Genomic DNA, 72,089 nt, shown 5'->3' with positions numbered 1-72,089 from the left:
ACATGGTCATCAAGGCTTTAAGGCATAAGTAAGAAAATCTCTGAGAAAGGAATGATTATTCATCTTTCTAGCAAATTTTAGAAAAACATTACTAATAAGCTTATCATTGCCACATAGAAGGTTGAATTTATATATATTTATATATACACTTTTAGTAACTGACATTGGCAGAGTATAGTAATATATTTTCATCAAAAGTACAGTATAGTCCCCCCGAAATTTTTAAATGTGCAATTTTAAATGCGACAGGTATGCCATGCTTCTAGTGAAGACATACAGGCTAAAATGTAGTAATAAGAGAAAATTAGAATATCTCCTATGATATAATTTATAGCATTCCAATATAGATTTTTATTAACCAGTAAGATTTAGTAAAATATTGAGCTAAACCTATTTTCCCTTAAACTTGAATATTTGCAATTCACATAGCAAGTATAAAGTAGTTTTTTTTCAAGATTTTATTTAAATTCCAGTTAGTTAATATACAGTGTAATATTAGTTTCAGGTTTACAATACAGTGATTCCACACTTCCATACAACACCTGGTGCTGGTCACAACAAATGCATTCCTAATACCCATCACCTGTTTAACCCATACCCCAGCTTACCTCCCCTCTATAATCATCAGTTTGTTCTCTATAGTTAAGAGTCCGTTTCTTGGTTTTAGTGTCTCTTTTTTCCCCTATAGTCATTTGCTTTTTTTCTTAAATTCCACATATAAATGAAATCATATTTGTCTTTCTCTGACTTATTTCACTTAGCATAATACTCCCTAGCTCCATCCATGTCACTGCCAATGGAAAGATTTTATTATTTTTTGGCTGAGATACTCCAGTGCAGATACATCTGTATCTATATCCATGTATATATCTGATATAAATGCATATATATCTATTACTACATATTACTCAGCCATAAATATTATATATATACTTTTATCAGTTGATGGACATTTGGACTGTTTCCATAATTTGGCTATAGTAGATAATGCTGCTATAAACATCAGGGTATCAAGGCGCATGTATCCCTTCATATTACTATTTTTGTACCCTTTGGGTAAATACCTAGAAGTACAATTGCTGGATCATCGGGTAGTTCTATTTTTAACTCTCTGAGGAACCTCCGTATTATTTTCAGAGTGGCTCACTGGTTTGCATTCCCACCAACAGTGCAAGAGGATTCCCCTTCTCCACATCTCTCCAACACCTGTTGCTTCCTATGCTGTTAATTTTAGCCATTTTGACTGATGTAAGGTGATATCTCATTGTAGTTTTGATTTGTATTTCCATAATGATCAGTGATGTTGAGCATCTTTTCATGTATCTGTTAGCCCTTTGTATGTCTTCTTCAGATTTTCTGTTTTTTGGGTGTTGAATTTAATAAGTTCTTTATAGATTTTAGATACTAATGCTTTATCAGATATGTCATTTGCAAATATCTTCTCCCATTCCATAGGTTGCCTTTCAGTTTTTTTCTTAATTGTTGATTGTTTCCTTTGCTGTGCAGAAGCTTTTTATCTTGATGAAGTCCCAATAAGTCATTTTTTTCTTTTGTTTCCCTTACTTCCAGAGATGTATTTAGTAAGAAGTTGCTATGGCCGATGTCAAAGAGGTTACTGCCTGTGTTTTCCTCTAAGATTTTGATGATTGCCTGTCTTACATTCTGGTATTTCACTCATTTTGAATTTATTTTTTGTGTGGTGTATAAAAGTGGTCCAGTTTCATTCTTTTGCACGTTGCCATCCAGTTTTCCCAACACCATTTTTGGGGACTTTTTCCCATTGGATATTATTTCCTGCTTTGTCAAAGATTAGTTGACCATACAGCTGTGGATTAATTTCTGGGTTCCTATTCTGTTCTATTGATATATGTGCCTATTTTTGTGCCAGTACCATACTGTCTTGATCGCTACAGCTTTGTAATATAACTGGGAGTCTGGAAGTGTGATGCTATGATGAGCATGGAATGTTTCTCCATTACTTTGTGTTATCTTTAATTTCTGTCATATGTATTTTCAGAACACAAATCTTTTACCTCTTTGGTTAGGTTTATTCCTAGGTATCTTATGGTCTTTGGCATGATTATAAATGGGATTGATTCCTTGATTTCTCTTTCTGCTGCTTCATTATTGATTCCTATAAGTTCATCATGAAGCAAGTATCAACATTAGGAACTGGGCAGTTGACATTAAGAATATTCTTGATTGGTAAATGGGGGTACACACTTCTGAAATTTTTATCTTTGGCATTTTTTTTCCTAAGATGATTTCCCAGCTCAAAGGATATTGACTTTTCTAAGGTTCATTTTTGAAATGCTATTCTCTGATTAAAAATCAAAGCATACAAATTTTAGAAACTTTGGGAAATTAGGAAAAGTAATATTACCTGTAAATTCAGTACACACTAATCTTATCATTATATGTGGTAATTTTATACTTCTGGTTGATTAAGCAATCTCTCACAATGCAAAATTTAATAAAAATATAAAATTTTACTGATTTTTGACTAGACAAAAAGCCATGAGAAATTATCTGAGAGAAGCATTATATTAAAGGTGAGGGATGTGTCGGTTTCCACACAGAGGTGAACAGAAAAGTCGAATGTCCAGAGTGCCCAAAGAAGGTAGAAATTCCTGAAGAGAGAGGAGGGAAAACAGAAAGAGAAATAAGACAGAAAGTATACTTGGCGAACAAAAGTTAAAGGCTTTGGGGTAGAAGAAATGTGAAGCTTCTTGGAACTGTGGCATGTGGACAATAGGAACAGCAAACATTTTAAATAAGTCAGTGTAAATTTTTTAGTTGGAAACCCTTTTTAATTTTTGAAATATACAAACATTAACTTTCCAATGTGCTCTGTGCCTCATTAAATGAGATACTTCCTTGTCTCTCAACTGGAAAGAAAGTAGTGGTGATTTTAGTGAGGGTTATTTTTAGTGGAGAGATTGATGTTTCTAAACATTTCTCATTTCCAAATCTCTAAGTTATCTGCAGAGTTTTTAAAGGTTGCTCAAAGATATAAACATATTTGGAAATTTATAGATTATGTGGGGAGTTTTATACCATAAAGACACATTTGCAATAACCATGATTATACTGAGGAGGTTTTTGATTTAGAAAAGATACATGCATACCTAACATGCATGCTTCCCATCAGATTCTACAAAACTCCTAAGTCTTTGGTCTTAAATACACTTCTGGAATGAAAGAATTTGGTAAGCTTGAATTTTGATTCATATCATCTCTCTCTCTGTTTTTCTCTCTCTCATCTATATATACTTTTATATCTATACCTATCTGTATTTATGTAGTGAAAAATTGGTTGGTACACATTTTTTCAAACAGGATGGAATCTCATTTACTATTATCACTGTGATACTTAAAGGACGTTAAACATTAAAAGTAAACAAAGTAATGTTTTTGTTATGCTGAAAGGTTTTAGAGAAAATAAAGCATGAAAACAATGCATTCTCTCTAATGCAGTAATTCTTAATTTTTAAAAAAGAAACTACACATCAAATAACCATCTATTTCTGGGCATAATTAGCATTAATCTGACTGTTAGACAAGCAGTGTGACAAATTTTACTTTAAATTGACATTGATAGTGGAGTTTTATTGGAAAGTGTTGGCAAGCTCATTCCAAACCTTCAATATAAAGGAGAGGTTCTGGAAATATGATGAGAATTTATTATGGTCTTCAGCATTTACTCAAAGAGATATACTGAACAATGAAACAAAAAGAAATAAGACCATCCATCACCACCTCACAAAAGGATCTAAGCTTCTATGTCCACTAATAATGTTACGTTCTGTCACCAATGAGAAGACATCACAGAAAAATTCTTGCAAAAGTGTTAAGTTATAAATATGTCCATAGCAAAGCCATTTCCCGGGTTCTGTTTGAACTCAGTTCAATACCGTTCTACGTTTTACTTTAGAAATTCAACTTAAGTGTTGGTGATTATTGCTGTCTAGCCATTTAACTGTATTCTCCTGTAAAACTTAATGAAGTGGATATTCTTTGACTTTTAATTTTCGAGACTCTGAAATAACAATTTCAAGTGTCTTCCCATAGCATGTTGAAGGGAGAAGAAGGTGTTTGAAATGAATGATATTGGTGATACGATGGGAAGCACATTTCCCAGCAGGTATTGTACTATCATGGCACTTATCATTGTCTGTTATAATTGCTTGCATGACTAAATGCTGCCTTGTACAATCAGACTTTGTCCTTTTGGCCTTATGGAAAGTCATAGAACATAGCCAAAACACCCAAATCTCTGGATAGTTTTCTACCATATTCCTTAAAGTCATAGTTGAGTGGGTCTGAATCCTAAGGCACAGCCTGCTGAACAATTTATAAAATTGTTTTGGTTCCATATAACAAGATTCTTTTTACCCCTCTGGAGGTGGAAGGAGGTGGTGTCCAGTCCGCGTTTTTGAACCCCTTTAACACAGCTAATTCTCTATTTTAAGGTTTGTCACTTGCAAAATCCTCTGTCTTCTATCAAAATCTGTATTACTTTGTTCTCTTTGGGTTGTAAACAATGTAAACTCAACTCAAACTAGAAAGCAAATTAGATAAATCTCGAATAAATTTACATTTGTAAATGAAAGAAAAAATCCATGGGTCTTCCCCTATCCTCCCCCCACCCCAGAGCCAGGGGAATGTAAGTTGGAGCCTCTTTCTCATCATTGGTCTCTAAGCCAACTCTGCCGCTCTTTGCCTCAGTTTACCTCAGATTCTGCTCCTATCCAATGCTGCTGCAATGTTTGAACAAAGCTACTACTGGATTTTGCGCACATCATATTTTTATGTGGCACTAGCTGAGAAAAGGAGATTTTATTTTTGGTAGGTTTGGGGGAACTAATGAAGATTCTGATTTTCTAACAATTCCATTAAAGGATTGATTTGTCCAATTGTGGACTAGAAGAAACTAGCTTCACCCAATGCATATGGAATGGTGTGATATTTGAGTTTGTAGTATATCTTTTCCTATTTGTGCCCCTTTATATAAATTATTAGTTTTGGGGATACTTTAAAAGTCATAACTGTTCTCATATCGTGAAGACTATGGTGCGATGCACCAACCCCATTTCAGAAGCAGTGGCCACCTTCTCTCCTTACCACAGAAGACAAAGAGCAGGAGGATCACCAGAGGCTTTCCAAGTAGAAAAGTAATTGTAGTTTAAATATGAATAATTATTATTTTAAAAGGTAAAACACATTAACTTCTTTAAGTAATCTCTACAGCCAACGTGGGGCTTGAACTCACCCACCGCCTGAGATCAAGAATCACATGCTCTACCGAGTGCGCCAGCCAGGAGCCCTTAGAATAGATAGAACTTTGAACTGAAATTCATTTTATTTTTTTCCTAAATGCTTGCTTAACGTAATACCATTGCCAAAGAAGAACGAGCTAGTTTAATTATGTAAAGATTTAGTCATCTAAAGCACACTGAATTATTTTTATTGATCATACCTGGAGAAAAAAAAAAGAAGCCATAATCATTATTGTAACTTCCATATAAATAATGATAGGGAGAAAAGCCTGGTGATGGGTATTAAAGGGGGCATGTTCTGCATGGAGCACTGGGTGTTATGCACAAACAATGAATCATGGAACACTACATCAAAAACTAATGATGTAATGTATGGTGATTAACATAACAATAAAAATTTTAAAGAAAAAACAAAAAAACACTTCTGGACTGCTTCTGGAAGGATCTACAGAGTCCGCAATAGATTCTTTAATATGTTTAATGGTGGCAACTATGTGTTAAAACAAAATTTGATTTTTAATAAACAGCCAAAGGATAGAGTTGGAAAAAAAATAATGATAGGGAGAAATGCTGCTGAAATTTAAAAATTTTGCTCAACAGCAATATATAATTTTCATCCGTCATAGGAAAAGACAGCTATCCTTGCTCATGTGCCTGTGCTTTCCTAAATTATTTGGCCTAGTTTTCAATTTATTTCAGCATTTCAGTATATTCTCAGCACTTTACATTTGCCTCTATTTTACTTTAAAAAAACTGATTTTAGAAGGAATGAAATAAATGAAGCCTCAGACCATTGTGTTCTAATAAGTTTTCTCTATATTTCAAAACATTAAAGTGCATTCAGATTGATGAAAAATAGATTGGGATGTGTATACTTCTAAAGAAACACTGAGCAAACCCTGGCTTGAAGTAGCTTAAACGAGCAAGATAAACCAAGCTCAAAACTATTTGTAAATTTGGTGAATATCCTTCATGGTATAAAGAGAGAAAAAAGACATAATGAGGTTAAATGACTAATTTTTTCACCCACTCTGGAATTTTGAGAATTTCAGATGACTGTATATCCATGTAAGAATGGTTTAGAGGTATGATCATTTAAACAGTAGGTTCCGCTGAAAAAGTTTATTACATACCGAAGGGTAATAGGACACAGCATTGAGGTTACAGTTAATGGCATTTGACAAGATGTTGTTCTTACTCAGGTTATTAAAGTGAGAGGAGAAACCATTGCATTGCCAGACATTATATTTAAAGGCAGGTCATTGCCTCTTGAAAAGGATATATATCTTGAGTCAAGCCATGGGCAAAAGGAGAAAACAGTGATATATATGATGGGTGGTTGTAATAAATAAAACACAGTTCTGTAGGAGATTTTGATTGTTGGCCTGCTGGGGTTATTGGTGTGGACAAATCAAATATGTAGGACAACAGGCCGGAAGGTGAGGCTAGTCATGTACTTGGACTGTTATTTCCTTTACATTGTTTTAAATAGCAAAATACTTAATATTTAAATAGAAAGAAAGATAGCATTTTAAGACTATAATATGAACAGCCAGTATAATTTTTAAATTTAATTCCTGTATAGTTAACATACAGTGTTATGTTAATTTCAGGTGTACACTAAAGCGATTCCACAATTCCATACATCACCCAATGCTCATCATGGAAGTGTATTCTTAATCTCCATCACCTATTTCATCCATCTCTCCACCCACCTGTTCTCTGGTTAACTGTCTTATTTGTGCTCTATAGTTAAGAGTCTATTTTTCCAGTTTGTTTCTTTTTACTTTGTCCATTTCTTTTGTTTCTTAAATTCCACATATAAGTGAAATCACATGGTATTTGTCTTTCTCTGACTTATTTACTTCACTTAGCATGATACCCTCTAGATCCATCCATGTTGTGGCAAAGGACAAGATTTCATTCTTGTTTATGGTTGAGTAATAGTCCATATTCTATATATATCTGTATCTATATCTCCCAGTTCTTACTTATCCATTCATCTATCAGTGGGCACTTAGGTTGCTTCCATAGTTTGGCTATTGTAAATAGTGCTGCAAGAAACATAGGGGTGCACATATCTTTTTGAATTAGTGTTTTTGTAGTCTTTGGTAAAATACTTAGTAGTGGAGGGCGCCTGGGTGGCTCAGTTGGTTAAGCGACTGCCTTCGGCTTAGGTCATGATCCTGGAGTCCCGGGATCGAGTCCCACATCGGGCTCCCTGCTCAGCGGGGAGTCTGCTTCTCCCTCTGACCCTCTTCCCTCTTGTGCTCTCTATCTCTCGTTCTCTCTCTCTCAGATAAATAAATAAAATCTTTAAAAAAAAATACTTAGTAGTGGAATTACTGGATCATATGGTAATTCTGATTTTAGTTTTCTTAGGAACCTCCATATTGTTTTCCACAGTGTTTGCACCAGTTTACATTCCCACCAACATGATCAACCAGTATAATTGTAAACTAAATATTAATAATACATATATACTACATTGATTGTGTAGATGCATCAGAGTTAGTTACCAACTTCTTAATTATGGACAAATTATGTGAACATGGCTTTGTTTCATATCAAAAATCAACTTGGGATTTCATTTTCCATTTTACACAGTCATACATCTGATAGGGGTCCAGTTAGTCATCAGTCTACACTTGAATTAGAAAGATAGATGCTTTATTCTCTGTCCAACTCCAGTTTGAGAAGTAATAAATATTACAACCTTAGTTACAATTACTCATACAAAGATACAATTAAACCTTAATTGCATTCATTTTCCTGCTTCTCTTATCTTGGAATTAAAATCCTGAAATAAAAGATAAGTTTTTGAGTGGTTTAGGAAGAAAATAACAAGTAAATGGAAATTTTTTTCAGAAAGTTTTAGGCCATTTAAAATTTTCAAATACCTAAGATAATTTATTATTCCCCCCACTCACATTATAAAGGAAAGGAAATTAAAGTAAGTCTGTACTGAACACAGTACATTTTCCAAAATGTACTTTTAAAGAAAAAATAGATGCTGAACAAATTCTTGACAGATAAAGTATTTACATTCAAGTGCATAAGTCAAATTGCCAGAAAAATTAATGTATTCTAATTTCCTGTGACTTCTGTCTCCCCCAAATCCTGCTATATTTATACTATCCAAGATTATTTTACACCAAAATGCTTTGCTTGCTAACATTTTTACATGCCTCAGTCTCACTTCTAAAACTGCTGTAAGCTAAGGTAAAGTAAGGACCATATCTTATTAAAGACCATATCTTAAGAGATTTACATTTTTAAGATCTTCATAAAGTTTTGAACATACAGAAGGTTTTGTAGATATTTTAGTCAAAATATCTAAATGAATGAATTTTGAGAGGGAGATATTTATTTAATTAAGAGCTAATTTTGTCCTTAGTTATGTAAAGAGTAACATTTCAAATTCATTCTCTGTGATTAGCAATATTGGTACATATTCACTTTAAATAAATAAAATTAATGGAATACAAAAAGGGTGCTGATCTATTTACCTAACATCCTATTAACAAATTTTAATTGATAAATTGAATGATATATGCACATATTTTCACATATGAATGGGGATAGAATTACACAATATATATTACTTCCTTTTGATCTCATTTAATTTTTGTGAATTATATATTAATTTAAAATCTATACACTTTGATAATCCAGAGTTCATGCTAATAGAACTTTTTTTGATTTTTCCCTCCTTCCCCTCTGCTCTTTCTTTCCTTCTAAGCACACACAAACACACACAGGAGTATTAAAAAGCAAAATGTCTAATCTAGAGTGATATATTCTTACAATTATTGTGTCTTATATAAGATAACTGAGTTACATTTTTTTTTTAAGTAGGTATCCGCAATGTGGAGCCCAACACAGGGCTTGAACTCAGGACCCTGAGATGAAGACTTGAGCTGAGATCAAGAGTCAGCTGCATAATGGAGTAAACCACCCAGGCACCCTTAACTGAGTTACTTTTGATAAAGGGAGTATCCAATTTAAATTGACATAGTTACTGAGGCTTAGTTTCAAACGTTGATACATTAAAAGAAAAAAATGCTTCCTTTTCAGATGCCCTTAAGACATTGGCACTTTTTTTGTCTCAGTGTCCCTTCCAATGTTCTTTATTTATGGTGTTTTTGTGTATGAACTACTTCAATTGCCCTGAATCAGCAAGCATAATTCCTCCCCAAGGAACAGGGAATTCACAGACTATTGCTGGTATAGTCTTATTCTTGCTACAAACAGAATGTGGCCATTCAGTGCATTTGCAACACTCTTTTTATATTTTTCTTTAAAAAAACTTATATATTTTTTTCTGCTTTGGAAATATGCTGACTTGATTCTGCTCAAAATGTGCAGTCTATGTAGACATGATTTACCTGTATTAGCAATGAAAAATTTTCTAAAATTTCCATTCAAATTGACATTTCTCATAATAATCACATCACTTACCTCATATTAATTAATGTTAAGGGGGCTTGTTTAAAATTTTTTGTTATTTTATTTTTAGTTTTTTAAAGATTTTATTTATTTATTTGAGAGAGAGAGATAGCAAGAGAGAGAGAGCATGAGCCGGGGAGGAGGACAGAGGGAGAGGGAAAAGCAGACACCCTGCTGAGCAGGGAGCCTGATGGCAGGGCCCTGTCCCATGACCCTGGGATCATGACCTGAGCCCAAGGCAGATATTTCAACTGAGCCACCCAAGCACCCTTATTTTTTTTTTATTTTAATGAAAGTAATATACTCTAACCTGCTGCATTTTTGTAAAAATAAATCTGTGAAATCAAAATATGAAACAAATACCCAGTGTTTAGCAGACATCTAAAATGTTAAACTGCAGGGTGCCATGATCCCAGAGTCCTGGGATGGAGCCCCGCATCAGGCTCCCTGCTCAGCAGGGGTGCTTGCTTCTCACTCTCCCTCTGCCTAAAGTTCCCTTGCTTGTGCTCGCTCTCTCTCTGTCTGTCAAATAACAAGATCTTTAAAATAAAATGTTAAACTGCATTTAAAAAATTATGTAAGTTTGTGAACTATTCTTTACCAATCTGTTATTTGTTAGAAAATACAGTATGAGATTCAGAAAAAGAAATCCATCACTGGATTCTATTATTTATTTTTATTTAAAGTATCCCATGAAAATAATATGAATCATTTCATTTGTAGAAATAAAAGCAGCTTAAAAATTAGTGGTTATTGGGGCGCCTAGGTGGCTCAGTTGGTTAAGTGACTGCCTTCGGCTCAGGTCATGATCCTGGAGTCCTGGGATCGAGTCTCACATGGGGCTCCCTGCTCAGCAGGGAGTCGGCTTCTCCCTCTGACCCTCCCCCCTCTTGTGCTCTCTCTCTCTCTCTTCATTCTCTCTCTCTCAAATAAATAAATAAAATATTTAAAAAAATTAGTTGTTATAGCCTAGGCAATCTTGATGAAAATAAATAAATGGAGAACTTGTCTTATCAAATATTAATATACATTATAAAGCTCTTGTGTTTAATACAGTAAAATATTGACACCAGGATAGATAAACTGGCCGATTAACCAGAATGGAGAGTTCAAAAATAGATCCACTTAGATATGGCCACATTATTTGTGAAAATGATGAAGCAGTCCCATGGAAAAAGGTTGCCCTTTGCAATGATAGCTAGTGGGTCAATTGGATATCCATGAGGAAAAAAAAGTTCAACAGTTTCATCTAACTGCACACAGCTGTGCACATGCATACACACATGTATACACACACACACACACACAAACACTCATCATTTCAGAAAAATTGCAGATTTAAATGTTTAAAGTAAAACAATAAATCTTTTAGTGAAAACTATAGAACGACTTCATGACTTTAGACAAACATTTATTACAAGAAGTAAAAATTACCAGTCATAAAAAGAAGACCATAATTAATTAATTATATTAAAAATCATAGCTTGCATGCATTAAAAGACAACAATGAGAGAGTAAAAGGTAATTGAAAGATTGGGGAAAACATAGCTGTTGATAGAGAGATAGATGATAGATAGATCATGATGATAGATAAATGCATAGATGATAGATAATTAGATTATAGATACATAGATACAGGTAGATATAGATAAAAAGGGTGTATGTATCATATCATACAACAAATTCATATCCTTTACAAAGAATGCCTACCAATCGGAAAATGACATATATATGGGCACAAATCTTGAATAGTTGCTTCACCAAAAAAAAAAAAAGTACTCTAATCACCACTGTACTTAAAATTTGTAGAACATCATTAGTAATCAGGAATTTAATCAAATGAAGTGGATGTTGAAAGAAGTATGCACTCTTCCTGGTTTTGTGTAAGTCATAAGATGTCTACTTGAGTAAAATTATGAAAAGATAAAAGTATATGATGGTAGTGAAGCGAATGTGGTCTAAGGTAGATGTGCAATTAAGTTCTAGGAAAAATCTAAAGCCAGAAGTTTTAGCAATGTGATCTAAGATAGATGTGCAATTAAGTTCTAGGAAAAATCTAAAACCAGAAGTTTTAGCACAGAAGACAGATTATGCTAGAGACAAAGGACAAGTTAAAAATTTTTGATGGGGTTAAATTGGTCTGTGTGCTTGACAATTTCCATGTTTGAGTAGTTCTTCCTATTTAATGTGATTACATCAAAATAGATAATAATGCATGTAAATGAATCCCTAGGTCCTTTTGTTTTACAATGCATTGACCTCTCAGCCTAGAAGTTACATTTATCATAGATACATATATACTGAGAAAATATACTATATATAGGGTTCAGTACTATCTGTGGTTTCAGGCATCCACTGGGGGTCTTGGAACATATCCCATGTGGAAAAATGCAACTACTGTACCCATATCCTCCATGTTACCAATTAGAAAGGTCCTTATCTTCTAAGGCAGCAAGACAAATATTGTGAGAAATCAGACCCTGAAATTAATTGTAACAATGGCAAAAGCAAACAGGAGACTAAATTCATGACTGTGAGGCATCTCCTGTTATGAAGCATCTCCTAGTCTAGAGTCAAGATCCTGATGTGGAAAGAGTGGAAACCTAATATTTGGGATACAAAATCTGTATGGATGCCTTGAATAATCTTATAGTCCCCAATTCTGAAACTTCTGGTCCAGCAAAAACATTTCTGTCCTTCTTACAAGATGAAGTACCCTCTATTTGCCCGGAGACAGTGCAGAACCTCCCTGGGGTGGGTATTTCTAGATGATGGTCGCACTTCTCAAAGTCTTCCCCAGCTTATTTTCATTGTATCTAGACCAATAACTACGGTCAGGTCTCAGTATGAGAGAAGTACGTTCTGCTCCAGGAGAAAATAACTTATACCTGAAACATTTGTAGACCAAGTAAAATATGTGCTGATAAGAACAATGAAAATATGTCAGAATGTATATTAAGTATGCTGAGCCAGGGGGAATAGACTCTAAGGCTACACAAGGAAAATTTGAATTGACTTGTGGTCATGGAACTATTTCCTTATGTCTCAGGATTTAATATTTCATCAATGATACATACAAATAGTTTTCCGATACACTTCTGGGATCCTCCCTTGAAAGTTCCACTATACAATGCCATAATGTCATGAAATGGAGACGAAAGAACTTGTTCCCATAAGCATTTAGGAGGCTCTTAGAATTGGGTATGTTATGTTTACCAGAAAAAACACAGGATACACATTTCACTAGGACAATAAGAAATAGAACCTGCATCATTGGGCAAGCATATGGTGAGTGTCTTTATGTCAGGTTTGATGGTGAGAGATATTTCCATAGAATAGGCTCTGTAAAGTCGAGTGATGATATGATGTGATTTTTGAACAGCAGAAATTCAATGTTGACCCTTAACCATTAGAGACGCTATAAGCATAAACATCAGCATGGGCAGCAAAGTTACCATAGGAACTCAGTACACAAATCCATGGCATGGGTTAATAAATTGTGCTATTTTTTTTTTCCTGAATGGGTCTTTGATGTGGTTTGTTAAATACATCTTGTAAGAAAAGTTGAAAACATATATGTATGAGCATCACAGAATAGGTACACATTCCAATCCCTGAAATTACAGGGTACTCGATGTATTTTTCAAGTGCTTTCATTGATATTTATTATAAGATGCATTCTTTTGGAGTGCCTAGGTGGCTCAGCTTGTTAAGTGCCTGACTCTGGATTTTGGCTCAGGTCATGGTCTCCTGGGTGGTGAAATGGAGCCCCATGTTGGGCTCCATGCTCCGCAGTGTGTCTGCTCAGGATTCTCTTCCTCTGCCCCTTCCCACACATGTCCACTCTCTCTCGCTTTCTCTATCTCTCAAATAAATAAATCTTTATTTTTAAAAAATGCATTTTGGATCAGGAATCAGGATTAAGAAGATTATGTTAGTTTTAAGTGTACCACATTGTGATTCAATGCTTTTACACAGTGAAGGAAACTATGAACAAAACAAAAGGCAATCTGCTAAATGGAAGAAGATATTTGCAAATGGTATATCCAAAAAGGGGTTAATATCCATAATATATAAAGAACTTATACAACTCCACACCAAGGGAGAGGGGAGAGAAAAACAAATAAACCAATAAAAATGAGCAGAGGACCTGAATAGATGTTATTCCAAAGAAGACACAGATGGCAAACAGAAACATGAAAAGATGCTCAGCATCACTCATTGTCAGGGAAATGCAAATCAAAACTATAATAAGATATCACATCACACCTGTCAGAATGGCTACCAACAAAAAGAAAAGAAACAGTAAGTGTCAGCGAGAATATGGAGAAAAAGGAATCCTGTGTACCATTGGTGTGAATGTAAATTGGTGCAGCCCCTGAAGAAAACAATATGGAGTTTCCTCAAAAAATAAAAAATAGAATTACCATATGATCGGGAAATTCCACTTATAGATATTTACCCAAAGAAAATAAAAATACTAATTTAAAAAGATATAAGCACCCCTAACCATGAGATCTTCACCATGAAAAATGAGTAGGCAACTAAGCAATGGCCTTACTTTTACAAGCAGGAAAGAAAGAAGAGTTGGTGAGAAACAGACTGACGTCAGATTGACAAACGGAAAATTATAAGTCCTTGCTCATTTCCAGGTCTGAGCCTCTTAAGATCCAGAGCCCATAAAATGAAAGCAAGATAGGGTCCCCTTGTAAAAACACACAGAAATCCCACTATGCCACCACTTTATAAAAATTTCCCCCAGTCCTTTCTCAAAGATATCTGCAATCAGTTACCTGAGCAACTGTATACTAGAGAAAACTGAATACCTAAAGCATTTGACTGCTATTGGTCCTGAGAGTAAGGAACCTGATGCTATTATGGCCCTCTAGTTAGACTGAGGATCTTATGGATGCAAAACACAAATGGAATCCTAGCCCAAGAGTCTCTTACAGTTTGTCCAATATTTTTGAGTTTCTAACTGCTGTTCATTTTCCCAGATCTTAAATGTTTAATTGATACAGAAACATTAAGCAACAAATAGAACCTTCATATGTATTCCCTGAGGGTGAGGAAGTATCACCAGGAAAATAGATCATAATTCATCATATTCTGGGGTCACTCTCAATGAAAGAAAGGATGGAGGGATGGTGAACCCCATGAAACCTCAATCAAAGCCAGGTAGATGAAGCTGAACGCTGTGCAACCAATAGGTAGTTTCTTCCAGTTAGGGGATTGTTGCAAGCACCAACCCACAGAGCAGCTGACACTCAATGGGCTGCAACTGGTCTGGCAAATGCATTTTTTTCTGTACTCATCAGTAAAAAGGATCAAACACATGAAGGAACAACAGGACCCTTTGCTCTCTTCCCCAGGGCTATGTTCATTTTCCTTCTGTCTGTTATTGTACAGTCCACTGGGACTCTTCTCATCCAGACCAGAGGTTGGCAAACTATAGCCCAGGAGTCAAATCTAGCCTGTATTTTTATGCTTATGAGCTAAGAATGGTTTGTTTTTGTTTGTTTACATTTTAAAGGAACAGAAAAAACAAAACGAAACAAACAAAATGTGATAGAGACATGTGTGTCCTGCAAACCCTAAACATGTCCTGTCTGGTCCTTACAGACAAATTTTGTCAGATTCCAATCTAGACCCTTGTACGATCTCTTTCTTAGCTACTTTATTTAATAATAAATATGCATACAGTTTTCTATGCATTAGGCAGTGTTTTTTTGAAATCTTTAAAAATAGTAACTCAATCCCTGCAACAATCTATGAAGATGAGTCCTGTTAATATCTTTATTTTACAGATGATAGAGTTGATAATGCTCAGAGTGATTATGTGACTTGCCAACATCATACAGCTAGCAAGGGTTGGATTCAGGATTGAAACCTAGGTTTATGGCTTCATATTTTCTTTCTTTAATGCTCATTCTATAATTGAAAACATTTATTTTGTGCTTAACATTCTTATGATCAAGTTGAGAATTTGAGAGCAAATAAAATACAAAACAATACTTAACGATTCAAACAAGTAAATGGAAACATGATGCTTTCAAGTGAAGCAGCATCATAGTGAACTTCCTATCACATTAGTATTTCTAATATGAAAATAAACGTTAGAATCCATGAAACACGGTGTAGGAATAGATGAGAGGATGAAATTCTTATCACTCACCCAGCACTACCATACTCTGCCATTTTATTTGGTGAGATGAATTGAATGATGAATTGTGTTAATCTCTGTAGTGACAGCTCTCTTTGCTACTTATCTGTAGATTAAGAACATATTGAGGTTCCTGGTTGGCTCAGTCAGTGGAGCCCGCGACTCTTGGTCTCGGGGTTGTCAATTCGAGCCCCGTGTTGGGTGTAGAGAGCACTTAAAAATAAAATCTTTAAAACAAAATAAAGAATGTCCAGGTCATATGTACATTAATCTATTTCTCTAGTAATGGAGAAAAGGAGGATTTTAGCAACAGAAGTTTGGACTTCTTGGGCTCACAGGTGTAATCTGTATTGGAAAGTCAATAAGTTATTAAAATATCTAAAACCATTGCTAACTGGAAATTCTTGTCATCTCATAAGTGGGAAAATAATGGCTAGGGCCCTCTTATTTTTTAATTTGCCACAATTTTTTAAAGCATACATGTTTTTCTATTAGGAAAACTCTGAAATGGCAGACTTCCTATTCAAGGTAACATAGAATGCCTTTCCTTTGCTTCTTATAACCAATTTGTCCTCTTGGGAGGGAGAATGTTTTATAGCATAATTCCTTCTATTTTATTCTGAGTTTAATTTTGTAAGTGACATTAGAAGCTTTGTGGAAATAAGCACATGATCAACCCTGACATAACAAGCATACCAGCATACAAACTGTGTTCTAAATTAGAAGAAAATGAAAATTCTGTATGTGAAATATATTTTTAAGAATAGTAGATAAAGCTATAGATTATAAAATTGTCTAACTTAGAGTTGCCTAATAAATATGCAACTTCAGGCTGTGCCGAAACTTGACAAATACTTGTTCATTAAAATCATGACAATGGTTTATTGGAGGGCTAGGACACCTTCATTTTGCCCTGCTGCCATGAAAGCAAATCAGCTTGTTTGTTGCACCTCAAGTCCTCAACCTCTTTCATATAAGAGCTTTTACCCATTCCATGTTTTCATACTACATATATGGCAAAATATTTTTTAAAACATGACACTGAGTCTGCTTTAGTATTCCTCTTAAGGTAGCTATTTGTCTAACCCCTCCAAGATATTTTAAGATATAGTATTGTCCTTCACATTATCATTTTTATTTTTATTTGCCTTAGAAAATATTCCTTGTAGTCAAAATCCTCTAATATCTTTTATAACAACTTACACTCATTGGAGAGTTTAGTCTAAGACATTATGAGGAAAAGCCAATAGTGCATGGTTATAGGTGAAGAGAAACTTTTTCATGAGGCAGTGAGAATTCTGATGAATCCTTCCACTTCCAAAGCAATATTATTTTCCTTAAAGGCAAGAATATTCACAAGAAAAAAAAAGTACTTGGGGCGCCTGGGTGGCTCAGTTGGTTAAGCGACTGCCTTCGGCTCAGGTCATGATCCTGGAGTCCCGGGATCGAGTCCCGCATCGGGCTCCCTGCTCAGCAGGGAGTCTGCTTCTCCCTCTGACCCTCTTCCCTCTCGTGCTCTCTAGCTCTCATTCTCTCTCTCTCAAATAAATAAATAAAATCTTTAAAAAAAAAAGTACCTTAGGGAAGATCAAGATTGAATATGCAGGTGTCCAGCCCTAGAAAGTTTTCTCTGTTGCAAGTGTGGAATTATGAGAAGACTCAACAAACTTCAAACTGAGAGTTATTAAAAAAAATAAGTGATAAACAGAATGTTTAGAAGACAAAGCACCACTGGGTTTTCACACATTAGAAAACCTTCAGACAAACTCCTAATTCTAGGATGGGAAAGTAGAAATTCAGAATCAAGCGTGATCTAACCTAGATTAATCAAATAAAACTAACTCAGAAGAATTAAGTTGCATGCTCACTGGACTATGCTTATTTTACTTTTCCCACAAATGAATGCCTATTTGTTCACGTAAAATTTCTCTGCACAATTGGTTGATATTAGTGTTCTCTCTCTCTCCCTCGCCTGTCTGAATTACACTGGCACAATTAAACAATGTGTCTAGCATGCAATACATTGGTAGCTATTATTATTAAATTATTTTTACATTAAGTGTTTCTGTGAATTGTTTGGAATTTAAACATAATGAAACAAAACAAAAGCATGAAACTGATTGCACTTTCTCTGTGGACTTACAATTGCATAAACCTGGGACCATCTTATTAAAAGTAGGCCAATAAGTGAGATTTTTAAAAAATATTTTATTTATTTATTTATTTGAGAGAGAGAGAGAGCATGAGAGGGGGGAGGGTCAGAGGGAGAAGCAGACTCCCTGCTCAGCAGGGAGCCCGATGTGGGACTCGATCACGGGATTGCAGGATCATGACCTGAGCCGAAGGCAGTCGCTTAACCAACTGAGCCACCCAATAAGTGAGAATTATTGACCTATATTTTTCTGACATTGCAGGAAACAGAACCAGGTACTAACAATGTAGCAACTTAAGCGCTATGTGCCAATTATAATGTAAATCCTCGGTTGCTATCTTATATTTTATTGGGAATCCATTGTGTGTGATCCTCATACTAAATTTCGTTCATGAGGAAACAATTTAGTTCTCGTCTTCTATTTTTTTTCTCATGGTTTTTCTCTTTTTGTTATTGCAGTCCTTATGCTCAAGTGTTTTGAATTTGTTTTCCTTCCTGCCTGAAATTCTGAATCCAATTCACTGACCTACAAAACTTATTAAATTGCATATATCTTTTCATCATAAACCTAACAATTTTGCTGACACATTATCTTCTCAAGGGCATAAATTATTCCTAGATGGCTTAAAAAAATAGCTTTCACTAAAGTGTTTGCTTTAACATTTTTTTAAATGCAAAACATAGATGGCTGATAAGTGTCACAACAAAATCCAGTATCATCGGCACATCAAGATTTTAAAGCTCTATTTCAAAATAGCCAAAGGAAAGAGCAAGGAGAAATACCCTAGTTCTACTTCTCTTTTGCTGTTAAATTACTTACTTTCAAGTAAGCAACTTATGTGGTTTTAAATATTTGACACCCGTCATTATAAAAGATATTAGGGGCATCATCCAAATTCTAATATTCAGTTCTATTCTGGGAGTTTAGAGGACTTTCAAATGACTTCTTGAGGATTCACATTAAGGCAGTGTCACACAAAGATGAAAACTGAGTAGTCCAATTTTTGAAGTGCCAAAACACTGTAGCAAGGTGAAGTGACAGTGATTTCTCACTCTAAGGTTGGTGCCAAGACACACTTTGCACGTGTGCTGATGTTTGAACTTCTGATTTAGCTAAACAGTGTTCAACCTCATTTCTCATTATGGTTTCGTATCTATTTATCTAGCATATGCATGCAGTCTAAGTGTATATGCAGTTAATTGTTCAAGGAGTGAATAAGCATTTTATGAATTATTCCTGTCCTTTCTGGTTTTTCATTGTTCACCTTGTTGTCAAAAATAAACAACAACAAAACACCGTTGCATCCATTAACGGATGAGTAGGAATTTAAGGGAGAAGGTAACTAGGTAGATTTCCCCCATATAGTAGTTCTGGCAGGAGTTTTGGAGTCTCAAAGCACTAGCTACAATGAACTGAGTAGGGTTTACTTCTATATGTGCTAGGGGTGTTGAACACTACCAAAGATATGCTAACTTTGAAAGTTTACAGAAGTGGGATTAAATATTTATGTGCTGACTATATTACATTAGGGGCATTAATTCTAAGCTGTTAAATATTTAAGTACCTGGAGTGTTTAGCATGAGGACACTTAATTAGGTTTTTCATTACACTTTAATGATGAGAGATATTCTTTGAAAAATTGGGAAAGCTTTGAGAAAATTCCATGTGAGTGTGCAAAGTATTTTGCACATATAAATGTAATCTCTTTTTTCTATATATTATGATATTACAATTATAAAAATTTGGTGTCCTTATAGCATGTACATTTATAAATTGGGGTAAAACAATTAATTCTAGGCACCAGAAAGAAATACAATATGCCTACCTATCCCAGTGCTCACTTACCCACCTCCTCATACGTGCACAGGCACACACACACACATATACCATTTGTGTGGAGTACCTCTTTGAGTGCCATTTTAAAACAGCTTCAGTCTATTTCTCGATATGTCCATGGACATACATCCAGGATATCAGGTTGATACGTTAACTGGGACTCTTTCTTCCTCAGTGTTTGAATCATATTGAAAAAAGAACTGCTCTGATTTTATCTAGGTTTCTTTTTTAATCCATCTCTCTCAGACTTGGGAAAACTTCCTAAACTATTCTAATTCTCAGTACTGTCAACTGAAAATTACGTTAACAATCACATCCTCAAAATCAGAATTATAGCCCTCATTTGTAGATCCACTGATGAACTTGTTATATAATAAGTGACAAATAAATACCAGTTCCCTCTTTTTTCTTTAAAACCAGTTACCAGAAGATAAGTGGGTGAGGGATGGGGGAAACAGGTGATGGGGATTAAAAAGTGCACCTGTTATGATGAGTGTTGTATGGAAGTGTGGAATCACTATATTGTACACCTGAAAATAATATTACACTGTATGTTAATCAACTGGAATTTAAATAAAAACTTTAAAAAACAGTTACAAATAGTATATCTTATAAATTAAGGACAGGAGAAAAGTGTGTTTCTCAATATATTTCTCAATATTTTAATATTGATTTATGTATAATACTAATGAGAGATTAAATACAGAGTGTTTTTGTTCTACTCTAACTGCTTCTTAAAACATTGCTACACCAACCCTGCCAACAATGCAGAGATCAGAGAGGTTTTGTTAAACAGACTAACTGATCAAGTCTTATTAGTTAAAACATGTCCAGAAATTTTAATATTTAATGAGGGACAATCTTCTCAACATATCTTTTAAGGAGAGCCTGAGATAGCAGTATGGACCTGCTCACTTACTCTCAGGATGACACCCTCTTTTAATACAACTATTTTGTATTATTTTCATGACTGCTATAGTCATGGTATCTTCTCTATGTATACACTAACAGTTTCAACACTTCAGTTTTTGGGTTTTTTTCTTAAACTATTGTTAATAAATTGTAATGAGCACTACTAGCTCTTTCTACTAACCAATATTAACAGCTCTATTAATATATAAAATTTTGTTCAAGTAAGAGTGGAAAAAATTAGGGAGAAATTAAATGTAATTACATATTTATTTTAGAAATGTAACTGAGTAATGCTTATTATAATTTAAAAATGAGATATGATGTTACAAAATGGAAAACATAAATTTAAAAAATAAGAATGTACTTATGAATGAAACCTATTTTGAAAAATAAATATTTAGATTAATGTGCAAATTTAACATTAGAATTCAATAGGAAAGCCCTAAATACATTCAGTTATTTAAACTACTTTAGAGAAGCTAAGATGGTGGTAGAGTAGGAGGACCTCCTCCCATCCCACGAACACAACTAGATAACTATCAAATCATTCTACATACTCCAAAATCAACTTGGAGACTGTCAGAACAAACCTCACAACTAAAGAAAGAGAAGAAAGCACATCGAAGAAGGTAGGTAATGCAGAGACATGGTTTGGGGGAAAATCTAATCACATCACTGGTGCTGCTGAAGGGAGGGAGCCCTGGTCTCAGAGAAAAAAATGTGAGTGCATGTGCCAGACAGAGAGAGAAAGAGAGAGAGAAAGAGGAGCACACAGAGAAATGAACAAGGTAAACACTTCCCCAAAACAATTGGCTGGGAAAATGAGAGGGACTGATTTTTGTGAATCTTTGCAACCAGCAAGACTTAAAGACTGGAGTTTTAAAGGTCAACAGTCTTGGCTGGGATAGAGACCCGGGGGCACTGCCCAGCTCCTGGAGAGAAGGCAGGCAAACAATCTGGAGGCAGAAAGTGTGGAAACAGTGATATGAAAAATGCCTGGGACACACAGGGGAGATGATTTGCTCTTCATGGAGTGTCTCCAGGAGAGGCAGTGTGATAGCAGGGTCTTTTCTGGGACAAAGGAGCTGGATGAGCCATTTCCTTACTCCGCCCCTCCACATAAATGCATAGCCACCTGTGGTAAGCCACACAGTGCTGACACTGGGAGCCTAACCTCCTTAAACCAAGTCCCAGGTGTGCCTGGGTGGCTCAGTCATTAAACATCTGACTTTGGCTGTGGTCATGATCCCAGGGTCCTGGGATTGAGCCCTGCATCAGGCTCCCTGCTCCGTGGGAAGCCTACTTCTTCCTCTCCCACTCCACCTGCTTGTGTTCCCTCTCTGGCTGTCTTTCTCTCTGTCAAATAAATAAAATCTTAAAAAAAAAAAAACAAGTCCCATATCCCTGTGCTCCGGCAGGACTGCCATTCTTGGTCAAGCTTGCCTTAGTCTTAGCATGATGGGCCTCTTCCCCAGAAGACCAGCAGAAACCCCTGCCCACACCACATCTCCTGACCAGAGAGTTCTACAGGGCTTCAGTTCTGTGGAAGTAGTATCAGGTCTCACTTAAGAAGGAGACCAGAGCACACCTAGTTAAAACTAACCACATTCTAGCCAAGGACCAAATACTGCTCACTCTAGGCAAGGAAAGCCTCTACAGGTGAAGACAGAACAGACAAAACACAATAGCAGAGTACACACAGGATACACCTGAGACACCCTGAAGGGCCAGTCCCTGGACAATATATATCTCTCAGGAGCAGAAAACATAATGGGCTTTTCTAATGCAGAGAAGAAGGTAGAGACTTAGACAAAATGCCAAGAGGGAGAAATTTATCCCAAATGAAAGAACAAGATAAGGTCATGGCCAGAGATCTAAGTGAAACAGATACAAGTAACATACATGTTGGAGATTTAAAGCAACAATCATAAAGATACTCACAAGGCTTGAGAAAAGAATGGAAGACTTCAGGGAAGCCCTTACCACAGAGATAATACATAACTGAGATTCAAACCAGATTTGATGTAATGAGCACGAGGATGGAAGAAGCAGGGGAATGAATAAGTGATATAGAAGATAAAATAATGGAAAATGATGAAGCTGAGCAAAAGAGAAAAAGAATAATGGAATATGAGATTAGATTTAGGGAACTCAGTGACTCCACCAAACATAGTAACATTGTATTATAGGAGTCCCAGAAGAAGAAGAGATAGAAAAGGCAGCAGAAAATTTATGTAAGGAAATAATAGCTGAAAACTTCCCTAATCTGGGAAAGGAATCAGACATCCAGATCCAGGAGGCACAGAGAACTCCCATCAAAATCAATAAAAGCAGGCTGACATCAAGACACAGTGATAAAGAAAAAAATCCTAAAAGCAGCAAGACAAAAGAAGTCCCTAACTTACAAAGGATCCATAAGGCTAGCTGCAGACCTTGCAACAGAAACTTGGCAAGTCAGAAGAGAACAGCATGATATATTCAACATACTGAATGGGGAAAATTTGCAGCCAGGAATACTCCATCCAGTAAGACTAGCATTCAGAATAAAAGGAGAGATAAAGCATTTCCCAGACAAATAAAAACTGAAAGAAATATAAAGGGGACTCTGAGTGGAAAGGAAAGACCAAAAGTGACAAAGACAAGAAAGGAACACCTTGACCTTCAGCTTAATCTATAAAGTTCATATCACTAGGCACAACTTTTCACATTAATGGTTATCTCCTGCCTATAAAAATTTTGATTACATATATTCACTTTTAGGTGTAGTCCAGCCCATAATGATTATTCAAGAAACTACTTTCCTTCTCCACTGTACTTTTAACATTTCTCCTCCCCTGACTCAAGTATTTCTGTCCTTAACAAAGAAGAAAATTTACCATGAATCTACCTTACTCTCAGGATTTATACCAGGCTGGCTTTTTTATTTATTTGTAGCCAGTTATCTTTATTTTATTTTTTTGCCACCTATTATAGCTGATTAGGATATCTCTTTATTCAAATAACTCAAAATGTTGAGAATTGCATCTAATCTCCGTTAACTGAAAAGGTTGGGTTCTCTAAAAATACCTTTATCAAAATGATAATTGCACATGATGTAAAATAATATGGTCTGCAAAACCTAGAATTAAAACAAAAAGGTGCCATCTCCTGCACATAATTTCTTTACCCAATTACTACTCTGTTGAGCCCACTTTTCAACATTTTTAGCTGTATTTCCCTCTATTTTCTTTGCAGCATGCTCCATGTGTTTTATATTTTACTTAATGTTACTATCTACTAATGTTCTATGAAATATGGTGACTATTTATACTTGTACTCCCACTCATTCTCCCTCAGTTTTTTCCCCAAAGTTCTTTTAATATATTGCTATCATCTGTGATAAAATTATATTTCATTTAGAGAGCTCTTATGACTATGTAAATATTATTCTATGATAAATAAGTAGTATTATTTCAATCATATTTGTTTTCCTGCAACTCTTTATTTGTCCCAAGCATCAATTACCAATGTTCTTCTTTCTTTCTTTTCTTTTCCTTTTCTTTTTTCTTTTTTCTTTCTTTCTTTCTTTCTTTTTTTCTTTCTTTCTTTTTTTTCTTTCTTTCTTTCTTTCTTTCTTTCTTTCTTTCTTCTTTCTTTCTTCTTTCTTTCTTCTTTCCTTGTTTCTTTTTCTTTCTTTCTGAGAGAGATTGAGATGGAGAGAGAGATCACATGTATGTGTGGTGGGGTTGAGCAGGGGAGGGGGTGACAGAGGAAGAGAGAGAGAATCTTAAGCAGGTTCCACACCCAACACAGAGCCCCACATGGAGTTTGATCTCCGGATCCTGAGATCATGACCTGTGCTGAAACCAAGAGCTGGACATTTACCTGACTGAGCCACCCAAGTGCCCCCCAATATTCTTATTTTAATAATTTGCTTGGTTTTTCTCCTCAAAACTATCTAATTGTTCTGTAAAACTTCAAACATAACTTCCAACAACTTGGTAAAACACCTCTCAAACCAATTTTGCAACAATTAAATACCAGATAACATATAATCTGTGTATTCTTTGGTCCCTTTGAAGCTTCTTTTTTGGAGTTCTCCATCCATCCTCTCACTCCAAAGTGGACTTGTGACTCTCTAGGAAAATTGCACAACTGTTGTCCTTTGACTTTATTTATTTATTTATTTATTTTTTGTCACTGGTCTAGGAATTTTCCTCTCTCGTATTCTAAATTGGATTCACTTTTTCCAGGATCCTATGTCTTTTTAATTGTTGTACATTATTCATTCACTCCCTAAGAAAGCAGTAAATTTTGAGATTGTTAATTTTCTAAATATGATTATTCTACTTGCACACTTATTTTATAGTTTGACACATACAGAATTAAATATTGGAATTCACTGTCTCTTCTTGGTGATGTGATTTTGAGATCTGAGATTTTTATAGCTTATCCTTTTTTTAAATTTTATTTTATTATGTTAGTCACCATACATTACATCATTAGTTTTTGATGTAGTGTTCCATGATTCATTGTTTGTGTACACTTGCAGTGCTCCATGAAGTACGTGCCCTCCTTAATACCCATCACCAGGCTAACCCATCCCCCCGCCTCTGTTTCTCAGAGTCCATAGACTCTCATGGTTCGTCTCCCCCTCTGATTTCCCTCCCCTTCATTTTTCCCTTCCTACTATCTTCTTCTTTTTTTTTTTTAACATATAATGTATTATTTGTTTCAGTGTGATTCAGTGTGATTATTTGAATCAGTATTATTTGAATCAGACTGTGATTCATCAGTCTTACACAATTCACAGTGCTCACCATAGCACATACCCTCCCCAATGTCCATCACCCAGCCACCGCACCCCTCCCACCCCCATCACTCCAGCAACCCTCAGTTTGTTTCCTGAGGTTAAGAGCCTCTTATGGTTTGTCTCCCTCTCTAGTTTCATCTTCTTTCATTTTTGCCTCCCTTCCCTTATGCTCCTCCTGAATTGTTTCTCAAATTCCTCATATCAGTGTGATCATATGATAATTGTCTTTCTCTGATTGACTTATTTCACTTAGCATAATACCCTCTAGGTCCATCCACGTTGTTGCAAATGGCAAGATTTTTTGATGGCTGCATAATATTCCATTGTATATATATACCACATCTTCTTTATCCATTCATCTGTTGATGGATATCTTGGCTCTTCCCATAGTTTGGCTATTGTGGACATTGCTGCTATAAACATTGGGGTGCACATACCCCTTTGGATCACTACATTTGTATCATTGGGGTAAATACCCAGTAGTGCAATTGCTGGGTCATAGGTTAACTTTATTTTCAAATTTCTGAGGAACCTCCATACTATTTTCCAGAGTGGTTGCACCAGCTTGCATTCCTACCAACAGTGTAAGAGGGTTCCCCTTTCTCTGCATCCTCACCAACATCTGTCCTTTCCTGACTTGTTAATTTTAGCCATTCTGACTGGTGTGAGGTGGTATCTCATTGAGGTTTTGATTTGGATTTCCCTGATGCCGAGCGATGTTGAGCACTTTTTCATGTGTCTGTTGGCATTTGGATGTCTTCTTTGCAAAAATGCCTGTTCACGTCTTTTGCCATTTCTTGATTCTATTATTTGTTCTTTGGATGTTGAGTTTGATAAGTTCTTTATAGATTTTGGATACTAGCCCTTTATCTGATATGTCATTTGCAAATATCTTCTCCCATTCTGTCGGTTGTCTTTTGGTTTTGTTGACTGTTTGCTTTGCTGTGCAAAAACTTTTTATCTTGATGATGTCCCAAGAGTTCATTTTTGCCCTTGTTTCCCTTGCCTTTGGCGATGTTTCTAGGAAGAATTTGCTGCGGCTGAGGTCAAAGAGGTTGCTGCCTGTGTTCTCCTCAAGGACTTTGAAGGATTCCTGTCTCACACTTAGGTCTTTTGTACATTTTGAGTCTATTTTTGTGTGTGGTGTAAGGAAATGGTCCAGTTTCATTCTTCTGCATGTGGCTGTCCAATTTTCCCAACACCATTTGTTGAAGAGACTGTCTTTTGTCACTGGACATTCTTTCTTGCTTTGTAGAAGATTAGTCGACAATAGAGTTGAGGGTCCATTTCTGGGCTCTCTATTCTGTTCCATTGATCTATGTGTCTGTTTTTTGCCAGTACCATACTGTCTTGATGATTACAGCTTTGTAATAGAGCTTGAAGTCCAGAATTGTGATGCCACCAGCTTTGCTTTACTTTTTCAACATTCCTTTGGCTATTTGGGGTCTTTTCTGGTTCCATACAAATTTTAGGATTATTTGTTCCATTTCTTTTAAAAAACATGATAGTATTTTGATAAGGATTGCATTAAGTGTGTAAATTTCTCTAGGTACCATTGACATCTTCACAATACTTTTCTTCCAGTCGATGAGCATGGAATGTTTTTCCATTTCTTTTTGTCTTCCTCAGTTTATTTCATGAGTGTTCTATAGTTTTCTGAGTACAGATTGTTTGCCTCTTTGGTTAGATTTATTCCTAAGTATATTATGGTTTTGGGTACAATTGTAAATGGGATCGAGTCTTTAATTTCTCCTTCTTCTGTCTTGTTGGTGTATAGAAATACAACTGATTTCTGTGCACTGATTTTATATCCTGCCACTTTACTGAATCTTGTATGAGTTCTAGCAGTTTTGGGGTGGAGTCTTTTGGGTTTTCCACATAAAGTATCATATCATCTGCAAAAAGTGAGAGTTTGACTTTTTTGCCAATTTGGATGCCTTTTATTTCTTTTTGTTGTCTGATTGCTCAGGCTAGGACTTCTAGTATTATGTTGAACAGCAGTGGTGATAGTGGACATCCCTGCCATGTTCCTGACCTTAGGGGAAAAGCTCTCAGTTTTTCCCCTTTGAGAATGATATTCACTGGGGATGACTTATCCTTTTTATACTGGCCTTTTTCCATTCAGTAATCCTTATGAATTTTCTCTTTATGCTGATAATGAATTTCAAGTTTATTTGTCTTTGTATGGTTTTTTTTAAACATTCCTTGTAGATTGGATGCATGCCACACTGTCTCAATTTAGAAATTCCTCCAATTTTTATACTTTTAATTTGAAAGTAATTATAAATTCACAAAAAGTTGCAAGAACTGCACATAGCATTCCAAGGAATCTTTGCCCTGCTACCCCCGAATGGTGACATCTTCTGTAGTTGTAGCAAAATATCAAAACTAGAAAACCAACATTGATATGTTACTATTAACTACGCTAAGATCTTATATAGTTTTCACCTTTTAAATTAATATACACTTGGGTGTGTGTGTATGTATATATGTGTGTGTAGTATGCATTGCTCTGTGCAATTTTATCCCTTATATTGATTTGTGGAACCATTAGCATAATCAAGATCCTGAACTGTCCCAAAACCACACAAAAACTCAATTGTGTTCTTTTGTATTCATTTCAACTGCTTTTCCTTGTCCACCAATTTGATCTCTATCTCTATAGATGTATTATATATGTAAATATTACTAATATCTTTGCATCTTCACCAACATTTGTAGTATTACTACTTTTAAGTGTTCTAATAGATGTGCAGGAATCCTGCTCTAGTTTTGAAAAATATAAAGATATTTCTTCACTATTTTTTTATATTCTCTTTTTTGGAATTCCCTTTATTCAGATGCATTGATTGCACTGATCACCTTGTTTTCTTAAATCTTTGTTCTATCCATCTCCTCCCCTCCCCTCCCTTCTCCTCTCCTCTCTTCATCTCTTGGTAAAATCTAGGATAAGTTCTCAACTTTATTCTAACCAAAGCTTTATCTTTTTTTGTTTCTAACATATTATGTGCCTTTCTTATGTAGAATCAATAGCTGTAATAAACTTCCAAAGACCAGAAACTGCCCATCTAGACAGTTAACATATTTACACATGTATCACATCTATCAAAATTCAGCCTCATGGTAAAATGTGACTTACTTTATACCTGAATGTGGCGGGGGGAGCACATAATGTAGTCGTCAGGGCTGAGAAGAGGGATGGGGAAGCATGCTAGTGGGTGTGAGGTTTCTTTTTGAGAGTGATGAAAATGTTCTAAAATTAGGTTGTGTTAATGGTTGCACAACTCTGTAAATATATAAAAAAAACTATTGAATTGCACACTTTAAGGAGGTTAATTTTATGGTATGTGAATTATAGCTCAATAAAGTTGTTTTTTAAAAAGCATATAGCACCAATAATGAAAAATTCCACTTACAATGGACTCCTCTAGGCCGAAATTCTTCCCAAATCTCTTAATGTTCCATAGCCATGAAATTCTTATTATTAATCTCACAGGAAGACCAATCAATTTTCTATTCAGTTGGGTGCCACTTCTCAGTCACAATCCTTGCATTTTGGGATGGGAGTGCAGGCAGATGGGCAGATACTACATAAGGGAATGGCAGTAAACTACACATGCCCAATTCCTTGTCAGAAATGCACTGATCAGATTGAGCACTCCATCTTACTATGGAAGGAATAAATGAGGGATGGAAAGAAAATAGAAATGTTAGTGGACGGCTTTTCCCATGGAAGGAATCATAGAAATAGTGAATACTTATTTCTCCTAATCTTGATTACTTCTTGCCTTGACTACGGTATGCATTCAGTATTCAACTGACTGGTGATATTATTAGCAAAGATATGCTATATTCTGCACTTTTGGAAAAAAGAAAAGTTACAAATTTTGACAGCCATCATATACTTCTGCTATCCATATCTAAACAAACATGTCAATAATATCTCTCTCTATTAATTATTTGGGATATATCTTTTAAATCTAGCTTTTCTTCATGGTTCAATCTTCTGCTTGCTCTACCTATCTCCCTCTCCTTCTCTCAAACCAATGTTTATAATGTATAATTTTGTTACATAACTTATACTATCACATTTGCTTAAAATCTCTGCATGGATGACTCCTATTTCACCTCCAAGCATTTATTCTGAACATGAAAATTCATGTCGGAAACTGTTTGCCAAAAATAAGTGTAAATATCCTGCTAGACTATAATTCAACCTGTTAAAAACTAAATGAATTGCCTTCTTTTCTAAATAAATTTGTCCTTTCATTTTGTAATGCCTTTCATTTTCTAATAAGATATCCAATGGCTCATCGTTTCATCATTTTTCAAGGTGTTCAAGCCAAAAACATTGATATCACTGTTCAGTCATTTCTTCTCTTCAATATTTTTATTTTCTCAATCACAGTGATATCTTATTTTGTCTCTGAACTGTCACACTTAATTTCAAGCTCCTACTGCCGTTATCACAAATGTTGCACATTCTATATATCTCTTCAGTATTCTTCACTTGGATAATTTCTAATGTCCTGTTTTTTTGTAGCTTTGAAAATTAACCTTGTTAGTTCATTCTTAATACTGCTGGCAAAATCCAATTAGCCCACTTGCATATTTGAAATCTCTATTTCCTATGGAATACAGCCTACATTTCTAATACATGCCCTTCCACTATCAGGCCAAATTGCTACTTCCTATATGTGAAGTATATTTCTAAATGACTTACAAATACATGTTCCTTTTACTTTTCACATTTGTGGAACCTAAACCATGCAAAACTATTTATTTATTTAAACCATGAGAGACTATGGACTCTGAGATACAAACTGAGGGTTCTAGAGGAGAGGGAGGTGGGGGGATGGGTTAGCCTGGTGATGGGTATTAAAGAGGGCATGTTCTGCATGGAGCTCAGGGTGTTATGCACAAACAATGAATCATGGAACTCTACATCAAAAACTAATGATGTAATGTATGGTGATTAACGTAACATAATAAAATAAAATTTAAAAAAAGGTGGTTGGCTGTGGGGTTGGCAATTCAGCAATTAAGGTTGCACAGTCTTTAGAAAATTTTTTAAAAAGTCACAAAAAATGTCACATTAGTATCAATTAAAGTTTTTTTTAAATAAAAAAATAAAGTAAGTATTGCTTTTCTCATAGGTTATGCACTAAATATTCATTTCTCCCCAGACTGCATATATACAAAAATTACAATCTAATCCCCATTGTGATAGTATTTGAAGTTGGAGACTTTGGGAAGGGATGAGGTCATGAAGGTGGAGCCTTCATAGATGGGATTAGTGCCCTCATACAAGAGACCCCAGAGAGTTCTCACATCCCTTCCACCATGTGAGGAAACAGCAAGAAGACAGACATCTATGAACCAGGAAACAGGCCCTTACTGGACATTGAATCTGTTGGTGCCTTGATCTCAAATTTCCCCCAGACTCCACAACTGTGAGAAATACATTTCTGTTGTTTATAAGCCACCCAGTGCATGGTATTCTGCAATAGCAGCCTGAACAAACTAAGAAAACATCACACTTTCTTATATTTAGATAAATCTTCAAGTTTTCATATGGCACATTATAAAGGTTAAATTAGATTGTTTTTAAGATTTTATTTATTTATTTGACAGAGAGAGAGACAGTGAGAGCAGGAACACAAGCAGGGGGAATGGGAGAGGGAGAAGCAGGCTTCCGGCCAAGCAGGGAGCCCAATGCAGGGCTCAATCCCAGGATCCCAGGGTCACGACCTGAGCCAAAGGCAGATGCCTAATGATTGAGCCACCCAGGCACCCCTAGAAATTCTTTTCTTGTCAGATTTAAAATGGACCTGGGTCACACTGATTCTGAGCTTGTGAGCTCAAGTATAGATTACTTTATACATCCAGGCCTGAAATTTACAGAAATGTTACAATGGGATTGCTGTAACTGGTCAAGAACTCTGGGAATTTCAATCCTGGTTTTGTCACAAAGTTGTTCTATGACCTCGGTAAGTTAATCTATGTCTATATATTTTTATAGAAAAGATCTCTGTTGTACCTCGGCACTGTGATAAACATGTCATCACAATACAGTGTAATGCACAAGGAAAATCACAGATCCTCAAAATATATGATCTGAAAGAGAACATGAGAGAGTATCTGGTTTATACTTTGGAACTCAAACAGTACTACACATAAACTACCAGTCAAATCATGTCAGATTCAATGCCGACTGTGGATGGAGTCTTAGGCAAGAAACATCTATTTTAAAATTTTAATAAAAATTATTTCCTGCACAGTTTGATCATTAATTATAAAATTTAGTAGCAATGTTCAATTATATATGTTGTTTACTCATTTTTTCTTATATTTTTAAACTCTATTTTACATGCATCCAATAAAATGTTATGTCTTTCAAGGTGGATTGTTAAATGCACACTTCTTCAATGTTTTCTTCAAAAGTCTGATTTAAGATTTTACCTGTCTTTATATCTTTTCCCAATAATATCTAAGATTTTGCCTTCATTTACACTAGAACTCCAGTCACAAACGTGGTGGTTTATATCTGATCGTAGCAAACACCCTGAGTTCAGAAAGACTTGGATTTTGCTCTCAGGCATGTAGGTCTTGAAGAAATTACATCTTAGGACAACTTTATTGAATTCAGACTCATATAGCCACATTCAGCATTCAGTATTCCTAAAAGGTTGTTTTCAGTTAATCAATGTGTTCTTTTATCAACGTTCACATGTATGTTTTCTTTATAATTCTGCATCATGTAGCCTTATGCTAAACATTTTAAACATCCATTTGATTATAAAGAAATAATGGAGGGTGTGGGAGGGATGGGGTGGCTGGGTGATGGACATTGGGAAGGGTATGTGCTATGGTGAGTGCTGTGAATTGTGTAAGACTGATGATCACAGACCTGCACCCTGAAACATATAATACAATATATGTTAACAAAAAATTAAAAAGAAAGAAATATTATGGTTTAGCTGAATTAGTTAATTTAGAAAAAGGGTGTTAGCCAATTTAAGGAAAAATTCCTTGCTGGGCAAACACTCACTTAATCCCAATTACGCTTGTTTGGCATTTGAAAATCGACCATTACACAGTTTGGATTTATGAGACAATGACAGTACTGGTAGTAATTCTGGATTAAAAGCTGAATTCACTTATTTACGAAATATAGGTACATTTTGAGTATGAGAAGTTAAAGAAATATATGAAATTATCAAGCCTTAACTATGTAAACTTCCTATTCACTAAATTCTTGGTATTCTGAGCACTATCCCTTACTACTTAAATAATTCACTAATGCACACACCATTCTTTGACTTCTACTTTATCGGGGTATAATATATACATATAATAAAATATCTATATTAAGTGAGGAGTACATTAAGTTTTGACAAATGTACTCACTTGTATGATTACTATTCCTATAGGTTTCAGAATATTTTCATAGACTTGAAAATTCCCTCCTGCTCGATTTGTAGTCAATGTCATACCCATTCCTTGCCTGGGGGGTGTTTTGGTATCTATTTAGTATCTGTCTGTCAGTCGAGATTAGTTTTATCTGTGTTAGCATTTGTTTTGCTTATTGAATCTGTCGGTTTATGATTTTCACCTCATAAGGGATTTTAGCCATCAGTTGTGTCAGTTATCATTAGTTTCATCATCAGTTTTATTTTACAAATGAGGATATTAAGATTCCAAATGTTTAAGTGGTTTGTCTTTGAGTCTATGACTGGTCAGAATCAAAGTCAATCTCAGTAGCTCATCCTTCTAACTCCTTGACCTAGTGTTCCTCATCTTGATTACACTTTATGAGTCACAAATAATGGAAAACTAATATGATGAAAATTTCAGTCATAATTTCTCCCTATACTATCCTGAATATTTAGGAAGCAGAATGAAGTGCTCTCTTCTCCACTCTATATTTTTAAGAAAATTTCTTCATCTGCAGAACTTACATATCAAATATAGACTGAGATTCAAATAGTAATCATAAACATTTAATTCTACCAATTTGGATGATTTTTGGTGCTAGTCATGATTGACACACAAGTTTTCTTCAGTGATGCTATGAGAATAGCCACTAATGTATTGTCCTGAAAAAAGTCACATAAATCAGGCAGACCATAACTGCCTTTACATGTTTTTTTTTAAGATATTATTTATTTGTTTTCAGAGAGAATGAGAGAGAAAGAGAGCACAAGCAGGGGGAGTGGTGGGCAGAAGGAGAAGCAGGTTCTCCCCTGAGCAAGGAGCCCGATGCAGGACTAAATCCCAGGAACAAGGGATCATGACCTGAGCCAAAGGCAAATGCTTAATGGACTGAGCCAACCAGGGGTCCCTTGTTACATGTTTTAAAAATCTATCAAATAACTGCTTCTTTGCCAAAGTTTACTCTTTTTAAATTAAGAATAAGATATAGTCACTTAGCTTTTTTATTAGAATTACAGCCAAGGAGAAGACAATTTTGTGTAAACTAAACTTGATTTCAAAAATTTATTTATATCTTAAAATCAGAATGCATCCTGACAAGTATTTTTAAATATATTAAGACTGAAAATAATAAATAGAAAAGGGAATTCTGAAATTGACAATGTGCAAAAGAACATATTAAATAATACTAACTACTAGGTATCAAATAACATTGAAATATTGGAGAAAAAGATTTTGAGCTTGTAGGTTGTAATACCTTATTAAGAAGCATGAGGCATTTTCTCCTCACTAATTCCCTTTTGCTTGTATGGCTAAATATTCCTCTTCTACTCTTCATTCATCTGGGCACAAGAACTGAGTTTGAAGTAAAATATATGAAATTTATTTTTAACTATTTAAACTATTTATATTTATTTTAAACTTTTCTTACTGAGACTCTAATATGTACCATGGCTTGCGTTGGGTTCAGACATACAGAAAAGAGAAAATCTCACAGAACATTCATGATAACATATCTCGAGAAGGAAGCACACAGAAAACTAGAATAAAAGCAAATGATCAAATTATACTTTTTGAATGGAAGAATAAAAAGCTGAGACCTGAAAAATGAGTATGAGTTAACCAGCTGAAGAGTGGAGACAAATACATTACAGGTGGTGACTTTCTCCAAACACACATCTACAGAAGAATTAACTACTCGGTCATGAAGGGCACCACTCTTATCCCAGAAAAATGGGCATTCACTTGGAAATGAAAATTACAAATAAACATACTTATCTGAAACTTAGAGGAGATTCATGTGGAAAAATATGAATTTGAGAATTAAGTTCCAATTTATATTGGGAGCCACATAAATAATGGGACTGCTTCAAAAATGAAATTTTAACATTTGAAACAAAGCATATCTAATTCTGATTCCTAAGGAACTTTACCAGTTAGAGGACACATAGAGTAGAAGGGGCCCATAAGGCCATCAGGGAAGGAATGGCTGAGGCATGGCCTATAGCAGTAATGTAAGTGGGGGAAAAAAGAAAAAATGTATTTTCAAAAATTTAGAGTTTTTTACAGAAAAATTACAGAGTTCAACTCTGTAGAATGATGTGAGAGGAGGAGAGAAAAACACATATTAGACTTTGGAAATTGGAATGCTAGAAAATGTTAGTGAGAACAGCTTTGTTCAAATGATATATGCCAAATTATGACTGGAATAGACTGAGAGTTAGAAACAAGGTGGTGAAGCAGAGATATTGTGGGACAACACTCTATCAGGAAGTTTCTATGCTGGGAGAGTAAGCTGATGGGCAGGAGCCAGATATTGGGTCAGGACAGTTTTAGCTTGCTTTACAAGGAGGTATATCATTACACATCTACAAAGCTGATAGACTGATCCCATAAAAAGGAGCGTTGAAGGTGCAAAAGCAGGAGGAAACAATTAATGAAAGTCATTCTTGAAATGGTGAAATAAAAGAGCACAAGTGGAGCTTTTGATCTTGTATAAGAGAAGAAAAGAAGTAGTGGGTAATTAAGGCAAATTTGTAGACGTGGTAATGGATTAAGTAGTGAGGACTGTTTGATAAATGGCGTTTAATCTATGAAATGTGAGGTAATGTCATGCCAAAACAAGTTTGGCAATTTTTGTAGAGAAAGTATGAAATAACTGCAGAGAGTAGGGTTTTTCCCCCTTTAGCTATGCTAAACCGGGGACTTCTACATTTAAGACAACAATAGCTGCCCATAATTATTATGGCCTTGAAAATGGTGCATGAGGAGGAGGGAATTGAAGAGAACATTGGGAACAACTTTAGATATGAACTCTCCTTTGCAAAACCAAGTAATGCCAGAATTATTGAACTCCAGTGTAGTTGTTTCTGTCTTAATCTACCTTTTTTTTCACTTTCTTTGTAATTTAGTTGTAAAAAAAAAAAGTGCACTTGGGTGCAATGTGCATACACGTACGCGTACACACACATACACACACGCAATGTAGGACCACTGCATTGGAAGAGAATTTCCATAAGACTAGTGATTTTTTGCAGGCCACCAACAGAAACAATAATAAGGATAATGTCATACTGAATACCTTATACTCTTGGATTCATTAGTCTTAAAATGATCTTTGGGTGCTACAATTTTTCATGCCCACGTTTCTGTGCTTTTTCAATCCACATATTCGCTTTTAAAAACGGACAGCATGCTGTACTTTGTAATATCCCATTGGTGCCCAGAGTTGTTTCATCAAGTGTTCACTATTGGCCTTTCTCATGGATATTTTTGGCCTAAAAATAATGAACAGGTGGTGTGGAGGTAAGAAGCCATGTGGGTGTTAATGTGGCATTGCTTTCTGTAGAACAAGAGGAAGCATTTTCAGAATTTCAGGCTGCCAATATACTTAGTTGGCACCTGCAGTCTAAACTGGAACACCATTTTGAGAGCAGGACTGTTGCCATCATAACAGATGGTTACGGAATTGACAGCCAAGTGATCATGTATGTACATCAGTTGTGGGTGTTGAAAGCAAGCTGCTCATTTAAGAAGGTCAAACAGCAGTCTGTCCGGAGATACCACAAATAATATTTAGAGGGATAGTTCTCATATTCTATTACTTACCTTCTTCCTTATTCTCTTATACTTAGATGACTCAGGCTGAAAATTTTATATTGTAATTGACAGAACTCAGTGGCATAGCAGATGCCCTGAATCTGGAATAAGTAAAACAACTTTGATAGCCAAAAAAACAAAAAGGCTTAAATGTCACATAAAATGAAAGGGAGTTGTGGGTAAATTACATGTAATATATTCTTTTTAAATAGGATGCGTGGTCTGGTAAATTTATTCTCAAACAGCTCTTAAGGTTCTAGTAAACTGGTCTGGCTTATTATTTTAATAAATAATTTTGGAAAATCAGCACATTATAGACCCTGTGAAAGATCTATAGCGCATTGTTTCAGCCACTTTTTTTCCCCTAAATAAGCTAAATTCAAATACTACTAATCTACAATGGTGTATATTAAGTCATCCAATTTCACATGGATTATCAAAAATATTACAAGACATACAAGAAAATATATGCCTTTCAATAACTTCTATTCAAGTTTCTTTAACCAACACTATTTTTATAAAAGAATAAATGAACACATAGCAGTTATCTGTGACAGACAAGTCTGCAAGATGCTTTCCTCTCCAGTTATCCCCAAATTCTATTACCCACATGACCTTCTTACATTTCCTCTCTCTGAGTACTGGAAGACCTGTTGCTTATTCTAACCAGTAGACAATGACAAAGGTGATGTCAAATTTCCTTCAACATCTCATTACATAATTTGTTACTTGCTAGTGGACTTGCTTTATTGCCTTTTTGTTTTTCATGTTTTGAAGAAGCAAATGGCCACGGTTGAGAGGTCAGTGTGATAAGGAATTGAAGTTACCTCTGTCCACAGCCAGCTAGGAAGTGAGGGAGACCTCGGGCTGATAGCTAGCCAAATAATGAGTCTTGCACTCCAGAAGACTGCAAGCAACTGAATCCTGCCAGTAACCATGTGAGGTTGGAACCTGATCTTTCTTCAAACTAGCCTTAGGAGAACTCCCAGCTCTGGCTGATACCTTGATTGCAGACATCGGAGATGCAGAAGCAAAGTACCAAATTAATTCATGCCTGGATTCCTGACTCTTGGAAACTGAAATAACAAATGTGTGTTGATTTAAACCACGAAATTTGTGGTAATTCATTATGCAGAAATTTGCAACTAATACATTGTTTATTAATAAATTAATGACATTTTCAGGTAATGAATGTACTATAAGGAGCAGCAATGGCAAAAAGAATTGCATAGAAGAGATTGTCTTTAAAATGATAGAGTAGGTGGTGTCTGACCCTAGAAGACAGAAGAAAGTAGGATCCATAAAGAAAATACCATGAATGTTTGGAAGAATGCTGATTTGGAGATAAAAATGAAAATTTCTGCCCCAAATGACTCCACACTTTCGTCAATTTTCTTATATTTGTATCATCATCAATTTTCAGAGTCATTGGTATGTAGTAGACTCTCAATAAATTTTAAAAAAATAATTGCAAAATAATGGAAAACTGGTATGTACATGAGTTTATGTTAGAAAATAATACTTACCTGCTGACTCAGGCAACAAACAATGTCACCATGAGATTATTTGGTGAACAATTGGTTAAATAAGATTGAATGTTTTGTGTTAACAACTGTTATGAGAATAACTGACATTTACTTGGTATTTCCTTTGGATAAATAATAAGCAAGTGTTTTATGTGCATTACTACATTTACAATGTGCAACAATCCTATGAGCCACTATTTTATTGCAATATAGCTATAAGTATGGACATGTTGATTGTATAGTAGCTCTCATTTTTGTAAGAAGATGGGCTAGGGTTTAATTTCAGGGTTGTCTGATTTCAAAGACAGTGTTCTTAACCACTACAAAAAGCCAGGCAAATAAGGGAAGAATACAAAGCTAGATAATATAATTTTAAATTAGTGAAAATAAAAAGAATTAAAAAGCACACGTGTGTTATAAGCATAGCTCTCACTATAGAATTAGTAATTAAAAAATACTTTTTTATTTTTTTAAAGATTTTGTTTATTTATTTGAGAGAGAGAATGAGAGAGAGAGAGTACATGAGAGGGGGAAAGTCAGAGGGAGAAGCAGAATCCCCGCTGAGCCGGGAGTCCGATACGGGACTCGATCCTGGGACTCCAGGATCATCACCTGAGCTGAAGGCAGTTGCTTAACCAACTGAGTCACCCAGGCGCCCTAAAAAATACTTTTATCTCTAAAGTAAGAATTGTTTACCGAATAGCCTAATTTTTCCACTGTGAAATTCCATAATTCTAGAGTATATGAAGCCCATTTTGAGATTTATGAGTAAGGAATTCATATATATGTGTGTATTTACACATATATATGTATATTTACACATATATATGTATAAATATATATTTTATACACACATATGAGTATAAAATATATAATATGTAAAATATGTAAATATGTATATTTATATATATATATATATATACACACACACACTTTTTTTAAGATTTTGAATTAAATGCTACACTGGAGGTTATATCACTTTATATCCTACTATACTATTTCATTTGACAATCAGAAGGGCTTTTTAAAATAATTTGTTTTGAGTACAGTAGAAATAATAGATTTTATGTTCTAGAAAAGCAGGGACAAATGACAGTGAATGTTTCTTAAAAGGAGATGGGAAGGACAAATCATAATGCAGGTAAATGTATTGTGCTTTAATCAAAGGGACATATACTTCATTGTTGCAGAGGGAAGTGAGGAGAGCTGAAGTTATGAATATCAGTATGAGAACTTTGGGGAAATACTATATTATTCATTTTATTTGTTCTTTTACATATTTAGTACATAAGTTTATAGGGAGGGAAGGAAAAGAAAAGGATATAGTTTGAACTGACTTGAAATAATTAGGAACAGTGGACAAAGAACAAGTTTCTAGAGGATCATAAAAAGGAGAAGGAAGGGAAAAATGAAGGGAGGGATCAGAGGGGCATAGGAACCATGAGAGACTATGGACGTTGAGAAACAGAGGGTTCTAGAGGGGAAGGCGGTGAGGGGATGGGTTAACCCAGTGATGGGTATTAAGGAGGGCACATAATGCATGGAGCACTGGGTGTTACACGCGAACAATGAATCATGGATCACTACATCAAAAACTAATGATGTATTGTATGGTGACTAATATAATAAAATTAAATTAAATTTAAAAAATAACATGACTAAGAACTAGTTGTTATTAGTGTCTACAAATGTATAGTATTGTAGTGCCTATTTGATTTTTTCCATCAGCATTTTTTTTGTATAAGGGCAGGTTTAGAGAACTTACTTAGAGTGATTTTAAACATAAATTAGTATTTCTTAGAAAGTTAAAAATGAAAGAAGCACAAGGAAATTAAAACAGTGAAAAAGAAATGGCCCATGAATTTCAGTTGTATATAAAGAAAGTCTGTAGCCTGTGATGATAAAAGACTTTCGTTAGAGATTAAGATATTTAACACAATAACTTCAAGGATGCTTTAGTTCCACATGATCCAGCATGTGACTCTAGGATGAATGACAAAAATGTAGGAGAAAAAGTTATTTCTAGGAGATGATAATTTTTATCAAGTATATGAAGGCATCCTCATGGATTAGAGAGGGATTCTGTAGATCAGGTATGAAGATAGTAGATGAATAAAGATAATATCCATAAGAAAGAATGATTACACCATGAAAAACTGTAAAAATAAGTATATTCAGACGGCAGAATCATTAAAGAATAGTGATTTTTGCAAGAGGATGGAGAAAAAATAGTTTGGGAATAAGAAACAAAGTGATCCTATATCACAACATGAGGTGTATGGAACACGAGAAAATAAAGGGCCTCTATTTGAGTGGACTGAAAAGGAAGCAGTGTGCTTGGTTAAGAAATAAAGTTAAAAGAAGTTTTCAGACAAGAAAAGTTAAAAGCACAGTTGAAGATGTTGACATTGGAGAAACAGTGTTAGAGGAGTGTGGGAATGAAGAATATACTCCATCGGGGAAATGGTAATTTAGTGGATTACCAGAGAGATAAGGATAAACTACAGGACTAAGTCTCCAAGAAACTTATCCGTTGACCGTTGACCAAGAATAATAGTGATAAGCGTTGCAGTTGATTTAGATTTGATGTTTTCTTGCAAAATAGAGAGAACCTTTAGGTCTAATAAAATACAGCAAAAGCCTGGAAGAGACAGTCTGGAAGTTATGATATGGAGCTGGGCATTACTTTTCCTGAGTTAGTAGAGTCGAGGTTGTCACTACGAGTCAAATGTCTTGCAGATGTGAGAAGACAGTGGATCCATCTGGCCATTACTCAGCTAATTCTTGTTGGGGCAGCATTTTGACAGGTTGGATATATTGGTTCACCTGATTTGCCATTTATCAAGGTCCTGCTTTATCTGCAAAAGATGTTCCACGATTAGAAAATTTTCATTTTGTAAAATAAAAACAATAATAATTATCTCAGAGAGTTAGAGAGAATTACAAAAATGTATAGAAAAATTCTGAGGCAAAAAAAATTCTAAGGCTGAGAGAAAATTTGTATATCATGTGGTTCTACTCCTGGAGATGTTTGGCCAATTTGGTTGTAATAGGCCCTCCAAAATGGAGACATAATCAGTTAAAGATATAAGGAAAGCAGAAAGAAAACAAACATTAAGTTCAAAGAAAGAGCCAAGGTGTCTATAGATAGATGAATAGATAAAGAAGATGTGATATATATATACAATGGAATATTATGCAGCCATCTAAAGGAAGGAAATCTTGCCATTTGCAATGACATGGATGGAACTGGAGGGTATTATGCTGAGCCAAACTCTTTTTTATTTTTTTTTTAATTTTTTTTTAATTTTTTTTTAATTTTTTTATTTTTTTTTTTAAAGATTTTATTTATTTATTTGAGAGAGAAAGAATGAGAGATAGAGAGCACGAGAGGGAAGAGGGTCAGAGGGAGAAGCAGACTCCCTGCTGAGCAGGGAGCCCAATGTGGGACTCGATCCCGGGACTCCAGGATCATGACCTGAGCCGAAGGCAGTCGCTTAACCAACTGAGCCACCCAGGCGCCCCCAAACTCTTTTTTAAAGAAAAACATATTTCCTGCTATTGAGAACTGAGAAAAAAATATTTCTCTTCTTAAAAAATGAGTTATCTTTATTTTTAAAAATTTTTAATAAAGAGAATTTTTTAATCAAAAAGTAAACATGCAATCACGATTGCAAGATTAAATGGTATGATTGTGGTTTAGTATCATGAATGAAACCTTAGAGCTTATTAACACCCTGTTTCTGAGGAACACAACTTAGTCTACTTCTACTTTTTTTTTGAAAAAAGCCAATGAAATGTGGAAAGAGAATTCACAAGTGGACAATAAAAATGAGTTCTTTTTAAAAGAATCTGATTGAAAAGTTGAAAAATATCCTCTAATTTATTCCTACAAATGACAGGGAAAAATGTTTTAAAGTTTTACAAAATAATATGTAAAATGTCTCTTTTTTCTTTCTATCCATCAATTTATTCACCACTAAAAATGGAATTACAAATAATACTTCATGGGATCATTGCAAGAATTAAATGTGGTTTTTAAAACTAGTTTAGCAGGTTGGTCATTTTTACTATAATTATAGACATTTTCCCTCCCATTAAATATTTGTCAGAGAATTCATGACTGCAAGATATTCCATCACATGGCTAAAGGTTAATTTCACATATTAATACCACATGCTAATTGACTTACTCATTCCAGAATAGACTTTTTTTTTAAGATTTTATTTATTTATTTAGCTGCCAGAGAGAGAGAGAGAGAGAGACAGCGGAGAGGGACCACAAGCAGGGGGAGCAGGAGAGGGAGAAGCAGGCTTTCGGCCGAGCAGGGAGCCGGATGCGGGGCTTGATCCCGGGACCCCAGGATCATGACCTGAGCGGAAGGCAGTCACTTAACCAACTGAGCCACCCAGGTGCCTGGGAGGAGACTTTTTTAATAGTTCTTCATTTTAATTTTCCAGCACTACCCTATAATGCTTTTAAAAAAAAATATTTTTAACTTTATTGAAAAATGATTAACAAATATAATTGTACTTATTTAAGGTGCACAATGTGATAATTTGATGTATATGCGGGGTATACATATATTTATTTATATATACAAATTATAAAATGATTACCAAGATCAAGACGATTAATACCTATATCATTTGCTATGCCTTATGCTAATAATTTTAAAACTACTAAAATATTATTTAACAAATCAGTTGAGCTAGTGATTTTGTTGATATATCTACTTTTCTGTTTATCATGAATATATATAAATTTATATTTATATGCAATACAAAATTTAGAAGTTTCAGATAAATGGATAGATTATATGTTCTCTAGTAAATCCTTCATACATGTTTTATTAATTACATCAGGTATTTGATAAACTGGTATTTGGAACATTTGGAAGTTCAAGGTTGTTTTACATGGCAAGATGAGATTCTACTGAATGGCAAACAGAATTTCTACAATTCAAGAAATTGGAGGGTGGAGATTTTGTAATGCCTGTTAATGGCAGTTATACATGCTTTAGTAATCAGTGAGGCACAGGGAAGGGTTAAGTCCTTTCAGGAAAAAAAATAAGACCCTAACAAAAAGATCTTTTAAAGTTATGAACGCAGAATGGAAGTATCCTAAGTGTAAGGTCTGAGCTTCCTCAGGAAACGAATCTAAGTGTGTTTATTCCAATAATACTATTAATGAATACTCATAGCCCCCAAGTTCTATTACAGAGATTGGATGTAATTATTTTAAATTTGGAAAACATTCAAAGCATTGACCTAGTGTTTTTTTGTTTGTTTGTTTGTTTTTCTTTTCTTTTTTTTTTTTAATCAAATAAATCCTGGGCACCTGGGTGGCTCAGTCAGTTAAGCATCTGCCTTCAGCTCAGGTCATGATCCCAGGGTCCTGGGATCGAGTCCTGCATGGGACTCCCTGCTCAGTAGGGAGCTTCTCCCTCTACCCCCCACCCCCTGCTTGTAATGTCTCTCTTTCTCTCTAATAAATAAATAAAATCTTTTAAAAAATCCTTATAGTGGTCTCATTTAAGCAATATGAAGGTGTTGAACCTTCAAGATGAAGGTTGTAAATTGGTTCCTCAAATAACTATTGTAACAGATGAAGATGAAATTCTGGAAAATAATTGGTAAAGAGCATGGTTTTGTTTTTGTTTTTTAGGTTTTCTTTGAATAATTAATTGTGATTCTGTTTTCAGACTCTAAGAGATCAAGAACAACTTGTTTTATTGATTTGTTGAGGCCACTCTGTCATAGTGTAGGGCATAACACCATATAATGGGAATAAACACAACTACCAATTGTCCTAATTCTAATAGTAGGGGTGTTTGAGTTTGGCATTTCAAAAATTAGAATTACTATGAAATAATTTTTACCATTTAAAATAGAGAGTTATAAGGTAAAAATTTGAAGTATATTCTTATGTGTTGTTAGTGAAAAAATTGTCTGATTTGTAGAGACCACATTTTATATGATAGTGATAAAATTGGCAGGAGAACAGTGGGTGAAGCTGAGGTATATATCAAACAGACACAGAACAGACATTTGTAACCTACTGATATCAGAAATTTTGGTTTAGGAGACCTACACAGTGCCAGATTATAGCCCTAAATTTTAGTACACATATGCACCTTTACTCTTATTAGCAGTGGCATTCACTGCATGCATCTGAGTGTGTCTACAGGAGAGAAGCTTTAAACCACTGTTTAACCGAATTTGAAACAGTGTTTCATTGAATTTAAAATGTCCTAAGGTATCTTTCAGAGGAAGAACTGTACATATCAATAGTCTTCATTTTTGGGGGGAAAAAAGTGTTTTCTTGAGCAGAAAATGGACATACCTGTGGCAGTTAGGCTTTTCTCTCCTGGGATGCTCACATTATCAGTCCCTGACTGCTTTTCATGTAGTACAGTGTTTTTTCACTCTCTTTAGATTCACAGTATGCTTTAGCTGGTTCCTGTGAGATTCCCGCTCACACGTAACTGAGAATGGATTTTGCACAACTACTCCTCTTGGAGCTACTTATTTCGTGAGAAATCCTAGGTCAGCAATGTGGGCAATATTTACTAGATGAACGGGTAATAATTTTATGTATTGACAGTTTAGCCACCCAAATACTATGGTAATTAAGAGACAATGAAGCAAAGTGCACCACCAAGTCAATGATACTATTTTTATGGAAAGAAACATTCTACATAAATACAAGAACTAATTTATCATTGAGTACTAATGTTGTCAAACAGATTTGTTGAACCAAAACTTCTGCAAAGTTTGCAGAAATGCAGAATGATATGAATATTTTTATTGCCTAATTAGGTTTAAACATTAAATGGCTTTTACCAAATCTAGACCTCAGTACTTTCTTTTCATTTCACATTTTTATTTTATTATTTTATGTTAATCACCATACATTACATCATTAGTATCGAAAATCTATAAAGAACTTATCAAACTCAACATCCAAAGAACAAATGATCCAATCAAGAAATGGGCAGAAGACATGAACAGACATTTTTCCAAAGAAGACATCCAAATGGCCAATAGACACATGCAAAAGTGCTCAACATCGCTCGGCATCAGGGAAATCCAAATCAAAACCTCAATGAGATATCACCTCACACCAGTCAGAATGGCTAAAATTAACAAGTCAGGAAATGACAGATATTGGCAGGGATGCAGAGAAAGGGGAACCCTTCTACACTGTTGATGGGAATGCAAGCTGGTGCAGCCACTCTGGAAAACAGTATGGAGGTTCCTCAAAAAGTTGAAAATAGAGCTGCCATATGATCCAGCAATTGCACTACTGAGTATTTACCCCAAAGATACAAATGTAGTGATCCAAAGGGGTACGTGATGGTTGAAAGACCTAATGTGAGACAGGAGTCCATCAAAATCTTAAAGGAGAACACAGGCAGCAATCTCTTTGATTTTGTTTCACTTCTAATCTTTTCTAATATATAACACTTGAAGAATTAATGTTAATATTTGCCTTAAAGTGATTCTTGCACTATTTTTTGTCCAGATGGTGCAATTGAGAGTTTCATGGGGTGTGGGTTTCCTCACAGTGACTAAAAGCACTCAGCATTTATTAAATAGCCTTTTGTCCATTGCAGAATGGATTCCATTTTTCTGTTGACCTTAATAATTTCTTTCCTTTCCCATTAATAGCTTCAGTGACATGCCATGATGAAGCAGAATATTTATTTCTCATAGGTTTCTCTATTTCTGATTTTTTGGCAGAATAAATCTTTATCCACCTCTAATTATTATGAGGGACCAGGAATCCCACTTCAGAGGAGCAGAATGGGGCATAGTGGTATAAAGGGAAGCAAGCCAGTAACTGATAATAGTTGCCAAAGTAGACATTCACCAGGCATAAGCAGTAGAGATTTGTCTTTGCAATATATAATCAAGTCCACACGATGTGCAAGAAAAATATCTGCCTCACAGGATTTAGAATGTTTATACAATCAGCCCTTGGTAAAAAATAAAACTACATTTCAAATTATGGCAATATTTCAAATATTAATGATGTCACAAATACATAAATGTATAGAGTACTTCTGATTGAAAACCATAAAGAAAAGGTGACTAGAGGTGGATGTCTAAATTTTTTAATTTATGAAGGATATTAAAACAAAGGTAAATAAAATCAAAACAAAGAACATACTTATTTGCACACCAGTGACATATGTATTCACATGTTTACACATTAATTTCAAGCTAAGATGATATATTTTAATATTTACAGATATCTACAAATACATAAAAAATTACAAAACAGTGCAATAGAAGGTTTTTGTTTTTGTTTCTGTTTTTTAAAGCAATGAAGGTATTATGTAGGTAACAATCATAAAAATCACTGAGGGAGTAGCTTGCTAAAACCAGAGATATACACGATTTACTCCAGCCCTACTATATCTGTATCTATTACCGTATCCAGTAATAGAAAATTATTTTAATACAGCATGGTACATTCATTAGACTAAACATTTATGGTTGTAACATTTTGTTTAGAAAAATATCTAATCATAAATTTAAGTAAATGAAAAAGGGGAATGGTACAAATAACATATATAGATATAAATAATATTAAACCTATATGGACAAAAAGACTTTCTAAGTAGAAAATATGCCTTGGAAATCATTAGAAAATTAATTTTTCTCCTATGTTTTTATTTAAATTCCAGTTAGCATACAGTATATTAGTTTCAGGTGTGAAATATAGTGATTCCACACTTCCATACAACACACCTCATCAGAAGTGCACACCTTAATCCCCATCCCCCGTCCCCTCACTCACCTTCCCTCTGGGGACCATTAGTTTTTTGTCTATAGTTAAGAGTTTCTTGGTTTGTCACTCTCTCTCTTTCTTTTCCCTTTGCTTATTATGTTTCTTAACTTCCACATATGAGTGAAATTATATGGTATTTGTCTTTCTCAGACTTATTTCACTTAGTATAATACTCTCTAGCTCCATCCGCATCATTGTAAATGGCAAAATTTCATTATTTTTTATGGCTGAGTAATATTCCATTCCATTATTTATCTATCTGTCTATCTATACCACATCTTCTCTATCCATTCATCAGTTGATGACACACAAATTTATGAAGAAAATTACAAACACAGTAGCTCTCTTTACATATTTATAAGACTCACTGTGGGGCTAGCTTACCAACTGCTGAAGAAAGAAGTATTAATTGAGCTCATTATTTTAACTAATTTAGTTCATGACCAGAAGAAGCATAATTAGTATGATAATGTCAGTGATGTGAGTTTAGTTATATCGTCAGAATGCCCTAGAGGATGAACAATCCACTTGGTTGGTGGGATTATGAGTCATTGTATTCGTGGTTATTTTACCAAATATTCATGAAAATACAATGCTTCAGTGTAGTTTAAGAAAATGGGAAGACAATCTCCCACTGGGATTGAAGATGGTTCCTAAGAAACTCTGCCTGTAACATTTTGAGTATAAATTCTATAAAGAGAGAGGGCACCTGGGTGGCTTAGTCGTTAGGCATCTGCCTTTGGCTCAGGTCATGATCCCTGGGTCCTGGGATTCAGCCCTGCATCGTGCTCCCTGCTTGGCAGGAAGCCTGATTCTCCCTCTCCCACTCCCCCTACCTTGTGTTCCCTCTCTAGCTGTGTCTCTCTCTGTCAAATAAATAAAATCTTTAAAAAAAATTCTATAAAGAGAGAACATAAAATGTATTTTTCACTTATTTCAAATTAGCATGATTTTTTTTAAGTTTATGCTAAGCAAATTAACCAATTTTCTATTTTCTGTAATTATAAACATATTTCCAAAAGTATTTTCTAAAAATAAAATGATTCCCAAAGTCATCTAATGACCTATCAGAATATATTTTTACATTGGAATATTTAAATTGACCTTTAGTAATAATAGACCATTTTAATGGGTAGTTTGCAATTTTTCCTCACTATGCAACACAGATGAGACTTAATGCATGTTTACTAAATAACCTGAGACACTACCTGGAAGCTTATTATGCAGATGAACTTGAAACATGGTATTCATTGTGCTTTTCCTCCTTCTTCTCATTCTTCTTCTGTTACTTTCTGCTAAATATTTTACATAAATATTTTACATATATTTGCATATACTAACCCATCCAATCCTTGCAACCCCACAATGTACGTAATGCAATGTAGAAGGTGAGAGTGACTTGCTAAAGATCACTCTTATCATCATCAGAACAGCTGGGAGTTGAGCCCAGGTTGTTTGATATCCTATGCCTAACCACCATATTCTAATTTAAATGCTTTGAAAAATTAAAGACAACACTTACAGTAAATCTAGGTCATTGAGACTCAACGAATAAAACTTCATATATACTCAGAGTGAAAATATGCTAGGAATAAGATTCTCTGTAATTTTTTTTAAGTGAGGGATCCATATGTAAGACACAGAACTCTAAAAATCCTAGAACACAATATAGGAGAAAATGTAGATAAACTAAGGTACGGTTATGACTTTTTAGACACAATACCAAAAGCATGATCCATGATAGAAAAATGATAAGCTGGGCTTCATTAAAATCTTCTACTCTGAGAGAACATCAAGAGAATGAAAAGACAAGCCACAGAAAGGGGAAAAATATCTACAAAGACTCATCTGATAAAAGATTGTTACCCAAAATATACAAAGAACACTTTTTTTTTAAATTTTATTATGTTATGTTAGTCACCATACAATATATCATTAGTTTTTGATATGGTGATCCACGATCCATTGTTTCATACAACACCCAGTGCTCCATGCAGTACGTGCCCTCCTTAATACCCATCACCGGGCTAACCCATCCCCCTTCCCCTCTAAAACTCTGTTTCTGAGAGTCCATAGTCTCTCATGGTTCATCTCTCCCTCTGATTCCTGCCCCCCTTCGTTTTTCCCTTCCTTCTCCTAATGTCCTCCTGCTATTCCTTATGTTCCACAAATAAGTAAAACCATATGATAATTGACTTTCTTTGCTTGACTTATTTCACTTAGCATAATCTCCTCCAGTCCCATCCATGTTGATGTAAAAGTTGGGTATTCATCCTTTCTGATGGCTGAGTAATATTCCATTGTATATATGGACCACATCTTCTTTAACCCTCTTACACTGTTGGTGGGAATGCAAGTTGGTACAGCCACTTGGGAAAACAGTGTGGAAGTTCCTCAAAAGATTAAAAATAGAGCTACCCTATGACTCAGCAATTGCACTCCTGGGTATTTACCCCAAAGACACAAAGAACAGTTAAAACTCAATAATAAGAATACAAAAACATCTGATTCTGCTTTCTGTTGTTTATTCATCTGTTTTCTTTTTAACTTTAAGAGCAGAAAGAGAGAGCAAGAGAGAGTGACAGTAATAGAAACATATGGGGACCAAGAGACAGAGCGTCAGAAATAAAATGTAATTCATGGATTTCGACACTGGGTGTAAGTTGTTCATTTACCCTATTTTATATGTCTGAGTGTAATATTATAAAACTTAAAACTACCTTAATTACTTGAATTTTAAACTTTCATGGAATGAACAGGAATTATTTACCCTGTTACTATAAAGGTAGATACAAATTGGAAAAAAAAAAATATCTCCCTATTAAAAATAAGAGACTTTCCACATTCCCTTTTCCCTAAGCATTTACTTTAGAAAATCCATAACTGTAAATTATTTCTCTGCTTCTTTGAAATATGTGTAAATATTTTTAAAAGCTAGATAACACTATTGTTAACCTATATTTCAGTAATGTTTTGCTCAAGAACCTGGGAACTGTCTCTCTGCAATGTAATCATTAAGGAAGATAGAGTCTTGATTTCCTAGTTTCTGTAGGTTAGGAGCCTAAATTCTTCAGAACTTGCTCCAATTTAAAAAGTACTTTCTGCCCAAAAAATATGAAAGTTTTTTTTTTCCCTTTGGATAAAACCAATGAGCTAGCACAGGTGGTCACCCCACATACCAAGTGAGTTTTAGGATGAACACTGTGTTACAAATGATGTCATTAGAGCCTCTACTTGAGAGCTAGTTGTTTACCTTGCCAACATGCGTGTAATGGGTTGTATCTACTTGGCTTTGTAAAAGAGTGAGATTTTTATCTGCCTTTGCAATCTCTTAGCAGGTTGCCTGTGGTGTACATTGCATTCTGGTTTAAAGCTTAGTCAATAATAAAAACTGACTTGTTTCTTTTCTACCTTTGTGGAGAGGTCTTATGGTTTGGGAGGAGATTCGGTTTTAATTATATTTTCTGCAACATTTCCAATAGCAAATGAGTCTCAGCTATTTGTGTTATGATGTAATAATGGTGAGTTAGGGTTTTTGTTTTGTTTTGTTTTAATACCTTGAATCTGCTCTTTATGGAAAACTCTAAAGTCTCAAACATTTCTAAAATATGAGTTGCAAACTTTGAACCATCAGAATTTGTAAATGCATCATCTTAAGTTGCTTTCATTTTCATGTTTATTTTTTTCATACATTGGTTCATGGCAGTATAAAACAATATCCTGAGGGGAAAAAATGAAGTATCTTAAGAGTAAAATTGCAATAATTCACAGAACCTAAAACAAAATATTTTATTTTTCTTAATAACTACATAATTGTGACTCATCCTAATATTTTTCTCTGGATTTACTTTTATCTTTTTATGCCATTGTTAATAATCAGTATATACAATTAACCATAATGTCCTCTTAAAAGATGAAGTGAAATAACTTGAAACATGACTTTACCTTGTCATTATTTGTCATTTTTCATTATGTTTGAGGTAATATTATGGATGTTTAAAATTAATATTCACAACAAAGGACTCAGAATCATAGTGGCAATAACAGAGTCCTTTAAAACAGAAAAAGATCGAACTCACAGAATTCTGGATATTAATTAAATATGAAAGCTAAATTCATTTTTTTATGATCATAGACTTAAGAATTTGGCAATTACATAATTAGAACTGCATGGATAAAAAACAACAATACTTCTTAATTATACAATTCATGCTTCTGACTCTTAGAAATAACAATTCATAAAATATGTGCAAATGATCAATTTTATTTCTAACATGAGTGAAATGTATGTTATGAAGGAAAAGCACATATTTAACAGTTAGAATGCAATGTTACTAGAAATAAATCCAGTCTTCTCTGTAATGAATAACTGGTTATAGTAGGAAAGACATGCTCTATCTCAACTCTCCCCTTCCAAACACTACACTTTTCTTTAAATTTCTTAGGCAAAGAAATTATTTAGATTCAAAAAGAGAGTTTTAAATGAGTGCTTTTCCTCACAACCTTTTAAATATGTTTTATATATTGCTGAGATAGTAAAATATGGCTGTATAAAAGTGTTTTAAACTCTATTCAAAGATATACAGTCTTTATCACTCAAGGCATACTTCCTAGTGATGTCTTTACTTTGTTGCTCACTGATATTCACAAACAAATCAATGTTAATTGTTTTTTGATGAAACTAAATATGTCAGGAATGAGTTTCTAAATTTGAGTTTGTGAACTTTTACAATATGGCAAGTAAAATAATCTTCTCATAAAATAATGAACTGATCAAAGGGGCAGTAAACTTAATAATAGGAACAATCAAATCAATTAAATTTCCCAAGAGACTATAAATAATGACACTAAAGAAAAGTAAGAAATATTTAATTACACGTTTTTCAGAAACAAATTACTGATCAAGATAGTTTGGGATTAATAAAATCATTTCATTAATTATGATCATAGTTTTTGTTGATTGAATCAGAAACCCAAAATAAGAGTCGCTTAAACATGATATTTGTTTTCTCTCTCACTAAGTAATATAAATGTAGAGATTCAAGACTGTTACAAAAGTTACACTTTCCAAGGTTGGGTTTGGCTCTGTCATCCCTACCATGTTTCCCTATTCTGCCCAAAGTTGTCTTATTTGTATATCTCATGTAGCAAAGTAGAAGAGAAGGAAGCCATTCCTCCTTGAGGAAAATACCAGCAAGGAAACCACAGTACCCTCTCTTCTACATCACTGGCCAGATTCTAACCATATTGCCACATCTAGTATCTAATGCAACAGATAATATGGAACAGGATCTTATTTTTCTAGGCAATAATATGGCCAGTGCCTCCCATCTCCAAATTTAAATAAAAATACAATACCAAAGAAAACAAAACCAAAAACAAACCACAAAGAAAATCCCCCCAAAATAGGTCTCTTAATACCAAAAGGAAAAATTAAGGGAAAACTAACAATCTCAGAGACCAAAACAAGTAGAGAAAATACTAAAAAAAATTACTCATAATTTATATGAAAATGTAACAAAATTAATTTAATAAGTGTAGTGGCTTACACTATTTAAAGATATAACCTTCTTTCAATAAAAAATACTGAAAGTAATCCTAACTTACAAATAAATTCTAAATTACAAATATTCTGATATGTCTTATAATAATAAATGTAACATATGCCTCAGAGGATCAGAAGGTATTAGAATGAGATTTTAGACATAATAAAGATGAAAAATTCAGCTAATATTGTTCAAGATGACATAATGATACATTATGATTCTCAAAATGATGACAATTTTCTCTAAACTGATAGCTAAGAAAAATGACTAAGAATATAGTGCAATTGAACTTCATTATATGAAACATTTCAAAATACAGAATTATGTATTTTAATAAAATAAAATTAAAGGTAAATTTTTATATAATACTTTGTTAATTAATCAGCTTTATAATTTTCATCTCATCTCTTGAGGAAGTATGGTAATAAACATGCACAATCTGGGGAAGAACACTTTGTAATAGTCATGCTGAGTTCTAAATTGTAATATCAAGATTATTGACAAATCAAGGTCACTTTCCCTCTGGTATTTGTCTGGGAAAAGCTAAGGTAATTTTTACGGTGAAATGTTATGTGTTTTGATATGAAGTAGATTACAAGGTCTTATACATTTCTCAAAACTCATCAAACTTTACATTTCTATCCTTTTTACTTACATAAATTAAAACATAATACAATAATTAATTTCAAGGGGAAAGTTTTATAAGACTTGTTATCTCATTACATAGATTTAATTTAACTATATTTTAAAACCCTGAGGCACTTTTCTCTTAAATAATATTATGTGAAAAATAAGACATTATTCAATTTTATGAAAGATTTGAAATATGTCCAGAAAAATTCCTTCATGCTAGGTAAATTATATTTTGTTAAAATATTATAAAATAATTTGAATTTTATTTATAAAAACAATGAACAGATTTAAAAAACTTTTTTTTTTTTTAAAGATTTTATTTATTTGAGAGAGAGAGAATGAGAGATAGAGAGCACGAGAGGGAAGAGGGTCAGAGGGAGAAGCAGACTCCCCGCTGAGCAGGGAGCCCGATGTGGGACTCGATCCCGGGACTCCGGGATCATGACCTGAGCCGAAGGCAGTCGCTTAACCAACTGAGCCACCCAGGCGCCCTAAAAAACTTTTTAATATAATAAAGCATTATTATATAACAATATACAAAGTTTTCTTGTTGTAACAAAAGTATTAATATAACAACAAAAATCGGGGCACCTGGGTGGCTCAGTTGGTTAAGCAACTGCCCTCAGCTCAGGTCATGATCCTGGAGTCCCAGGATCAAGTCCCACATCAGGCTCCCTGCTCAGCAGGGAGTCTGCTTCTCTCTCTGACCCTCTTCCCTCTCGTGCTCTCTATCTCTCATTTTCTCTCTCTCAAATAAATAAATAAAATCTTAAAAAAATATATATAACAACAAATTGTCTCTAATATTAAGCCAAAAGTGAACAAGTGGCTTAAGTTTTCTGGCATTGCTAATCCACAAACACTTCATGTGATATTCATTATTCAAGGATGTTCTGATATGCCTCAAAGATCTCAATGTACCAAATCTACAATACTCAAATAGAAGAGATGTATTTGGAAAGTGGTGTCATAACGTAGGAAAATCCTTAAAAGGAGTATTCTACCCTTAAACTTTCCAGTGGGAAAATAAGAATCTCAGATAATAGATTTATTTAATAAAGCTAATAAAATTTTACCTGGCATGGTATTCTAAAGAATTACAGTGTAATGATATTTCCATTTAATTGTTATATAAATTCTTGTTTTTTTATTGAATCAATAATCCTTTAAAATGTTTAAAACTATACTTACTTGGTTTTACTATACCATAATATTTATTATGGAAGTAATAAATCCCAATATTTTATAAACTGGACCCTCATTAAATTCTGGTCTCCAGAGTTCATTTCATGGACTTGCCATTGTAGGTAAAGATAAACTGTAATGAGGTCCTTAGGTAATTTCTGGAGTTAATCCTCTCTGGGGAACCACAGAATAAATTGACCTTATACAGAAATATTCTCTATACTATATTGCATGTTAACACCTCTGATGTTTTACCAGCCACAGAAAACACATTATATGAGAATAAAAGATCAGTATTTTAGACCCCTAATAGTCTTCTACTTTACATAGGCCAACATTTTTCAGAGTACACTGGTCACTCTGCAAAGGAACATAGATGAAAACTCACACCAAATTAATATCCTGTTAGGTAGCACATATTTCATTTACATATTCAAATGTTTTAAGGACCAACCTCCTAAGGGTCAGAAATGTTCTGGTTGCTGTGAATAGACCAAAAAGCAAAAGCATACTCCCTATTTTCATAGGTATTGCATGCTTGCAAGAGAAAACCAAGAAATTAAAAAAAAAATACAAGAACAAATTTGCAATATGCCAGATGTACAAGTGTAAGAAGAAAAATCAAGATGGTGAAAAATGTAGGAGAATTAAACCAAGACAGCAGGCATGCATATATCTGGCTTACAATAAAAATATATTCTCACACTCAAGGATCTTCAGGTTTCCTGGGGTTCAGCTAAACTAGTTTGGGTTTGACTGAGCAGTTCCACTTCATTCAGGCTGAAGGTTGGCTGGATTGTAAAATGGGTCTAAGATAGCTCCATTAATTCCTCTTTGGACTAAGCATGTTCCTGTCAGGGCAAATGACAGATAGGCAACCAAACTACAGAAGCATATTTTAGGCCTCTCTTCATGTCAAATATGTTCACATTCCCTGACCAAAGCATGTAACATAGGCAAATTTAATACTAATATGGGAAAGAAATATATTTAATCCACAATGGGAGAGTACTGCAAAGCAATGTGGCAAAGGGTATGGGCTAATTTTCCTATTACACAGGGAGAAGAGTTAAAACCAGTCATTCACTCTTCTGTGGTTGAGAAAGTACAGGGTCTTTTGACCATGGTAAAGACTTTGTATTTCATTTGGAGTGAGATATGAAGCTATGATAGAATTTTGAGCAAAATAAAGCTGACTATGTCTTGAAAGAAAAATCACTCTGATTATCTTTTGAAGAATAGACTGTCATGAAACGAGGGGAGAGACGGGGAACCTTATAATAATCCAGGTGAGAAGGGGCCAAATCTAGGACCAGGGTGGGTAATGATATAGTTAGTAAAAAATGATGAGATTCGGGATATATTTTGAAGGTGAATATAATAAAATTTCATCAATTATCCATTCAACAAATATTTATGAGTGCCAACCATGTGCCATTATCGTAAGTACTCCAGATACATTAATCAATAAGCAAATGATAATCACCAGTAACATAGAGCATTCTAATGAAGAGAACAACAACAACAACAACAAAAAACAAATATAAACAAGGAAAGGGATGCTAGATAGTGGTTAGGTAGGAAAACAAACCAGGCAAAACGATGTGAAATTTTTATTTGGGGTGAGCTGGTTACAGGTGAAGCTACATGGGAGACTTCACTGACAAGCTGACTTTTAAATAAAGACCTGAAAGAGATTAGGGGATTCAACCATGCATATATCAGGATAAAGAGTACACAAACAAGTGTAAAAAACACTCAGTTAGTAGCACACTTACTACTGTGTTACTGTTGGAGGAGGGGAAAATCCTAATGTGATTAGAGCATAGTAAATGGTAGAAGAGACTGAAAAAGAACAAGAGTTATCATTAGTCAACTCATGGATGACCATGCAGGTCTATGAACAGTAATAGGGTTCTCCATAAAACAAAACCAATAAAATGTAAACAAAGATCTATTATAAGGAATTGACTCATATAATTTTGGAGGCTGAGAAGTTCCACAATCTGACTTCTGGTAAGCTGGAGACCCAGAAAAGTCAGTGATGTAAATCCCAATCTAAGTTTAAAGGTTAGAGAACTAGACATGCCCATGGCTTAAATTCCAGGATGAAGGCAAGAGAAAACCAAGGTGTCAGCTCAGTGGCCAGACAGAGAGAGCATATACTCTTTTCCTTTTTTCTATTCAGGCCGGAACAGACTGGATGATGCCCATTCTACTGCGGAAGATGATCTGTTTTACTCTGCCTCCTAATTTAAATGCTAATCTCTTCCAGAAACACCCTCACAGCCCCACCTAGATGAAATTAATATTTAGCTAAATATTTGGACATCCTGCAGTCCAGTCAAGTCGACATGCAAAATTAACCATCGCAAGCACATTACCATTTTATCTGATGTGAGAAGCCATAGAAGGTTTTTTTCTAGAGGGCCCATCTCGGTGTCATTTTGGTAATAAAGGGATAGAAAAAAGGTGAGGAAAATTGGTAGTAGTTTGAACCAACCACCCAAAGCAAACCAATTTGGAAAGTGTATATATACAAAATATAGCTCAGAGTTAAGAGGTTTGGACCAGAATGGTAACAATGGGTATGATGAAATGTGGTTATATTGTGTGTATATTCTGAAATAGCAGTGACACAACTTTCTGAAAATGTCAGATGACATCTGTGAGAAAAGAAAGGAATTAATTACATCAATGCTTTTCTTCTGAGAAACTAGAAAGTTTATATCACCATTTGATGACACGAAGAAGACTGGGGTGAGGAGATTAGTTGGATGTTGTTTTGTTGTTTATGGATGAAGACAGATTTCAATAGTTTTTATTCAGACTTGAAATGATGTCATTATTAGGCTGTCATTATTAGGCTAAAAGATAACTGGATTTCTGTGTCTAGAGTTTGGAGCAGAGGTCCGGGCTAGAGATAATACAGGAATTGTCAGTATTAGGTGATATTCAAATCTATGAATGTAGGAGATGACCTATGGGACCAATAATTTTCACATTTTAACATACAGATCTGGATGTTAGGGATTTAAAAGGCGCAGGGTAGCAATTGCTTGTCTCTGTTCCCCGAAGCTAGGAGCCTCACTTGGATTCCGTAAAAATGATAAGTAACTCATCAGCTGGGTCAGGACATACCTGGATGTATCCTGGATGTATATTCATTCACGTGCACTCTGACCCTTGTAGTTGGCTGGAACCTCAACTGAGGCTGTAAGATAAAGTACTAATACATGGTCTCTCCATGTGACCTGAGCCTTATCGTAGTATTGCAGACAGGAAAACTTTCTTACAAGTCAGTTTAGGGCTCCAAATTCTAGTATCATAAGAAAGCCAGGTGGTAGCTCTATTTCCTTTTATGACCAGCCTCAGAAGTCATGTAGGGCTCACTTCTGCCTTAGCGACAAGACCCTCCATATTTGATGGTAGAGAATGTAGGCCTTATTTCTTTATGAAAAAAATATCAAAGTCACATTATAATAAGAGTATGTGTGATGGGAGATGTAGCAGTCATTCTTAAAAAAAATATAATTTGCCAGTTTCCCCTCAGTCATAAAATTGTACATCTCTCCCAGAAAGAATACACTCATACCCCGCCTTCATTAGAACCATTAAATAATTAGTTCAAACCTGAGAATTAAACTAAGTTTCCAGGAATGGATGAATCTGTTTAGATGAAGTATATCAGGTGCAGCTCCTTGTTCACTGATTCTCTCAATCTGTAGATTTACGCATTAGAAAGTAAAGGTACTTCTCTGCTCCACCACACACGCCATACAACTGTGGGATAGGCATAAGCAATCTCTGCAGACATTTCCAGTTTAAAATGGGAAAATCAGGAGGCACACAGAAACCACTAGTCCATAGTAATCCTAAAATCGATTTGGGTGTATTTTTCACTTAGATTCACACTCAGTTGCAGTATTTTGGAGTTTTTCCCTATGGTTTTTGAATCTGCCTTTTAAGCTTCTGTTTCCACCATGTGAGTTACCCTTCCTTTTCAACAAGAAGTTGCATGTGTGTATATGTGGATAGTTTGCTCAGTGTCCCTTTGGCTTATGGAAGTTTAAGAGTCAAGGAGCCCCTGGGTGGCTCAGTTGGTTAAGACTCTGATTCTTGGGCACCTGGGTGGCTCAGTTGGTTAAGCGACTGCCTTCGGCTCAGGTCATGATCCTGGAGTCCCGGGATCGAGTCCTGCATCGGGCTCCCTGCTCAGCGGGGAGTCTGCTTCTCCCTCTGACCCTCTCCCCTCTCATGCTCTCTCTCTATCTCATTTGTCTCTCAAATAAATAAATAAAATCTTTAAAAAAAAAAGACTCTGATTCTTGATCTCAGGTCTTAATCTCAGGGTCATGAATTCAAGCCCCATGTTGGACTCCACACCCAGTGTGGAGCCTACTTAAAAATAAAAAAAGTTTGAGGTGTGCCTGGGCAGCTCAGTCGGTTGATTGTTGGACTCTTGATTTTGGCTCAGGTCATGATCTTGGGGCCATGAGTTTGAGCCCCAGGACGGGGCTTGTACTGGGTATGGAAACTGTTTAAGATTCTCTCTCTCCCTTTCCCTCTGCCCCTTCTTTCTCTCCCTCTCTTTCTCTCTCTCCCAAAAAAAATAAAGTTTGAGAGTTAAAAATACTTCCTTCATTTTATTTCATTTTCCATTTCCTTTTCAGGACAGCTTGATACAACCCATTTAAAAAGCTGTGTGTTTGTCAATTTATAAATCACTCCATAGATAAGAATCTCACCCCCAAATTTCAATCAAAATAATCCCCTATGGATTTAGTCTCCCAATGGTACTGCTGTGAGACAAAATTCTTAAGATTCTTAGAATCCCTGTTGTTTAACAGAGAAGACTTGCGAGACACCCCCTTATGATCCCTTGAGAGATTTTTGTCTGTATGAAACATCACCTTAGATCTTTTACAGCTTTAATGCAGGATCTTGTAGTTCTATCATGGATTTAATCTTTGCCTGGAAGCTATTTCTTAATCTGAGAATGGTTTGCCATCTGGAGTATTGGCAATAGATGCAGTTGAATTTAGAATTCTACAAACTCTCACTTTTAAAATATTGAACATTTCATTCTTTAGCTCATACCTCCTTCTCTCATTTTTATTTAAAGGCAGATGAAAAAGCAGGTGTCATTTTCAACCATTTGCCTATGGATCTCCTTAGCTAGATGGTTAAGTTCATTAGATACATCTTCTATTTGCACATTAATTCAGGTAGAGTGTTGCCAAAATTCCTAGCCCTGTAAAACAAGTGTCCCCTTTCCTCTAGTTCCCAATGTCATTTCCCTTAATATTCTTTAAACTTTTACCAACAGGCTTCCTCAGGCCATTTAGGCTTCACTAATACGATTCTAAAAACTCTTTCAGCTTTCATTAACAGGAATATCTCAAGGCCCAAAACACATCTTAGGTTTTGGTTATGACAAATACTGCTAGCAATTTCATAACTAGCTCATTTATTTATAACTTCATACCAAATTACCCCAAATTTCTCATCTTAAGACAATAATCTTATGCTTAAAGGTACTGTGGGTTAGCAATTTAGGGGGGAAAAACAGAAGGAGTTTCCATCCATTCAACAATATTAGAAGCTACACCTGTGAGGCTTCAATTTGGGGGCAAAGTAATCATGTGAGGTCACGTACATTCATGTGTCTGGTGGGTGATGCTGGCAGTAATTGGGGATTCCTCCTGCCTTTGTCAGCCAGAATATGATTTCACATATCATGGACTTCCTCATAGCATGCTAGCTTTGAACTTCTTTCAGTTACACGCAGGGCTCCAAAGGTATCCAGTGTCCCTTATATGAACCAACCTCAGATGTCTTATCATGTGATATCTGTCATAATTAAAAGCCGACCACCCAGATTCAAAGGCAAAAATAAAGACCCTCATCTTTTGGTTGGAAGAATGTCAAAGTCACATTGTAAGAAGAGTATGTGGGATGGGAGATATTCTTATGGTCATCTGTGGAAATGAAATCTGTCACACCTGCCCAGCTCAAAATCTATGTCTTCTCACAGAAATTATATTTCAGAAAAATGGCAGAAATGATTGTGTAGTATGTTTATTAGTGAGAACATTTTGTTTTGCAACATTAAATTTGCTGTTAACTGTAATTGATTAGAAGTCACAATGGTACAAAAGCACATTCCATATCATACCACAAAGAATGTCAAACACGAGGTGCCTTGTTGGTATTCATTTCTGAATTAGTTATGTTTTTGATACTATTGATCAAAGTAAAATTGTTTTTGTCTTTATAAAAATGATGTTAATTTGATATGTCAACTTGACTGGAAATGCAGTATACAGACATTTGGTCAAATATTATCAGGTGTGTCTGGAAGGGTGTTTCTGAATGAGATTAACATTTTAATTCATAAACCAGCTAGAATGGATTGTCCTTTCTAATGTCTGTGGGCCTCATTCAGTCATTTGAAAACCAGTAATGAACAAAAGGGCTAAAGAGGGAATTTTATTAGTTTGGGCTGGTACATCTATCTCCTGTCCTTGGACTGTAACTCACACTTTTGACTCTCCTGGTTTATGGGCTTCCAACTCAGACTGGAGCTTAAACCATTGACTCTCTTGGGTCTCCAGTTTGCTGACTTCTGATCATGGCTTCTCAGCCTCCAACTGAGCCAGCCAGGCACCCCTAATGACTTCTCAGCCTCCATAGTCATGTGAGCAGGTAGGTTCATTATAGTAAATCTATCTTTGCCTCTGTCTCTCTCTGCTCTCCCCCTTCTATATAGACATAGGTGGATATACATATATCTGTATATAGACATATATGTGTGGATAGATAGATAGATAGGTAGATAGATAGATAGATAGATAGATGATAGATAGATGATAGATAGATGATAGATAGATGATAGATACATAGATCTGTTGGTTCTGTTTTGTTTTGTTTTTTTCTAGATAACCCCAATACAGTAAAATTTTATAATTGTGGAAGGAAAAAATGGGATCTCTTAAAAAGTGAATTATACTAACTGTATCTTTTTTTAAATTTTTTATTGTTATGTTAATCACCATATATTACATCATTTGTTTTGGTGTAGTGTTCCATGATTCATTGTTTGTGCATAACACCCAGTGCTCCATGCAGAATGTGCCCTCTTTAATACCCATCACCAGGCTAAACCATCCCTCCTCCCCTCTAGAACCTTCAGTTTGTTTTTCAGAGTCCATCATCTCTCCTGGTTCGTCTCCCCCTCTGACTTACTCCCCTTCATCTTCCTCTCCTGCTATCTTCTTCTTTTTCTTTTTTCTTAAAATATGTTGCATTATTTGTTTCAGAAGTACAGATCTGTGATTCAACAGTCTTGCACAATTCACAGCGCTCACCGTAGCACATACCCTCCCCAATGTCTATCACCCAGCCACCCCATCCCTCCCACCCCCGACCACTCCAGCAACCCTCAGTTTGTTCCTGAGATTAAGAATTCCTCATATCAGTGAGGTCATATGATACATGTCTTTCTCTGATTGACTTAATTTCACTAAGCATAACACCCTCCAGTTCCATCCACGTCATTGCAAATGGCAAGATCTCATTCCTTTTGATGGCTGCATAATATTCCATTGTGTATATATACCACCTCTTCTTTATCCATTCATCTGTCGATGGACATCTTGGCTCTTTCCACAGTTTGGCTATTGTGGACATTGCTGCTATAAACATTGGGATGCACGTACCCCTTCGGGTCCCTACATTTGTATCTTTGGGGTAAATACCCAGTAGTGCAATTGCTGGATCGAATGGTAGCTCTAATTTCAACTGTTTGAGGAACCTCCATACTGTTTTCCAGAGTGGTTGCACCAGCTTGCATTCCCACCAACAGTGTAGGAGGGTTCCCCTTTCTCCACATCCCTGCAACATCTGTCATTTCCTGACTTGTTAATTTTAGCCATTCTGACTGGTGTGAGATGTACCTCACTGAGGTTTTGAGTTGCATTTCCCTGATGAGGAGCAATGTTGAGCACTTTTTCATGTGTCTATTGGCCATTTGGATGTCTTCTTTGCAAAAATGTCTGTTCATGTCTTCTGCCCATTTCTTGACTGGAGTATTTGTTACTTGAGTGTTGAGTTTGATAAGTTCTTTATAGATTTTGGATACTAGCCCTTTATATGCTATGTCATTTGCAAATATCTTCTCCCATTCTGTCGGTTGTCTTTTGGTTTTGTTGACTGTTTCCTTTGCTGTGCAAAAGCTTTTTATCTTGATTAAGTCCCAATAGTTCATTTTTGCCCCTGTTTCCCTTGCCTTTGGTGATGTTTCTAGGAGGAAGTTGCTGCAGCTGAGGTCGAAGAGGTTGTATTCTCCTCAAGGACTTTGGTGGACTCCTATCTCACATTTAGGACTTGATCCATTTTGAGTCTATTTTTGGGTGTGGTATAAGGAAATGGTCCAGTTTCTTTCTTCTGCATGTGGCTGTCCAATTTTCCCAACACCATTTGTTGAAGAGACTGTCTTTTGCCACTGGACATTCTTTCTTACTTTGTAGAAAATTAGTTGACCATAGAGTTGAGGGTCAATTTCTGGGCTCTCCATTCTGTTCCATTGATCTATGTGTCTGTTTTTGTGCCAGCACCATAATATCTTCTTGATTACAGCATTGTAATAGAATTTGAAGTCCGGAATTATGATGCCACCAGCTTTGCTTTCTTTTTCAACATTCCTCTGGCTATTCACAGTCTTGTCTGTTCCATACAAATTTTAGTATTATTAGTTCCATTTCTTTGAAAAAAGTAGATGGTATTTTGATTGGCAATGCATTAAATATGCAGATTGCTCTAGGTAGAATTGACATCTTCACAATATTTGTTCTTCCAATCCATGAGCATGGAACGTTTTTCCATTTCTTTGTGTCTTCCTCAATTTCTTTCATGAGTATTTTATAGTTTTCTGAGTACAGATTCTTTGCCTCTTTGGTTAGATTTATTCCTAGGTATCTTATGGTTTTGGGTGCAATTGTAAATGGGATCGACTCCTTAATTTCTCTTTCTTCTGTCTTGTTGCTGGTGTATATAAATGCCACTGATTTCTGTGCATTGATTTTATATCCTCCCACTTTACTGAATTCCTCTATGAGTTCTAGCAGTTTTGGGGTGGAGTCTTTTGGGTTTTCCACATAAAGTATCATATCATCTGCAAAGAGTGAGAGTTTGACTTCATTGCCGATTCGGATGCATTTTATTTCTTTTCATTGTCTGATTGCTGTGGCTAGGACTTCTAGTACTATGTTGAATATCAGTGGTGATAGTGAACATCCCTGCCGTGTTCCTGACCTTAGGGGGAAAGCTCTGTTTTTCCCCATTGAGAATGATATTTGCTGTGGGTTTTTCATAGATGGCTTTTATGATATTGAGGTATGTACCCTCGATCCCTACACACTAAAGAGTTTTTATCAAGAAAGGATGCTGTACTTCTGTACTTTGTCAAATGCTTTTTCTGCATCTATTGAGAGGATCATATGGTTCTTGTTCTTTCTTTTATTAATGTATTGTATCACGTTGATTGATTTACGGATGTTGAACCAACCTTGCAACCCAGGGATAAATCCCACTTGGTCGTGGTGAATAATCCTTTTAATGTACTGTTGGATCCTATTGGCTAGTATTTTGGTGAGAATTTTTGCATCCATGTTCATCAAGGATATTGGTTTGTAATTCTCCTTTTTAATGGGTTCTTTGTCTGGTTTGGGGATCAAGGTAATGGTGGCCTCATAAAACGAGTTTGGATGTTTTCCTTCCATTTCTATTTTTTGGAACAGTTTCAGAAGAATAGATATTAATTCTTCTTTAAATGTTTAGTAGAATTCTCCTGGGAAGCCATCTGGCCCTGGTCTTTTGTTTGTTGGGAGATTTTTGATTACTGCTTCAATTACCTTAGTGGTTACATGTTTGTTCAGGTTTTCTATTTCTTCCTGGTTCAGTTTTGGTAATTTATACATCTCTAGGAATGCATCCATTTCTTCCATATTATCTAATTTGCTGGCATATATTTGCTCATAATATGTTCTTATAATTTTTTGTATTTCATTGGTGTTGGTTGTGATCTCTCCTCTTTCGTTCATGATTTTATTTATTTGTGTCATATCTCTTTTCTTTTTGATAAGTCTGGCCAGTCTTATTAATCCTTTCAAAGAACCAGCTCCTAGTTTTGTTGATCTGTTCTACTGTTATTTGGCTTCTATTTCATTGATTTCTGCTCTGATCTTTATTAGATTATTAGATTATGCAGGGAATGATCCCAATCTTTTGGTACCGGTTGAGACCTGATTTGTGACCTAGGATGTGATCTATTCCGAAGAATGTTCCATGAGCACTAGATAGAATGTGTATTCTGTTGCTTTGGGATGGAATGTTCTTTATATATCTGTGAAGTCCATTTGGTCCAGTGTGTCATTTAGAGTCTTTATTTTCTTGTTGATCTTTTGCTTAGATGATCTGTCCATTTCAGTGAGGGGGGTGTTAAAGTCCCCTATTATTATTGTATTGTTGTTGATGTGTTTCTTTGATTTTGTTATTAATTGGCTTATATAATTGGCTGCTCTCATGTTAGGTGCATAGATATTTACAGTTGTCAGAACTTCTTGTTGGATAGATATTTTAAGTGTGATATAGTGCCCTTCCTCATCTCTTATTATAGTATTTGGTTTAAAATCTAATATGTCTGATATAAGGATTACCAATCCAGCTTTCTTTTGATGTCCATTAGCATGGTAAATGATTTTCCACCCCCTCACATTCAATCTGGAGGTGTCTTTGTGTCTAAAATGAGTCTCTTGCAGACAGCATATTGATGGGTCTTGTTTTTTTAACCAATCTGATATGCTGTGTCTTTTGATTGGGGCATTTAGCCCACTTACATTCAGGGTAACTATTGAAAGATATGAATTTAGTGCCACTGTATTGCCTGTAAGGTGACTGTTATTTATATTGTCTCTGTTCCTTTCTGGTCTATGTTACTTTTAGTCTCTCTCTTTGCTTAGAGGACCCCTTCAATATTTCTTGTAAGGCTGGTTTTGTGTTTGCAAATTCTTTTAGTTTTTGTTTGTCCTGGAAGCTTTTTATCTCTCCTTCTATTTTCAATGACAGCCTGGCTGGTTATAGTATTCTTGGCTGCATATTTTTCTCATTTAATGCTCTGAATATATCATGCCAGTCTTTTCTGGCCTGCCAGGTCTCTGTGGATAGGTCTGTTGCCAATCTAATGTTTCTACCATTGTAGGTTATAGACCTCTTCTCCCGAGCTGCTTTCAGGATTTTCTCTTTGTCTCTGAGACTTGTAAGTTTTACTATTATTTGTTGAGGTGTTAACCTAATTTTATTGATTTTGAGGGGAGTTCTCTGTGCCTTCTGGATTTTGATGCCTGTTTCCTTCCCCAAATTAGGGAAGTTCTCTGTTATATTTGTTCCAATATAATTCTGCCCCTCTCTCTTCTTCTTCTTCTTCTTCTGGGATCCCAATTATTCTAATATTGTTTTTCTTGTGGTATCACTTATCTCTCAAATTCTGCCCTCATGATCCAGTAGTTGTTTATCTCTCTTTTTCTCAGCTTCTTTATTCTTCATCCTTTGGTCTTCTATATCACTAATTCTCTCTTCTGCCTCATTTATCCTAGCAGTTAGAACCTCCATTTTTTATTGCACCTCATTAATAGCCTTTTTGATTTCGACTTGGTTAGATTTTAGTTCTTTTATTTCTCCAGAAAGGGTTTCTCTAGTGTCTTCCATGCTTTCTTCAATCCCAGCTAGTATCTTTATAATCATCATTCTGAACTCTAGTTCCAACATCTTACTAATGTCCATTTTGATTAGGTCCCTGGCAGTCGGTACTGCCTCTTGTTCTATTTTTTTGAGTTGAGTTTTTCTGTCTTGTCTTTTTGTCCAGAGGAGAATAGATGACTGAGAGAACAAAATGCTTACAGGGTAACAATGACCTGAGAAAGTGTACACTAAACAAATCAGAAGTGACCCGAAACCAGGGGAAAAGAAAGAGAAAGATAGAAAAAAGTAAAAAAAAGAAGAATATGATCATATATGATCGGGCTGGTGAATAGATCAGTGCCACACACTAGATTTTGGGCGTATTTTGGTCTGATAGAAAAAAATTCCTTCCAAAATTTTAAAGAAAGGAAAACTTATATATGTACAAAAATAAGGGTAAATACAATGAAGGGATGGAATATGACTGTAAAGATGAAAATTATAAAAGATTTTACAAAAGGAATTGATAAGAAGTTGGTTGAAAAAAAGAAAAAAGAGAAATTAAAAAAAAAGGGAGAGAATGATCAGGTGGGAGACTAGAACAAAGCCATACTCTGGAGATTTAGAGTATATTTTGGTCTGTTAGAAGAAACTGTATCCCAAAATTTTAAAGAGAGGACAACTTATATATATACCAAAATAAGGATAACTACAATGAAGGGATAGAATATGACTCTAAAAATGAGAAATAGAAAAGATTTAAAACAAGGGATCAATAAGATGTTGGTTGAAAAAGGGAAAAAGAAAAATTAAAAGTAAATAGAAAAAGAAAAAAAAGAAAATTTAAAAAATTAACTTTGAAAGACTAAAGAATCAAGGGAAAAAAAGCCATGAATTCTATCTGCTGTATTCCCCTAGTGCTGGAGTTCTGCCATTCTCATTGATCAGTAAACTTGGTCTTGGCTGGTTGTTCTTGCTGATCTTCTGGTGGAGGGGCCTGTTGCAGAGATTCTGAAATGTCTTTGCCAGAGGTGGACTTGCACCGCCCTTGCAGGGGGCGGGGGCGGGCTAAGTATTCTGCTCAGGTTTGCTCTTGGTAGCTTTTGTTCCCTGCAGGCTTTCCGTACAGCTTTGGAGGATGAGGGTGAAAATGGCAGCTTCCCAAACTCTGCCCCGGAGGTGCCAAGAACCTGGGTCCCCACTCCTCAGTGAGCCCCCAGAGAAAAGCAGTCAATCACTTCTGTCTGCCTGGTCTCTGGCCACACTCCGTGCTCTCCCAACCTGTGACCAAGCTTTTCTATCTCTGGCACACGACCCCGTGTGGAGTCTCCTAACCCAGCAGATCCCTGTGGTGCACTTCCGCACCGTTCCTCCTGGGGGAAGAAAGGGAGTCTCTCCGGATCTGCCGTTTGTTGGGTCCCTGCTGGAAGAGCAGTGGCCTGGCTGTGCTGTGGATCTCGGTTTATGGCAACCCCGAGCTGAGAGTCGACTCCTCGGCTCCGTCTTTGCAACTGGCTTTCCTGCTCCAATACCTGGGAGCTCTGCCGCCCTCAGGCACCCCTGGTCTTTCTGTGATCCCAAGGGTCCTGAGACTACACTGTTCCAGCAAGGGTTCCACCACCTGCTTAGCCCCTGGTGCAATGTTCCTCAGTGGAGCAAACTTCTAAAAGTTCTGATTATGTGCTCCGCTGCTCTGTCACTTGCCAGGAGCAGCTGACAGAGGCTCCCTCACTCCGCGATCTATCTTCCTGAATATTGCCTTGGATTCACTTCTCCACACATCCTACACATCCTACACACATCATTTTATATGCTGCTATGCACCCCTCCTGACTCAGATACCTTACTCTTTTAACATATGTACGTCCATTGTTCCAATACATTTTTTTATCCCCCAAGTCAAATAAAAATTGAATGAATGAATGAATAAAGAAACAACCCATGGACTGAAGAAACTGGACAGTTGACACCTTAACAACATGGATAGGAACTGTGTGGATCCACTTATATGTAGATTTTTTTAAATTTATTTATTTGAGGTAGAGGGAGCTTGGGGGGAGGGGCAGAGGGAGAAGAAGATGGAGAGAATAACCAGCAGACTCCCCACTGGGCACGGAGCCTGATGTGGAGCTCCATCTCATGACCCGAAGATCATGACCTGAGCCAAAACCAAGGGTCAGGCACTCAACTGACTAAGCCACTCAGGCCCCAATGTGGAATTTTTTTCAATTAATACAGTACAGATTATAAATGTATTTTCTCCAACCTATGATTTTTTAATAATATTTTTTCTCTATCTTTCTTGTAAGAATACAGTATATAATATATTAACATAGAAAATATGTGTTCATCAACTGTGTTATCAGGAAGACTTCTGGTCAATAATAAGTTTGTAGTAGTTAAGATTTTGGAGAATCAGAAGTTATACATGGATTTTTACCTATGCAGGGGACTCAGCACCCCTAACTCCCATGTTGTTTAAGGGCAAACTATAGTTCAAAGAGAAATCAGTAGATATCCTTTGCTGACAGGAATGAATCTCCCAGGCTGACAGAATGTACCTCCCATCAGAACCTACTCAATCCTCCACAAATGTGCATGCACATACAAAAAATACTTTCATATGTCCCCACATTAATTTTAAATCTCAAATATGTTTATTACTGAAATTATATGCCTGCATAAAAAGTTTTTCTAATAAAACTTAATGTAAGTCTTTACTATGACAAATATTTTATTCATAAAAGTCATAAAAATCTGCAAGCCTAAGATTACTTTAAAAATTAACTATATGAAATTTTAAGTTTTGATTATAATAATTTGCTCTCAAGAAGGCTAATGGGGGCTGTGGTTAAAAACATAGTCCTTGAATTCAGTAGGACCATGGTCAAATTCTATATCGTCCACTTAATAGCAGTACTACTTTGGGAGTAAAAATATCTTATCTATAAACAAGCAATTAGTAAATATTTACTCAGATCAATAGTATTATGATTATTCAAATAAATAATAAATGGATATTGAATTACCTTTATTTATTATATTTTTACATGTTTAAAATTACTCCAATTTGCAAAGATATACATTTAATGCTTTTCCAAATTATTATTTGGAATAGATAGAAATAGTATGTTGTAAACAGTGTTCATTCAACTCTTTAAAATACTGATCAGCAATGGTCACCTATAGTAAAAATATGTACTGAGTTGCCCAGAGCTATTCTAGATCATATCTATTGTCCCAGCATCCCATTCAGGTTAACATTTTTTCCAGAAGAAAAGTGTTCTTATTTGGAAAATAAATTATATGGGCATCCTAGATTCCCAACATTAGATGAAGTATTTAAAAACCCAACACAAATAAATTAAGATTAACAATTATTTTGATGTTATAATTAAATACCACTAGTAAGCTAATATTTTATTTGAAGTCTTCAGGTAAAAATCTGACTTAAAATTTTCAAACATTTCTAGCTGTGTAGGAACAACTTTTATTTTTTAAATTTCAAAAGCAATCAGAAAATTTGGAAGTTATTAGTCACTTTTAAAATTTACTGTTTAACTTCTACAAATGGTATGTTTATAACAAATGTAGTTATCCACTCTTCATTTCAATCATATTCATAACACACTTCCACTATTACTTTGTGTTTAAGTTCAATTATTTACCCTTAAATATACATTAAAAGGATATGATTATTTATGTATGCATATGTATTATCTACCCAAAACACAGAAACAACAACAGCACTTTAAGAGAGTGTGCTCATGTGAGCAGGGGATGGCGCAGAGAAAGAGAGAGAGGCTCAATCTCAGGACCCTGAGATCAGGACCTGAGCCAAAATCAAGACTTGAATGCTCAGCCGACTGAGCCACCCAGGTGCCCCCAAAGTGAGATCTTAATGTTAGAGTTGGAAATAAGATTTCTGTGCTAAAACTCATCCTAAGATTTTGTGTTGGTATTGTCTTCAGGCAGCTAATATTCTAATGGGAAAATACATATTAAAATAAAAGATAAAATACATATTAATTTATATGTTAATGATAAAGAGAAAAATAAAACCAAGATTTAGATTCGAAAGCTCTGTGACTTCGAGTGTTGTCATTTTAATGAGGTTGTCAGGAAAGATCTTTTTGAGACAAAGAAACAAACCAAGGGAATACCTGATGAAGTGTTTCTGAGGCAGAGGGCACAAGAATTGTAGAGGCCCTAATGCATGAATTTACGTAGACTCTATCTTTTTTTTAAAGATTTTATTTATTTATTTATTTGAGAGAGAGAATGAGAGAAAGAGAGCACTAGAGGGAAGAGGGTCAGAGGGAGAAGCAGACTCCCCGATGAGCAGGGAGCCCGATGCGGGACTCGATCCTGGGACTCCAGGATCATGACCTGAGCCGAAGGCAGTCGCTTAACCAACTGAGCCACCCAGGCGCCCCTCCTACCTGGACTCTATCTTAAGTAATTGAACAAAAATGGTAATCAGTATGGCTGGAGCAGGTTTGTAAGGAAATGTAGGTGATGATGAAGAAAGAGATAAAAGGCCACATGATATTGGGAATGTGGTATACTATTGTAATAACTGGTTTCCCTAGAGAAATGATAAACTACTTGAACATTTTGATCAGAGTACTGGTAATATCTGAATTAAGCTCTCCTGCCATTGGATTGAGGTAGATTAATAAGGACTGTGGATAAAAGCAGGGAAATCAATTAGACAAATATTATAGTAATCCTAGATTACCTAGATTACTATAGGCCACTTTGCTAGCAGTCAGTGGAAGTGGGAAGGATTCTGGGCATATTCAAAGGGATTAATGAGATGACAATTGTCTCTAATAGAGTTCTTGGGAGTATTGAAAGAGATAATATGCATAGAGGCCTTAGCACAGTGGTTGGCAAATAATAATAAATTAATGAAGATTTGTGAGTGGTGGCAAGTAATAATAAGCAAGGGTAGATAATATGGTGACACTAATGGGCATATGCTTCAGAACTCCTTACTTATGAAAGCTACTTCTCAGGAACCCTACTTCTATATTTGTAAATTTATATGGTTTTTCATAAAGAGGCTCTTCCAAATGCTATAAGCTTCAGGCCACAAAATTTAGATCTGCCTCAAGATTATATGTAGAGGGGAAAAAAGAGGTGGGGGGAGAAAAAGAGTAATAACAAAACAATATTGATAGAATGTACTGGACATACTGTGCACCAAAACAAATGGGTCAAGAAAGTTAAGTGAACTATAAAAATAAATATACATATTTGCAGCTTCTCAAGGTCATAAAACATTGCTGAGTAATGTTTAAATTTTATTAATCAGTTTTTATGAAGATGAGAGGCTTCTGATGAGTTTTGCTGAAAATTATTTACTAATCTTTTTCAAGTTTTAATGATGTATAAAGACTTTTAAATCTATTAGTTTACAAGAATTAATATGAGTGCTCATGGTGGAGTCTAGTGTAAATCCTGGGTTGATCATCTGGGATCTCTTCAAAATTTTAAATCTTTCAGTACTGGTTGGTAACTGGCTGTGCCTATTATCAAACACTTTTTGATTATGTGAAATTATCTTTCATCCACAGATGGCAATGATTATTAATAAACATACCATTGTGGTATAGAGAAGGTATTCTGAATAATTTTAAAGTGTATTGATAATATTGGTGTATAATATCTAATGCCAAATTGATAAATAAAATTGAATTAATGAGTCCAAAGGGAATTATATAAACTGATAAGTGGCTTTTATTTTGTTTGCTTTTCATAACAACTGAGGGGGTGGCTAAACTATTATATTTATTTTATAAATAAGAATCTTGGATTGGGAGCCTGGGTGGCTCAGATGGTTAAGCATCTGCCTTCGGCTCAGGTCATGATCCCAGGGTCCTGGGATCGAGTCCCGCATCGGGCTCCCTGCTCCTTGGGAGCCTGCTTCTCCCTCTGCCTCTCTCTCTCTCTCTCTCTCTCTTGTCTCTCATGAATAAATAAATAAAATCTTTAAAAAAAAAAAAAGAATCTTGGATTGATTAAATCTTCAAGATAG

The sequence above is a fragment of the Callorhinus ursinus genome, unplaced genomic scaffold (assembly GCF_003265705.2).
Source record: "Callorhinus ursinus isolate GAN/ISIS: 27379988/994484 unplaced genomic scaffold, GSC_fseal_2.0 scaffold1, whole genome shotgun sequence".
Classification (NCBI taxonomy): domain Eukaryota; kingdom Metazoa; phylum Chordata; class Mammalia; order Carnivora; family Otariidae; genus Callorhinus; species Callorhinus ursinus.
This window is presented reverse-complemented; position numbering follows the sequence as displayed.